General features: G+C 43.1%; 1 protein-coding gene across 2 annotated transcripts; it reads right to left on the bottom strand.

Annotated features, from left to right (window-relative positions):
* Positions 1-12,692: 12,692 nt before the first annotated feature.
* epha4l (eph receptor A4, like) lies at positions 12,693-69,031 on the bottom strand. Of its 2 annotated transcripts, none has more exons than XM_067594036.1 (18): positions 68,751-69,031; positions 66,891-66,958; positions 63,688-64,351; positions 44,789-44,944; positions 38,240-38,575; positions 32,295-32,419; positions 31,991-32,150; positions 30,482-30,593; positions 27,812-27,867; positions 27,208-27,321; positions 26,350-26,535; positions 22,773-22,834; positions 21,578-21,787; positions 21,317-21,466; positions 20,686-20,882; positions 18,467-18,625; positions 16,107-17,336; positions 12,693-14,302 (listed from the first exon to the last, which is right to left on the bottom strand). In XM_067594036.1, the coding sequence occupies exons 1-17, from the start codon at positions 68,845-68,847 to the stop codon at positions 17,222-17,224; spliced, it is 2,967 nt and encodes a 988-aa protein (XP_067450137.1). In that variant the 5' UTR covers positions 68,848-69,031; the 3' UTR covers positions 12,693-14,302; positions 16,107-17,221. The 2 variants fall into 2 exon arrangements, with proteins under 2 accessions (XP_067450137.1, XP_067450136.1); XM_067594035.1 differs by having other exon boundaries at positions 27,812-27,870; positions 68,751-69,030.
* Positions 69,032-72,089: the final 3,058 nt, after the last annotated feature.

Below are 72,089 nucleotides of genomic sequence, written 5' to 3'. Positions count from 1 at the left end.
AAGTCTCATCATCCAATATTTGTTCTTTTAGGACAGAATACAGAATTTACAGAATTTAAAGTCTGATCAGCCGTGCCCAGTTCTCAGGTTTCATCAGGTACCAGCTCTGCCATTGCTTGTAAAATTCTTCTGAGATAATTTCATCCCATCCACACTTTACTTTGCAAAGTCCTTGGAGGATTCGCTTGGCTTTCAAGATGAATGGGGAAAGGAATCCTAATGGATTGTAGATTGAGCTAACTGTAGAGAGGATACTTCTTCTGGTAGGGGCTCTGTTCTTGATAGTGACTTTGAAGGTGAAAGAGTAACTTTCAGTATTCTGTTGGATCCCAATTACCCTTTTGTTGATGGTAAACACCGTGGTGAGGTATGTAACATACCTGTCTGTCTTTCCAATGAAGTTGCTCTGGTGGCACTTTCTCTGCCTAACCTTTTTTGAGCACATCATCCATAAAGTCTTTATATTCTACAACATATCCTGCATCCCTCTTAAATTTCTTAAGAAAATTTAGAGTACATTGTTCCTTCATTGTATTGTTGTCAGGCATAACTCCGTCTTTATTGTGAAAAGACAAGGGTAGTTGGTAGTGTCCATCTTTGAGAACTACGGAGATTGATGCTATCTCCATCTTTGTCTTCATCTGACATTTCCCTCTTCTCTTCATACTCCTTTTCAGAGAAGTCCTGGTTATATTGCATGATGAGGAGATCTTTCAGATTAGCAACTGATCCGATTGACCATTGCCACCACAGGTCCAGATACCACAGCAGTACAAGAATAGAGTGGACCATTTACCACCCATCCAAACAATATCTTGACTGCATGTGGTCCATTTCCTTGGCTGTTAATTATGTCCCAGGGCTCCATTGCCTTAGGGACATCAATTCCTATCAGAAGTTCAATGTCAGCATCAATTTCATTCAACTGTATTACATAAGGCTAGATCCTTTTGGGCAGGTATGTTTTCTTGAGACAGGAGTCGTACTTTGTCTAAACACCGTTGGTAGGTCAAAGTATGTGGTGCCCTCTAAGTTGCCTATCTCCAATCCTGTGAATTCATAATTCTTTACAGGTCTTTCCTGACCCATTGTTTGTAGGAGAACTGTTGTTTTACATGCTTTAGGATTCAGCTGCTTCATTAGATTCACCATGCAAAATGACACTGAGCAGGTGGGATCAAGGAATACATAGGTCGAGGTGAACTTATTTCCTTTATTAACTTTTACTTGGACTGGCACTATGGCCTGTGCACATGTGTCATATGGTCACTTCACCTGATGAAATGAGTGCACTGCTGACTGATATTTCTTTAGTTTCAGTGGGGCTAGGCTTTTGTTGAAGTTCTTGGTTTGTGGTTTCCATATTCTCTATGTGTAGTATGGTTGGGTGACTCCTTTGACACTTTTGAGATGTCAGCCTATTTTTGCAGTTCTTGCTCAGATTACCCTTAATTAAATATCCAAAACAATGACCATTTATTTTCAGAAAATCAACCTTTTTCTAGTGTGGATGGGTTTCAAACTGTGTGCAATCAGTTAGCACATGCTTCCCTTTACAGAAACTGTATGAAGAGGCAGGGCCACTACCTATTGGCTGTTGTTTGAATGTGCAATGTTGTGCCGTATTTGAAAGTGCAGTGTTGCCTTCTCCATCATTTGCTAATGCCACTATAGTGGTGAAGCTCCTGCCTTTACTCTTTGGTGTTCTAAAATTCACTGTTTGGTTCTTTGTGACCATCCTTTTGATTGAGAAGTGATGGTCTTGTATATCCACTAACAATGGGTCCAGGAGTATTTTGGCTTGCTTTTCCATGAATTATTTTGGTAACATGTCATAGGCTGCCTTTCACCATTTTTCCTGCAGCTTGTAAGGAAGTTTAGATGCCACTGACATCAAATTGGAGGGAATATCAAGTTCATCCATGTACAGTAAATCCTGCATAGCATTACAGAATCCTCCTAAGTACATTGCATAAGCATGAAGTGCTTTTCCATCGTCAGCTTTAATGTCTGTCCAGTTCAATGCCTTTTCCAAATAATGAGTTACTTTGATTTTGTCCCCAAAGTGCTCCTTTAATAGTTGCTTGGCTTCTGCAGAACCTCTGTGTGCATCCATGTGTGGACAGCTGCAGACAAGGTTTCTGGGTTGGCTGGAGGTGTACTGCTCAAGAAAGTAGAGCCTGTCCTTACTGTTCTTGGATTTATCCTCAATTAGGTGTTAAAATGCCTGCATAAAAGATTGATATGTCAGTGGATCACCATCAAATACTGTAATCTCCCTAGCCAGTAGTAAGGCTACTTTTCGCTGCATGACGATAAGGTCAGCAATGTCTCTCTGTCTTTGTACAACAGTGCTGAGGTTATCATGAGTATCATGGCTGTGGGCTGAATTATCCATACAGTGCATTCTGGAAGGCTTAGACTGTTTTATTGGTTGCTAAGGGCTGCATTGGTCCAGAACAGTTTTCTGAAGTGGTGTTTTGGGCACCGCACTCATTTGCATAAACTCCACAATTGAAACCAAAACATCTATGTTCTTTTGTCTGCTGGCCTCCAAATAAGCATTCATTCCATCTTCTTGAGTTTGATCATCCATTTCAAGGCTTTGGAGAACTTTTATTTTAGCAGCCGATGCTGCAACTTCTGTGTCCAGCTCCATTCGTTCTAATTTTGTTTTTAGTTTCACTTCTTGAAGTTGCAGTGCATGTTTATCCTTTAATGCAGCAGCTCGGGCTAGCAGGACAGCATTTCCAGCAGCTGCTTTTTTTACATGCTGAAGAGATTGAGGAGGAGGCCTTTGATCCTTTTGATTTTCGTGACACATTAGAAATGGTATCCTGGGGGTCAATCCTTGACTGTGCAATTTGTTCTCTTTTCTATACTTCAACCTCTTTCACAAAATATTTGAAATGAAGTATTCTTGGCTCATACAAGTCCACATGATCCTCCTCTCTCTCCTCCTCTGATAAGAGCTTTTGCACAAACTGATTAACATTATTGAAATAATTGACAGTTTGATTAAATGCTTCCCCCCCTTCACTGACATGATCAACATTTCCACCATCTACCAGCAAAGCTTTTATTTCATTCATTTTTCTAGTGCATAGTTTTCCCCTGCCGGTTGCTTTGACTGATTTTAACAACACTTCTGCCTCAGCAGAGGTCTCAGTGTTGTCAGTCATGTTTATAATCTTTATAATGACCGTATGTTTTTAAGCTGTGTGTTTCAGACGTTTTTGTGCTCCACTCCTTTAATGTGTTTCATACAGCACAGTCAAAAATATCCTTAATCACTGTCAACTTTGCTGCACAAAAACGTTCATTTTCGCAGCCTGGCTCAGATCGCCAGATATTTAAATTCCATTTTCCAGTTTTCCAACCACTGTTGTAATTTTACAAGTTCATGTTCATCAAACATCCCAACATTCCATTAATAGCGTAGTATGCAGATTCATTCATTTACTCACGACTGGCCCAATCTGTCTGCTCTGGTGTGTCCCTTTTTTCCAATGCAAACAGTGTGTGTTTCTTTCCAGTCCCGGCAGAGTTTTTTGACTTAATATAGTGGCTTCCAACAATTCCCACATTCAGTAAGCCACTGTTTGAGCAAGGTTGACAACATGCAATCCAAACAATAAGCCACTATGGATTCTTGGCATTTTATTAACAAAAAATTTTAACAAAGATCATTTTCAACTGACTTTCAAAAATAACAAAACTTAATCAATAATTCAGCGGTATACTTTGTATGATGAGAGCAGACCCAAGGGCAGAGCAAGGCATAAGCACACAGAAATCATTCAACATTCATATTGAACCATACTGTATTTTACATAGCATGTTTGTATACCGCTTCATATAGATCATTTTAGTTTCATATATTTAACTCCCCTTTTCCCAAGTTTTAACTATAATCATAATCATAATTCATTATGGCTCCAACAGTATCAGACAGGCTGTATGAAGTGAAGGTCCTCCGGACTGGATCGATGCTGTTTCTGACTCCCATTATGAACAGCATGCTCTAGTTAATCTCTGTTCAGTAATAAGGAATGAAACACACAGCTTTTCTATTTTTCAACTACTCATTGAAACCCAAACCTTGTCCTCTCATTTCACTGCAGAGCTGCACTTATTAACTTGGCTGTTCTTTTTAATAATATTACAAATACCCATGAGACCGAATAAGGGAATTTAAGTTATAGAACCTCCATGATTAGTTAAGAAAGGTTTCTTGACCCAGTGTAATTGCCAATTCATAAGCGGTAAGACTTTAGTTTCCATGGTGATAGTCTAGCCATAAGTTTCCTTGATAGGTACATTGACCTGCAGTAATGATGGTGAATATACAGCATTGATAGTTATTAATAGGTGCAGACTCTCTGGGTTAACAAGGACTGAATACAGAGCTTAAAATAAAGGTTACCCTCCTGATAACCAAACTTTTGAATCTTAAGGGAATTTCATTGTATTTCATATTTGTGCTTTTATATTTCCAGGTAAACCTCTTTTTTTATCTCTTGTTGCCCCATGCTCTTGTTGACCCATGCCTTGTTTGCTATTGGCACTTTATAGCTACTTAATGGACTGTACGATTAGTGTCATGGGTTCAAAAAGCACTAGCAGGCTAACCAGTGAACCAAAGCACGAACCACTTCATTCAATTAGCCTAACTGTAACCTTATTATGACCGAGCCCTGACTCCATCAGTATGAGCTGTGTGGACCCACAGAATTTAAGTCAACCACTCAAATTTATAAGTAGAAACACACACGCGCACATATTCCCACACCAAAGAGCCCATGTAATGTACATGTACTGTCGGGATTTGAGGGCAAACATGAAAGTGAAAAAAGCAATGCTGTGTTAAGCCTTACAAAAACACACACTCAAAAGAAACACCCACTCTCCCCAAATACAGCACACACCTTAACTACTAAAAAGGCTGCCATTTTAAATTTTTATACCTGCAAGCACATTTTCTCACAAACATACACAAACACACTCTGCCTCATTCCTGCATACATATTTTTACTGGGTCTCCTGGGCTGATTATATATGCACACACACAAAGATACATACACACACGCTGCAGCCAACTAGCCAGTCAGTCTTAGTTGTTTTTGGACTCGGGAGTCTAGTTAGTAAAGGGTAGTATCAATCATTTAGCTGATGGAGAGCAGCTCAGTCGATGAGGTCGTGTATGGGTGAAGGGCCCGGTTCAGCCCCAGAATCTCTCACTCTGAGGGGGGTGGAGGAGCCAGGGCGGACGGAGCTGGAGTTCAAAGATTGAATGATGTCTTGAATAGGATGTAAGGGGGCAAGCTGTGCAGGGCTGGATAAAAGGGCCACAAATAAATATGAAGGCAAATACCAGCCTGCTACTCACTTTGCTTATTACACAGCTTTATTGAGCACTCAATTTTCACTGTCCAAAGAATGCATGCTGAGCTTTGTTATTTTTGAAAGAAACACACTCCTGCTTCCCATCTTATTATATTACTCCATGTGATGTCCTGTCAAGTTGTTTTCATTGATTTCTTATCAACAAAAAAGGTGCAAAACATGGCAGAATATGCCAAGTCATTAAGTCATTCCATTTCAGTGATTCCTTATGCTAATACAGGATCACTGAAGAACTGGAGCCACTTCCAGTATATATCAGGCTTTAGGAATAGAAACACCAATGATAGGTCATACTTAGTATACCTACTAAACACTCTGTTTAGAATATTTAGTACATATACCTGTTTTTTTGTTTGTTTGTTTGTTTGTTTTGTTTTTTTTAATTGGGAAATGCCAGTAAAATGGAGTAGTTCCATTAAAACACAAGACCAAGGAATCTCCCTCAGGTAAAGGTTTTGCCATAAGGATGACCAGCAGTTGCACAGCTAGGCCTAACACATAATCATTTCATATGAGGAGAAAAAATGCTAATAGGCTGATCTGATTAACATGTGGAAAAGCTCACCCTGCTCTCAACAGGAAATGCATTTTTATTTAGTATATAACACATTTCATATACAGTACACAAGGGTAATTCAAAGTATTTTACATAATGATAGGTGCTTAAGGTTAAAAGCAATGGAGATCAGAAAGGTTTTTAACCTGATGTTAATATATGATGATCTTTCCATCTCCTACAAGGTTTTTTCTAGCTCTACGTGGCATATTAATTCACTTGTTCATGTTTAGTTTTTACTCCATGGGAACACTTAGCAAGCTGCTGCAATTTGACCTGATGGGAGAGGAGGTCATATAGCAGAGAAGAATCAGTAATGTATGTATTTAGTGGACAAGCAGTAGTATTTTTGAACTGTTTTCCACACAGAAAGTCAGGGCAGAAACCTTAGACTGGTGTGATGTGCTCTGTTTTCATCAACTTTTTTAGGATTCTAGCATGATCATAAGAGTAGACAAGTCTCTATTCTGTGATTCTTGCTATGGTTTTAGGATTTTAGCAAAAATATTTTCGGAAGATAATTAGCACCTTATTACTTATTTGCATTTTTAAGTCTGCATTAAGGCAGTTTCATGTCACCTTGACATCTCTCCTCTGTGTCAGGACATGGGACTCCTCTGGTAGTAAAGCCTCAGGTTTCTCACAGAAATAGGACAGACTGCTGACCTGGATTTATTTATTACACTCATTGATTGCTTCTGTTTTATTACAGATTTATCTAGTAATCTTTCTGATACTGTCTGTTCTTTTACACTTTTCACACCCTCTAGATGACTATTTGTGTATACACAGGTGCACATACATAGTACTTTACTTTTATACAGAGTACTGTACACTGTATATATACATAATTCTATATTAATATCCAAAGACAATCCTGTACTTTACTGAACTGCACTACTGAAGTAGAGTACATTACTGGACACTATCATTGTACAATGTATATTATTATTATTATTATTATTATTATTATTATTATTATTATTATTGTAGGAGGAGGAGGAGAAATTTCAGGGAAATTATGATTGTTGAGGTTGTGTTAACTTTATTATATTATTTATTTTAATTAAATGCATAACATTTTGTCTATGTTTTATTTTTAATATATTACATTATTTTAGTTAAACTTGTTGTCATCATGTGTCATGGTCCAATGCTCTACTGAGCCTTTTTTTTCTTTATCTGTGTTTCTTTTTAATGTACTGTAAATATCTTAGCAAGTGTGTTATGTGTTTATTGTTTTATGACACAATAAAACCAAACCAATGAAGTATTGGTATTTGTATTAGCACGATAGTAGTAGTGGTAATACATTATTAATGTGAAATACAAGACCACGTTATCTTAAATCACGCAAACAGACATATCCCTTGTTAACAAAAAGCAGCCTGACATGAAAGAAATCTTACGAGCAGAAGAGCTGAGCTGTTTCATACTGTATTCCTCTATTCTCGATCTTATCACAAAATGTTGTAGCACAATCCCCTGGCATGGGTGGTATTTTAATTCTATTCTCCAACTTGCTGAAAAGTGAGGATTAAGACCGTGTGGCTCGTGTGTGCATGTATATGCCCACATGTTTGGGTGTGTGTGGCTTGCATGTATTGTAGCCCACATGTGAACAGTGATACGAATCTCATTGCTGTCATCAGTCCAAAGGGCAAAGCTGCGCCGAACAGAGTAAATCCCCGAGCCCGACTTTCTCAGCAGTGTTACTGAGCTCTCTGTCTCCTTTAATCTACACTCCTTTTTCTCACCGTTGGTCTCAAACCAGCAAATGATAGATGGCTGCTGTGACACAAGGTGCCTTTTCTTTCTTTCTTTCACTCTATCATTCCCTGTTTTTTCTTTGTTCCAACTTTTTAAATAAAATAAGGTTAAAAAGAGAAGTTTGGGGGGGCAATTGCAAGGAATTGAATCACCTGGCTGTCTCCCAACTTCTCCTTTCATCTACAGGTTTCTTTTTCGTTTCTCTTTTCCAATTTTCTCCCTCTGTCTTTCTATATATACATAGCTGTCTGTCCATGTCAGTCTATCAGGCAGTTATCAGGGGGATTTTCAACATTGCTTTCACTGTGATAACCAGTTTCTGCTTGAGCTGATAGCCTGCTGGACCTTCATCAGGCTGCCGTCCAGACACAGAGGGGGAGGAGGAAGGGGGTGGTGGGGGTGTGGGGGAGGGTCACTTGATTAGTCATCATCTTGCCAGCAGAGTTGGAAGCCAAATCCACATCACCCACTCGCATGTGTACTTTCCCTCCTTAACCTTCGAGCTACTGCTCCGAGGAGTCCTAGACAAGAGACTTGGAGGCTTGAGAAAGTGCTTTGCTCTAGAGATTAGCATGTTTGTGTGTGTATTTGGCTGTACGTAGATGTGTGTGTTCAGTAAGGTCAAAGGTCAGCCTATCAGGTGGGGCCAGCAGTGTGGCCAGTGGATCTGGATAAGGAGCAATTGAGTGGTCAAGTAGGTGACCTGCCTTCGCCTTCATTTGGGAACAGGCAACCCGCGGGCACCCTTTGGCCCGAAGGTGAGATTAGTCTGGTGGGGCTGATAAAGCTCCACATTCTCCCAACAGACCAACAATCACTGAGGATTATGCTCCTGGAGAGAGTCGCCTTTCCCACACAAAGCAGGTGGGGAGAGATGCAAAGGCTCCTGACTTTAAGGCTACTCCTGTTGTTAGTTCGGTGTCTGTAGCCTTGAGCGAAAACATACATATTTAGGTTTGCTGCAGCCGTCAATGTCAAACAATAGATTTTATTTTCACAGAGAAACAGCTGCAGTAGTCGTTGAGTGGTTGGGTGTTAAGCTAGCCGCATAGTTTGGCTTTGCAGTGAATATGTCTCTCGGTTTTGTCCTCTGAACCTTTAGACAGATGTTTGGGGGCCATGACATATTTGAACACAGCCATGTGTTATGAGGTGCTGAATAAAGAGTTCATAAACAGAGAAAAATCTCTGCCTCTTCATCCAGATCCCCCCCTAAATCCCTTTATCATCCCTCCATGTCACATAGCACTAAACTCCTGGATGTAGAAGTACCAGTAACTATTTTATCTTATTTATCCAAAGTGCCCTTGCAAAAGAAAGCAGAAATATCCTCTTTTTTCCATGTGAAAATGAAGATATTTTCATTAAGACATCTGTTAGGTATATATACATATATATTATGTATATATATATGTATATTAATCAACCTTGACTAAATGTTCTCAGATCTGTTGCCAATTACTCGTAAATTCTTGACTCAAAGACGTCCTAGGCTGTCTCTGAAGTTGTCACCCATCAGTCTTCACTCACTTCCCTCTCCCCTTTCTTTCTTTGTCGCGCCAACTCACATCTCTGTTTTCCCATGTTTGTTTTTTTTCTCAGACTCTCATTCATCTCCCGTTCATTTCCATTACTCACAGGAGACTCTGGGGGAAAAAAAAGCTGCCTCTAGGCCGGGTTTGAACCAAGAGAGGGTTCTTCTCCCGTAAGTGTTTTTTCATGTTGTCGGGTGTTTGTCTGCGATAGTTTCTGCCTCTGGTGTCTGCCAAACCAGAGCTGCTGTTTGACGGCTACACAGACAGCATTGGACTGTGAACTGGGAGATTTCAGCTAAATTAAGACACATTCTGTCTCACTGCCAGAATTTGCTCCTACTTTGTTCCGACCTTGGCATGGTTTTTGGCCCTGCATGGTTATCGCTGCGTATGTCAAAGTCCTCACAAGCAATACCTCACAGACCAGACACAAGGTCAACTCTATGCTGGAAGCCTCTCGATCAATATGCTCAGACGTTTGAGAGGCTCTACCCAGATATTTTCCCACTGAAGCTTTCAGCCCTTCTTGTTTTCTTCCCCTCACTTTTCATTTTTGCTTTTGCTGTCAGATATTTCCACGTACGTCATAACAGCACTCAGTTTCCCTCTTAAATCGTCCTTCACTACAAAAAGAACACCAACCAATCACCTGGAGAGTTGAGAAAAGAAAACTCTTGACTCGAAATTGGGTGAAGCAGCTGGGGATTAACGTTGAAACGTTTGGATTATGGATTATAATATTGTGCGGATTTAAGGACGTATTTAGGAATGACAACACAAAGGACAGAGTAATCATGATGTCAGTGTGAAGTGTGGCGCCCCACTGTGATTAACTTAAAGGACGGGCCAGGAGGGATTTTATCTTTCAAATCAGGACATTGAATTATGAAACAAAGTGACCCAATGAACAGGGCTGCAGCGACAGTATGGAGCTGCTGGGGTTAAGCCAGTTTGAGGGGCTAGCACTTCACCTACAGGTTCCCTAATTGGATTGGCTGACAAAAGCATCAAGGTTTCTAGCATTGTGTGTGTTTGTGTGTAAAAGAGGATCTGAAGGGGTAAGTTTCCTATCTCTTCACTCAGTCTACATATAAGCCCCTTTATTTGGATTTAAGTGTGAGAGGGTTTATACAATTGAGACTTGATTGAGTTATCAGAGCTGAGACGGGTTTTAAAGTGACAAAAGAAATACAAATCCCAAAGTTTGTTCATGTCTATGAGTAATGTGTGTAAAGCAACCCTATTGCCAGACAAAACAAGGCAGAATACATTCTAGGCCAGTGTGTTCCAAATTTCGCTTTCTACAATGTTTGTACAGTCTCAGTCAAGCTACAACTTGAAAATGAGATAAGATAGAGCTTAATTCACCCTGAAAGAAACACACATAGTTACATTTAATACATGCAGTAGAAGATAAGCATTGTTGATTAAATGTGTTTGACACAGTGAAATAACAACTGTAGCCTACTGTATTTTTCATGAACTACTTGATCCAAATACTGACAGTCCTGGTTCATACTATTAAATTGATCAGCTTTTTTTATTTCTATTTTTATTATTGATATGGTTTGAATGAAAGTTTACCTGGGAGAATGTGACTGACATTGACATGACGTGATCAATTAATGGTTTTACTGCAGAAGACCTATCACTCTGTTGATGTTGTTGGAACTACAAAAACAAATTTGTTAGCATTGGTGTTAGTGAATTAGTGTGTTTTTCCAGCCCGTCAGTCTCAGTCAGTCTCTCGCACCAGTGCGGCCAAATAATTTTTTCACGTTTGCTACACTCTAGTCTTCACTTTCACATAAGGAGTAAAAATAAGAAAGAAGAGCAGCATCGTAGCACTAGCTGGCTGACGTGGACATGACACAGCAGAGTGCATTAAAGAAAGCATCTGCATTTGATCGGGTTTATTTTAGCTGTTACTGATCCATTTAAATTTGACCCTGATGATCCTCCGGATCAGCAGGTGACATTCCTTGGATTATGGAAGGATTGTGGCTATAGTTAATAAAAAGTTTAATGTTTATTGTAGTAGTAGATACACTTAAACGATCCAAGTAAAGGATGGTCTTTTATTCCCACCATCTGTGTTGTCCCTCCTATAAAAAAAGATCATGGGCTGGAATATCTGGAAGATCATTTTCTTGGGCCGGCTCCCTGAGCATCCAAGGCTTTACTGACAGAGGTGTTGGATTGTGCTCGTTTTGTTCTAGCATTGGAGAGACAGGCAGCGTTGCAGCCAAATCATGGCCACAACCTGAACTTTCAACATGACTTGGCTTACTCTGGTTAGCAGACAGCCAGCTTTTCCTTTCCATGTGACCTGCACTAACTCTGCCTGTCTGGGTTTCTTCCTCTCACTTTGTTTTTTTTCTGTTCTCCTTCTTGCTCGCATTCAGGGCTGCACTTACTGCCTTCCTTCATCTGCCTTGTTGAGCAGCACTCCCCCTCTTCTTTTTGTCAACATTATTGGGCCAGGATTATAGCAAAAAAAAATCCTTCACAAAAATCCTCACATACATATTATATGTATGTGTACTCGTGTGGGTTATGTTTTTAAAAAAAAAAAAAAAAAAATCAAATTCTGTTCCGGTTGTCAACATTTTAAATATAAACATTCTCGGTTTAGGGCAAATTTATCAAGCTCAGCCTCACTAATCTTCCTCCGTCTTCCCCTCGAAGCTTGCCAACAATCTGCGAAGGAGGCACACTTTCCCTCAGAGGCCGATAAAAATCTCCCACTGCAAACTTCAGAGCTTTAATGTATGCATGCGTTGCACTGGTGATTTCTCAGGAAATGTGTAAAACGCCATTTGGCTCAACGTTCGCCTGAGCTCCGTTTCTAAAACTGTCCTCTCTCTCTCCCCCCCCCCCCCCTCACACCCCCTCTCTCCCGGGCCCTTATCAAAGACTCAGGACAATCAGCGGTTTATCGCTGCTGGAAATGAGCACAGGAAGCAGATGTTATTCTGATTAAACACGCATACACACACATGCACTGCGCCAAGTGAGTGGCGCTCGCTGCTGCCTCAAGGCCTGAGAGGAGTTGAGGGCCAAGTCTTCAAGTCCAGAGTCATGATATCTGCTGAACATGTGCTGCAGAGAGGACACACTGCCAACAGACTGGCCAGTTTTTTTTTTTCTTTCAGTGTGTGTGTTTATGTTACGCAGAGCGACAGTGAAAAATAGAAAGCGCAAATGAGGCCAAGAAACTGCTTGATGTGCTACCTTGGCCTGTTACATAATCCCTCCATTATATGCAATCATATAATGCAGTAATCAATGCATGATAGTAAGATAATCAGCTCTACTCTACGGACATAATGACCGTAATAACTGATGAAAATGCTGACGGTCTTCGCTTTAGACAATGCAGCGTATGTGTGTGTGTGTGTGAATGAGAGGCAGGGAGATCGTCATATGGTTTCTACTTTAATAAGAATGCGCTTTGGCACCCCTTTATTTTCTTCACTTTAGGCTATTATTTTACAAACTAGATATAAAAGGACATAAATAAATGACATAAGTTACATGTACCTAGAGCTCCTTGACAAAAAAAACAAAAAAACAAAAAAAAAAACAAGGCCAAAAAAACCCAAAACAAAACAAAAAAAAAATCATGATCATGTCAAAAAAGGTACAAAAACAAAAGATTGAGAGAATGTTAGATCTACATGGCTAGATCATATGGCATCGGAAGGCATACAATGACAAACATTAACTCTTGCGTTTTTGTTAATTTTTTTTCTTTTTGTGTTTTTCAAATCGTCCAACATTTAAGTAAAGGAAAAAAGTATTTTACAGTACATTCTGGTTTCCTTCTCCTTCCCAACATGTCTTGCATATTTCCAAACAGGTCCTTTTTTGACAGATAAAACCCAAAAATAACACATTGCCAAAAGGAAAGAGCAGTAGAGCTGTATTAAGGACGGAGGTGTTCTTGTATTATCTGAAGCGTCACTTACAAGTTTAAAAACATTCACATAAGTATAGTTTAAAGAGATAAAGGAACAAAATGAATATAGTCCATTGGGTTAAACCTGTAGCTGTATGATGTGCTCTGGAAAAAATAAAAATAACCAACAGTTTCCCCTTCTTTATCACTTTTTTCCTCACTTCTCTGATCCTTTGTTGTGTACAGATGCTTCATTTTAAACTGCTCCCTGTTCCCATATCGAGAGAGACTTTTCCAACATTTTCTCCTTGACTTGTCATGAGCTCGGAGAGTCCAAACTCTAGTCTGTGTCCGCTGCGTTTCTACGGACAAGAGGCTTCGAGTTGCACTTGTCTGTGTCTCTGCGTGTCCATTTGCAAGCCGGCTTCACTGCAAAAGCAGAAATGGGTTGCATTCCACAAAGCTGTTTAATAAATGCTGTTGCTGAGTAGAGTTTGCACGACGGGAGCAACACACCTTACATCGTTTTTTAGACGACACGAAAGCAAAAAAAAAAAAAAGTCCACGGTTTTTCTTTATATCAAAAACAATACAACTCTTGTTATCTCCTCCTCCTCCACAGTGGCATGAAAACAGACAAAATTACTGATAGTACTTCTGAGACATCACTCATACATCTAGACACGCACACTCGTGCACACACACACACACTTCGAGACTCATTCGCACGCTCAAATCAAACGCTTGTTACTTTACATGCAAACAAAGAACAAAACAACACAACAAAAAAAATCACAAAATAAAATGAAACTTTCAACAAAAAAAAAAGTACATTATCCGCTGGAGCAGGGCTTCTCGATTATATTACATTCTTCTTATTGTCTCTTTTTTATGCTGTTAAATCATTCATAGTAATTCCAGTACTTTGCTGGATGGCCACAAGCACATGGCGGCTAGTTTGTCAAGTTGACGTGTTGTGACGGCGGACGTCTCGGAAACGTGGGGATGGATTTGTCATCTCGATGTCAGAGGAGACTCCAAGGAGAGGAAGGGAGCGCAGGAGGAGGAAGACGAGGAGGAATTCTAGTCATGGCGAGCGAGGCCGGGATCCTGTTTTATGATGGACGGCAGCAGCTGGGGAGAAAGAGAGAGAGAGACTGCATCAGTCATGGTGGTTTTGAATATAAACAATTTCTGCTTGGCATCCAATCCTGACCAACAATACTCCTTTCTAGCTTCAGCTCCGTGGAACATTCGACTCATCTGCTAAACAAAATCGAGAGCCAAAGCCAGAGCATCCAGAGACGGCGAGCAGCCGCCCTGTAGGGGGAGAATATGGATTTCGTGGCAACAATGTATTAACTTGTGTGCGCCATATGCTGTTGTATGCACATAATGCATGAAACGTGTCCTTGACTGATTGGCACGCATCAAACGCACGCCAATACACATTTAACGAGTGTGTATATTAGAATACTAGATGTATAAATTGAAGCCAGTGCAACTGCACAATGCTTTTTTTATAACACTGACTGAAATGATTCCTTTGTAAAATTTTTAACATCCCTGAAGAAGGAATACTGATTAAATATGGAACATTCATTCTCATTATTATAGGTACTGGATGTTCAAAAAAAGCTCTGTACAGCAATTTTCAAAATTAGTTTTATTTTTGTTCACAAGAAGTAAACGCCGTTATACTGAGAGGTGTTTTTCTAATATTTAGTCTACCCACATATATATATAAATGGGGTGACACTTTGCAGTTTAATTAAATATAATTCAACAGTAGAGCTGAAACAATTAGTCGGTCGACGGGAAATTAATCAGCAAACATTTGGATAATTGCTTCATCATTTCAGTCATTTTTTTGAGCAAAATTTCTAGACATTCGCTGGTTTGAGCTTCTCAAACGTGATGATTTGAAGCTTTACTTTCTCAGATAGTAAATCTAATGTCTCCAGGTTTTGGACTCTCGGTCAGATAAAACAAACAAATCTGAATGCATCGCCTTGGGCTCTGAGAAATTATAACAGGCATTTTTCATGATTTTTAATCAATAATGAAAATAATTATTAGTTGCAGCTCCACAAACTGCACCTCTAACATGACCACCGAATTGAAACAAACACTTCTCTGAAGCAGTTGCAATGAAAACTGAACATGATAACCTTCATGGAGGTATATTTTTATTGCAAGAGCTATTATATTAGTTAGATGAAGCTAATAAACTGGAAACTAAGTGTATAAAAATAAATCAAATAAATCAACGCCGTCACATAATTTAAACTAATTATGTAAGTGGGCGAGGTCAGTCTTGAACCTGCTGAGTAATCCAAATCCATTCTTTATTAACTTGGGGGTATGTGTTAATTTGTGCGCATAAATTATGATCTACTTAGAAAGTCAAAAAATGAAAATCTGGGCAAGGATTAACCAAAAGGGGGAACGAATTAGTGTTATTTGATATATAAAAATGAAAGCATAAAGCCTTGCTGCTACCATGACAACATATTTGTTTGTTGGTCGCCCCAGAATCACCTTCTCTTCAATCCTGAAAGTGTTAGTGAGCTCTGAAGGGCTTTGTTTGGCTGACTGGGAGTCAGCCGCTGATTAATTCTTCTCATTAACATGCCAGCCACATCAGGTCCGCAGACTGATCACAGACCAGCGGCTATTGATCAGCTCTGGCTGCCTACGATGGCACGACCCGCTTGTTAATTAACACTGTTTCTGGTGCTGAGGGGCCAATGATGAGAGAAACAGGGGGTTCTAATGAATTTTATAGGCTCTTGGTGGCTAGACATACTTGATATTAGAGGCATATTGCAATAATAAGGGGAGGTATAATCCAATAACTTTATATGTTTTGTTTTACGAGGGCTTTTTTTAGTGCTGTGCAAAGGTAAAAACAAAAAAAAGTACTATTGATTCTCACCTTGATATCTGTTTGAGTAATCCCCAGTGTATTTTCTTATTTATTGTCTTGGCAATTTTGATGCTAATGATTCTGATTCATTCTGCATCCATACTGCCTTTGTTGCATCCTTTTGTCTGAATAAATCCTGCCAATAAATTCCGTCATCTTGCATCCAATTTATTAAGCCAATTTAGCTGGTCCAAACAGCTGTCCATCAAAAGTGGTGAGGAAGAGGTGGTAGGTCCTGCAGGAGGGTGGGCGGGGGCTTTGATTCGGATAGGGAAATGAATGGAAGAATCCAAATTGTGTGTTTATCAGAGGTGTGGGAAGGCATTTTTGGGAAGACAGGGGAGTGGGAAGGCTCCTCTGGAAGATCAAAGACATTCTCAGCAACGTCCTGAGGGCAACAAAATACAGCGTTCTGGGAAAAAAAACAAGGCCAGAACAGAGCAAAAATACAACAAGAAGCTCCTCAAAATAAGCCCTCCCTGCACCGCCATCTCCCCGCGGAATCCAACCCTCAACCTCTCAGAGATTCACTGTTTATATCTGACGGTTAGGATCCTCCATTTTGTCTGTGAGATATCAAACAGATCCAGCTGAGAGAGAACAATGGTGGCCGGGGCGGCCTGCGTGTCCCACAGAAACAATTCATGTACAATAAACACAGTCACAGGAAATCAAAAAAATCTGCTCCGCGGACTATTCCAGAAAGAAAGTTCCAGAAACAACACTCTGCCCAAGAGGAGGAAGAAAGGTATTCCCTCCTCCCTCGCTTTTCCTTCCAGACCATTAAAGGCACTCCAGATTGGCCTCTCGGAAGCACTTTTCCAGCCGTCCCTCCATCTATCCATAAATGCTGCAGACAGAAGTGTCCCATTCTCCAAAACAACAAAAAAAGGGCAAGGTAAAGGTCTGATTTTAAAAAAGTGCCATTTTCACCACTTTTTTTCTTCTTCATCAACGTCTTCTTTTCTTTTAGATCCAATTTAAAGTGCATGGATGAGGTAAACTATTTCTTCATAGTTTATTTGTCTCTTTTTTTTTAATATTTAATCTTTTTTGTTATTTTTTTTTTTTCATAAGAAATGAAGTCGCTTTGCTCCCTTTTCCTTTTTCTTTGTTTAAATCTCTCAGACGGGAACCATTCTGCCTTGCATCTGTTGCATTTGAGACAGCATTCCCTGGACGCTGGTCAGGATCTTGTTCTGGTGTGCTGCCGAGGAGATGCCTATGCGGGCCATGTCTCTGGAAGGATGGGGAAAAGCAGACATTTAGGACTGAGGACAACAATAACAAACACACGAAAGCCTGATCCACATGATGGATTTTACACCCTTCCAGTGGAAACTGACTTGACAGTTTAACTGCTGTATAAGGAATTTCACTTGCCAACACAGCAATCCTAATCCTGTAATCTTAATGGGTGAAAAATGAAAATATTAGGCCTACAGACCAGTGACAGAGACACATTTAACACATGTATACTTTTCAAAAGATGTCACGGATTTTGGGTCATACATGTATATTTATTTGTCTTCTTGCCAAGAGTTTACAAGAAGATTGACACCACTCATGTATGTATGCTAAATATGAAACTAGAACCAACGGGCAAGTAGCTTAGCTTAGTTAAGCATAAAGATTGGAAGCTGGGAGAAAAAGCTAGCTAGGTTACGTGCTGGAAGTATTTCTAATATGTAACTGTAAAAACACAAGATGCACAATGTGCTGTTTTTACACTTCTGTCTGTAATTAAACAAATAGGATATGTGTCATTTGGTAAAATGTGGAGGTGCTGGTAGAGCCAGGCTAGCTCTAGGTTATGCTAAGCTAAACTATCACTTCCTGGCTCTAGCTTTGTATTTAGCATACAGACATGGAAGTGACATCAATGTTCTTCTTCAAATGAGCATATTTCCCAAAATGTTGAGGTATACCTTTAATAAGATTAATTTTGTTTCAATTATATAATTAGAATTTTAAATTCATTTCAAAATAGTCTTCAAAATAATTATCACAGTATTCAAAAAAATAAGATTTAAATAAGATTTGATTGATTGTTTTCAAGAATATTTCTTAGTAGTCATGAAAGTGAAATTTACTGAGCACATAAGTATTTTCACGTAAAACCAATGTTTTTAAGTGGTAAACCAGTCCAAATTCACACATAAATCATCTTTTACTTCTTTAAATATTCTTTTTTTTAAAATAATGAAGTGATCTGTGTAAAAAGTGGGACCACAGTTCCACTGCATTTACAGAATTGGCTTGCTGTAAGAAAAGTTAAGTTTTTTGCTGTGTTGACTGGCTTGTATCTTCTCTATCCCTTTTTCTTTCCTTCTTCCCTTTTTCTCCCATTTTTTCCCCCTCATACTCACTCCTGTGTCATGTGGACCACAGCCTCGGGAGTGGTGTAGCCAGCAGCGGTAAAGTTATCGCTGTATCTCTCCATACCGATGGCCTGCAGCCAGTCCTCCACTGTGCCTACGGCCGAGGACGCTTCGGGGCTGCCTGGCTCCAGCAGGGTGGTGTTGGGCCTGGTGGGTGGAGGAGAGGAAGGAAGGAAGAGGAAAAGTGGAAAATTAATGAAATTATCTTAAGTTTTGTAGGTTCTAACTTCTCCAAGTAGCAGCCACAGTCAGTGTTTGATGCTGCTGCAGTTCAGTCCAGCACACATGAAAGCTTTAGCCCCAAACCATCATGTGTGCAACCGTCTGTGCAAATAGATAATAAAAGTTACAGTCTGATTAAGTGCTTTTGACGTGAAAAGCAATGATCCGCTTTGTTACACAGTCTGGAACACCGCTGATTCATGACAACTACGGCAATGACTGCATTACGGGAATTAGACTTTCCTTACACCAGACTGTGATACTCCACCCTAGTATCAAAAGAGCATGACACATACACCTTGTGCAACGACAAAAAAGCCACAGCTGTAAAATGCACCATGCTACATTTCCTTGTGCCCCTGTTATCTAGGTCCTACCAGAAACGGAGCCAAGTCAAACACAGTTCCTCCTGGGTGTGACCGACACAGTTAGTTAATCCTTATTTTACAGAAAACACACAACCCGGGCATACTTCACTGAACTTAACTGCACGGTGGAGTTCCTTCTCAAATCCAGATATTCATCAACAGAATTACCTCCTTCTTTTTTCCACTTCTTTTTTCACATCTTTCCCTTTCTCCGCCAGCCAAGAAACATTCACATGCAGGGGCCGGCGAGTCTGTAGCGGTGGCAGTCTCGTCATGCTTTGATGACTCTCTCACTCTCACACACTCTTTATCGTTCTCTCTTTTTAAAAAGGATGTTGAGTTGAAGTGTGAGAACAGGATGTCAGACTCTTCACTGAGTCGTCACTTGTCAGTAGGTGGAAAAGATTATACCCCGCCTCACACACACACACACACACACTCTACTTTCCCCTTTCCTCTTGTACCTTCAAAAGCTGCATTTACTGTATAGGACTCGGTTCTGCAAATTACTCCATAAGGACTCCGCTCTCGCCGTGTCCCATTAGGCGAGTGTGTGCGTGCGCAGGTGTGTCCCGCTCGCGTGTGCTCACAAACTCGTTAAACTCAAACAGACTCCCGCTGGCCTGCGTTGAGTCTGTAAACACACGTAGGTCATTCTTAACACGTTTAGCTGCTCGAGAGTAATGGTGTCGGAGCTGTAGGGTCATGTTTGTTTTTAACTCGGCGTTACATCGTAATTCTCCCCCCCTTTTAGAGTGGCTGCATTCCTGAGTGTATAGCACCATTAAAGCTAGTTTGCAGAGAAATCCATTATGGAGGGTGTTTGTGCTGAAAAGAGCCACATGTTGCTGGTAGATAATGTTTAATGGTGAATGTAAATGTGGGAGAGAGAATAGGGGTGTGTGTGTGTGTGTGTGTGTGTGTGTGTGTGTGTGTTTGTTTGTGTTGGTGTGAGAGGTACATAATACATTTTGTAGCAACTAGACTGCATACAGTGCGGGCTAGTGGGTATAGCTGATGAGTAAATGTGTGTTTGTGCACATTAGCTTCCAAAACAACATATTTGTGGATTGTGAAATTATAATTTTCAGTACTTGCTCCTGAATCCATATTGCTCTGTTTTTTTTTTCTAGATTCATTTGGAATATAGATCAACTAAAATAACATCATTTAATGTAAGGAATCCATGAAACAAGTTGTGACCCATCACCAAAGTGGTGTGTATTTCCAGATTTTTATTTGAGGAATTCCTATAAATTTCTCTGATTTACTGCTAAAATTTCTACTACTTACAATTCCATTATATTCCGGGAATTCTATCACCAGTAAAAGCATTGGTGTGTGAGTTTATGTGTTTTCAGATCATGTTCTGAATGCCTAGAAAGTAGTTCCAATGAAAACTCTTCAAAGTGTGCTCTGGGACATTTAAGAATGTCATTTTTCAGTGCTCTGAGCACTCCAAATGTTCCTTTCTCCTTCACACGGAGCTGGAGGCAGAAATCTCAGAGCTAGATATCTGAAAACCTCAAATACAAACAAAACTATCTGCATGGCTAGATACAACTAGAGATGAGTGAAAACATGTTTTTTGTAATTTGGGTGGCCCTCCTCTCTCACCTGACAGCGGTCTCTCCCCCGGTCCTCTTCAGAGTGTTGGGGTTACGAATCAGCTTGTCCAGCATGTTGACGATCTGTCCAAACTTTGGCCGGTCGGCCCTCTCTCTCTGCCAGCAGTCCAGCATGAGCTGGTGGAGCGCCACAGGGCAATCCATGGGCGGGGGCAGCCGATAGCCCTCATCAATAGCCTTGATCACCTAGGAGGTAGATTAATTCTGTGGTGAGTCACTGTGTTTCTGTGTTTGTCTGGGAAGGATTTGACTGTAATAAAAACTGTAGGCAGTTTGATTACAGCTATGTTGTTTTTTTCCCACTTAATTTTATACCCATCGCTTAATTTTTAATCATCTTACTTTGGGCACCTACGCAACACATTTGGCATAAATTAAATTCTTTATCATCATTAGTGACACTGGAAATTTGAATTCAATGTGTAATGAGAAAAGGAAATATACTGCTGGTGTTTATCATCCCTGCAGGCATTTTATTATATATCCAAGTTAATATGATCTTTTAAAAATATTTGACGGTACACATGCAACTGGGAATTATTGTTGAGCTTTAATACTGCACCCTGATTCAAGCTGTCTATTATTTATGAATGTCTGCAGATAATTACATTTTGACTTACATCTTGGTTACTCATGTCCCAATATGGTCGCTCGCCATATGACATCACCTCCCACATGACGATGCCATAGCTCCACACGTCGCTGGCCGAGGTGAACTTCCTGTAAGCGATGGCCTCCGGGGCCGTCCAGCGGATTGGGATCTTCCCGCCCTGTAATTGACAGATGGTCTGATGAATAAAATCTGACAAAGCAGACAAGTAAGGTGACACGCAGACAGACCAGTGACTCAGTCGGACATATGCTCGCTTACACACACTCACCCTGGTGGTGTACGCAGCCTCTGGGTCGTCCTCCAGCACTCGGGACATGCCGAAGTCAGACACCTTGCACACCAGGTTGCTATTGACTAAGATGTTGCGAGCTGCCAGGTCGCGGTGAACATAGCTCATGTCTGATAGGTACTTCATGCCTGACGCGATTCCGCGCAGGATGCCGACCAACTGGATCACTGTGAAGCGACCGTCGTTCTTCTGCAGAAAAGAAAAAGAAAAAATGTTTATTCATACAGTATAATCTTACTGATATATTAGATGTTAAAAAAAGTATAAATCATTATTTCTACTATGAAATGCTCCATGGTGGATTTAAAAAAATGGTAATACTTTAAGTATTTAACATTTATAAGTATAAAAACAAAAAATAAATAAGTAGTTTATAACATAATGTAGCTGTATAAAGATATAAGGATATTTTTCAGCTCAGATTATTTTTGATACATTTTAAAGTGTTTATTATTGTATTTGGCAATGCTTGATAACACAGTATAATGCATCTGTGTGATTGCACACATGAACAAACTGTTACATGCATTTTTTGATAATAAAAAATGGTTATTAATGAAATAATCCTGACATTAGACTAAGTTATAAAGAATTTATTAACTATTTATATACATTCACAATTTTACAACTACTTATAAATGTGCTCAACACTCATTAAGACATATCATTTTATATAATTACAACTATGTTATTGTAGTAAATTAAGCATTCATGAACTGTATAATTGTATACCAATTATAGATGCATCATAAAAGGAGTTACGGTGGTAAGACATTAATAAATACTTAAAAACTTCCTTATATCTGTGTATAACTAATGCTGTGCAACAAGTGGTTGTAATTTTCTTACATTTACCTTAAAGCTGTGTACATTTACAGGATAAAGTAGCTAATCGTCATCTAAATCCTAAAGTTCAGTGAACCCTGAAAAAACAGAGGTGAAACCTGCGCCAACCTCCTTGTCGGAAAAACGGTCGATCAAGGAGAGGATAAAGATTAGGGCGAATGTTTGTGAACGAACGCTTGTAATTTCGGCAGATGACATTACAGAGATAAGATGGGATAAGCAAGGTACAGCTGTATCGCACACACACACACACACACACACACATACACACACACACACGTACACACACACATACACACGTGTGTGCAGACAGAAACGCATGACTGACCCTCAGGAATGCATCCAGTGATCCGTTTTCCATGTACTCTGTGATAATCATCACTGGCTTACCTAGAGAGAGAGAGAGTGAAAGAGTGAGAGAATGAAAGGCAGATGATTATGGAGGTAAACGATGCACATCACAGCCCGACACAGCAGGGGAGGTTCTCGAGGGAATGTGGGTATGTGTGTGTGTGTGTGTGTGTGTGTGTGTGTTAGGCCATCCATCTCTGTCCCGTAGTGATTTAATTAGCTCAGTGTAACGGTTGCCCTGACGTCCCCCTTCTTTCGCTGCACATGCAAAGGCATCTCCACTGAAACAAAACACCAGCAGACACACACGCACACACACACACACACACATGCACACAAACACACACCATCTTGTGTTTATGCAAATATGAACTGACGTTGGGTGCATTATCCAAAGTATCATCACAGCCACTCACCCAGAATCCCTCTGACTCACTATTTATGTCACTCACTGTCCCTTTGCCCTCTTTCTCCTCTGCCAACTTTCCACGCATCTGTCACTCTCCTGATAGTTCCTATTGCTTTCTTTTTCTCCTCTCTCGCTCATACTCTTTCCCACTCTCTTTTACCCCTGATCCCTGCCACTCCTCTCTGGCCTTTTTCACCCCATCCCTCTGTCTTCCACTCTCTGTCTCTCTTGGGGGAGCGTCTGTGTCTTTATCTGAGTCGGGGCAGGCGGCAGGGAGGGTGGACATTCCCTGGTGGGTCTCTGTCTGTCTTTGTCTCCCCTAGGATGAGGCGGGATAGCGGGCATGAAGAGAGAGAGCAAGAGAGAGAGACGAAAAAAAAAAGAGGAGGAAGGGAGGGTGGCTTGTTTTTGTCCCAAAACGCCAGCAAGCTGGTGCCTAACCAGCCATGGCAACAACACATGCCGAAAAGTGCTGCCACAAATTCCTCCGAGGACAGCGCGGTTCTTTGCGTTCCATTTCAAGTGGCACAGTTAAGGTGGACTTAAAAGCTTATTGCATTTAAGAGAAGTGCTGAGTTAAGCCTACGGCCTTGAGAGGAGGTTGTGTGAAATCTCTTGTGCGCTCCAGCAGAATGCCTAAAGCAGCAGAGAGCCGAGTGGTTGGCAGCTGAGGTCTAGAAGGTGAAGTTCCTCCACTCCACATCAGGCCTCTCGCCATGCCAAGAGGCCGTCAGTCACCGCCTTACCCGCCGCGTGATTGGCACTCCATTAATTATGGGGCGCTCCGGCGATGCCCCAAAAAGAGGAAGTGGAGTTAAAGCTGAGAGAGAGCGGGGGCCCTCTTTGTCAGCCATCTTTGTTCCCTTTGTTGTGCGTCTCTGCCCCAGGGCCGCCGGTGATTGACAGCTCCCCAATCAAGTCTGGGGAGCGTCTGACCTGCGACCTTAAACTCTCGCCTTCCCAGCCCCGCCCTCTTCCTCCCAGCCCATTTGCATGCTAATTCCTTGTTTACTGAATACGCCCTGCCGCCTTTGGCAATGAACTCTGGGCAAGGGCCCCGCCAGTGGGCCGATTATCACCTGCCAACAAAACAGGGGAAGGGGAAAGATGCAACAGGGGGACAATATTGGGGGAACGTTGGGCAAACGCTCCTCAGAGGCCCTTGCATTCGCAACAAACAAAGATCTGGCTTTTAAAAGCAGATCTTTCTTAAATTAGCACACTTTTGCTTTATGTAAATGAGCCGTTAAAAATATCACGTCTGATTTTGAGCTCTAACGGAGGCTGGATTTTAATTACACACTAGCGTGATAGAAATATAAAGTCTATACGGGTTTCAAGATGGTGGACTACAGCCAGGCAGTCCTCAGTGTGAGATTTTTGCACATTTATGTATTTTAGTGCCTATTTGGAGTTCCTCCATAATTAATAAGCCTTAATTGGCTCTGTTGGACATGCCAGCAAACTGAGGCCAGATTGAGAATTCCTTTTAACTTGATTGTAATGGAGAGCGGAGTGCTATTCAAATAATGGATTTTTAATAGATTCCGCTGACACACTCAAGTGTGAAGGACTAATTTGCCCAAACCTTGTGTCAAGCTCTCAAAAGTGGAAGGAGGTGGAGTGGGAGTTATCGGATGCCTTCCTTGCTTTGGCTCACCATCCTTTCATGTCGGCTCCTGTCACTGCTTCGCAGGTCATCTTCTTCTGCTTCATCTCTCCCTCTGTCTCGCTCCATCTTTTTTCTTTTTCAGCCTCCAGTTCAGTAGCTCTCCCACCCTCCGCTTTCTCCCTCTGTCGTCCCCGCTGTTGTTCTCCGTCTTTCCTCTAATCCATCAGCCCCTGACCGCCTCCCTGTCTCTTTCTGTCCGCGTCTCTATTTGCACCTTCCCTGGCTGCCGCTTGTCTCCGATTTCTTCTCCTTCCGCCTGTCCATCTGTCCGCCTTCCCTCTGTCTTTCTCACTCCGTCTCTCCGAGGTCTAAGAGGTCATTCCCCATGGTGAGAGGTGGGATAGGTGATAAGCAATTCTGCCTGTGCTGCTGTTCACTTTCAGCTCCAGCTGGGCTAAGTGTGTGTGTGTGTGTGCATCTGTCTGAGTGTGTGTACGGTGTGTACAAGAGTGAGAGAGACAGTGTTATCTAGCACAGATAGGGCCAGGCTGTAGTGTCACGACACATTAAGGCACTTCATCCATCTAACCCGAGCCGAGACCGGCTATCAGCTATGGTAACACTCACATACACACGCATAAAATCAAAGGCACAGACGCCGACATGTGTTGACAAGATATTCACACACACACACACACACACACACACACGCATACATACATATACACTTCTATCCTACCAAGTAGCATTGGGGGAAGGTGTAAAAGGTAGAGAGAAACAGAGAGGAGAGAGTGCCAAGGGCAGAGGGAGGGAGATTTGGCCGGTGTTTTGTGGCCATGCAGCAGCAGATAGAGGAGGGATAGGGTATCACTCCCTAACCCCAAACACATTTACAGCTGACACCATGATTAATGAGCCTGGTGCCGCACTACAGGGCCTGTTCCTGGACCCATTAGACCCCCTCCCAACTGCCCACCTAGATCTAACTCCACCTCCCCCTCCCCACCGATGCTGGACCCTTTCCATCTGGACAAAATCCACCTGGGGATACCCCAAGTGGGACATCCGGACAACACACACACACGCACACACAATGCCAGGATGGAACATAAGTGTTTGGATATCTTTAGATACTGTAGGTAAAAGGCATGAAAACACACAACAGCACCCAAACACACACCTTCGGCTAGTAAAGATAAGTCTGTCCCTGCACTCACCTTTCTCCAAAGTCACCCAAAACCGCAGACGTAGTTTGAAATGATTTATTGTTACATTTTTTTTTAAGGGAGAGAGGGGACAGCAGAAATGAATGTCTGTGTTATTATAATGTAATAGTCATTGTGTGTGAAAATGGGATTGTGTGTGTGTGTGTGTGTGTGTGTGGGAGCAATTTCCTGTAGCAATTTCATGTCCCCCAAATAGTTTCCAAAGGTTTCCTGGATAGCAAAGGCATTATGCACCAAATTATCTTCTATCTTTTTTGTTTTATTTGACACCTTTCTGTAAATGAAACGTAAACAAAATCAGACATACATTTGGTGACCACGCCTTCTAGGTGAATGATGTTCGGGTGGTCGAACTGGCCCATGATGCTGGCCTCGGACAGGAAGTCCCTCCTCTGCTTGTCGGTGTAGCCGGCCTTCAGTGTCTTGATGGCCACGCAGATCTCTCTCTTGCCCGGCATCTTCAGTCGGCCGCTGCACACCTCCCCGAACTCCCCTGAAACACACGGCCGTCGGGTTGAAAAAGCGGAATGATCACACAAGCACTTGATACGACAGTACACGGACTATAAATCAAATCAAGAAGGCAGTAGATGAAGGTTTGCGCCTGTGTGTGTTTGTGTGTGCGTGCAGGTTAGAAGGGGTCCACTTTAAACATTGATCAGGGTCTCTAATCCCTCACTCCCCCCCCCCCCCCCCCCCCTCCCCCCCTCCCCTCACCCACTGGAGCAGAGAGAGGGAGGAAATGGATATTGATTCTTTCTCTTTATTATTTTGTCATTGGATGACTTTTCTCTGGCCACAGGAATAGCACGGACAACATATTTAGCCTCTCCTGAATTCTTTTTTTTTTTTTTTAACTCGTTGACCTCTCTGGAGGCAGACCAAATGTTATTGTCAGAGAAAACTATGGTTTTTATTCTGAGTGTACATGAGTGCATACACAGCCACACACAGGCATGAATCACCCAGAAACAAATGCTGGCAGCAAAATATTAGCATGAAACGAATACCAAATATGCTATGATTCCATTAGGTGGATGCTTTTATCCAAAGTATGCCAGAATACGTCCAACTGCAAATGCTCCACAAAACACTGCATTTATTATAATTGATGAAAAATGGGTGAATCCACTGAAATGACTGAAAACAAAACACAGCTCCTCACCGATGCCAATGACTTTTTCGATCTTGATGCAGGAGGCATCTATCTCTTTGGCAAACTCACGGACGGCTTGGTTTGGGTCCTCGTAGGTAAAGGGGTCAACGTAAATCCTCACTCCTAGGAAAGAAGTTTGGAAAGAAAGGAAGGAAGGAAGGGAGCAAAACAGAAAGAGAGAAGGGAGTGAAAAATGAAGGTTAATTCATTCCGGCAAGTACTCTCCATCTGTTCTTTATTTCATCGTGCTGCAGGCTACACCGCCTTCCTTTGCGGAACCTCTCCTCCTCCTCTTCCTCCTCCTTTCTTCTCTCCATACATCCATTTACACCGACTCTAATGCTTTTCATGTCACCATGGCTGACTTCGATGAAGATGGAGCTCATTAACTTGAAATTTTTGTGGGACCCAAATAACAATGCTGATGGCTTGATAATGAGGTGTTTGGGGCATGTTGGGATGCAAGTACATTAACTTCAAAATAGTTTTGTTTTTTTTCCCCCCATTTTATGGGCCTCATTTGCGGTTTAGAGTGCATGCACATGAGCACACCTGACAGCACTAATGTTTTTCAATTATAGAGTGTGTAGGTGTAGCGTTAACTATGAGTTACCTTGATGTAAGTGCTTCTCTTCGTCGGAGTCCTGCTTGGCCTTGCTGTACTTACTCCTTCTGGGGGCAAAAACAGTAGGGCGGTCAGTTGGAGTCACAACAGCAAATGCAAATTTTCAAGTTTCAAATGTCAGGGAGTGTGTGTCAGAATAAAAAGCATCTGCATCAACAAAACAAAATGGAACACAAGTGTCAATTCAGTAAAGCTTAATTAAAACATAAACAAAGATTCCTAAACCCACTTATACATCAATTAATTAACGTGAAGAGGCAACAAAATGACTGATTACTGATGAGGCACTGATATTCTTGTTTGATATCATTATTTATTAGTCGGAGTTCATTACACAGACAGAATGCATTCTATGTAATAAGCTGACGACATACCTATTGTAATTTTTAGATATGGAATATTGATATTTGCTCTTAGTTATGTAGATAAAAGCTTAGGAATAGAACACAATTTAAGGACATACACCTACTCGCTTTCATGCTAAGAGTTAGATGAGAAGCTTGATACAACTCTAATGACAGTATGTTAAATATTAAGCTAAAGCCACGAGACTGTTAGCTTAGCTTATCACAAAGACTAGAAACAAGGGGAAACAGCGAGCCTGGCTCTGTCCACAGGTGAAAAGAAATCCTCTACCAGCAAATCTTAAGCTCTCTAATTAGCACATTATATCTGAAACTGAAATTTAAAAATGTGTTTGCTAGAATGTTGAACTATTCCATTAATGATGTATTATGGACTCACTGAAAGTTCACCACACTGAACTGATCCCACCAAAGGGTCAACTCCCATGCTACCTTTGCATTATTAACATTTTTCAGTGCATTCATCACTTCATTAAAAGATTTTTTAGGAATGTTTACTACCAGATGCCAAAAATCACAAAAAAGACTCAAGTTTTCTGGTTGTGGAAAGTAACAGAGTACATTTAGTCAAGTACTGTACTTAAGTCCAATTTTATGGTCCTTTACACTGACTTCATAAGGCAATATTAATATTAGTTATTATTATATTATTATTAAGTTCAGTTTCATGTATATTTATTCAACAGTTACAGTTACTAGTTGATTTATAGATTCTATCCCATTCATAACATGCTTGTAAAATAGATGCATTTTGTGAGAACCATCTACCAAACTAAAAGTAGCTTAAATTAGATCCTTTTTGACCAACTTCCATCTTAATGCATCAGTATTAATATTCCAGAGTCTGAAAGGGGCCATTCTGCATAATGAGTACTTTTACTTTCTATACTTTAAATACAATTTGCCAATAATTATTCTATATTTTTCTATTTTTAGTCAAGTAAAATATTTACCAGCACTGAGGGTTTCTGAAGGGCACTGAGCGTACAGCAAGAACATGGAGTAAAGGGGCCATGCGGGTATAAAAGCTATAAATCAATCCTAGTGAAGATGCACTTAAATCCCTCCGAATCCCTCAGGCAGCCTGACACCTGTGCTTATATTGATGTGTTGGGTCGGTGGTGGAAATGACCAGATGTGAGAGACATTGTCCTCCTCTATGGTTGTGTAATGATGGTAAACGGCTACGTGATTACAGTCCCTCCCCACAATCACAGGATGGCCGCGGCAGCACAATGACAGTGGCCGTCACATGCATATAAAAAAGGCAGAGACAACCACCTGCTTGGCTGAGGAGAGAGGCAATCACATGGAAAGCGAGGACACACACACACACACACACACACACACACACAATCAACAGCCCCCTTCACTCCCTATCATTCTCAACACCAATACACACATGCAAACAATGATTTGGTTTCCATATAAAGAAGCACACGCACACGCATAACGGGATCAACAAATGCTCACAAAAGGCTCGCACACACATGCAAATGTGTCAACACACAAACCATTAACACTCCCCCTCCCCCAGTGCTACCACACACATGAAAACAATACTTTTTTTTTTTTTTTTTTTACATAAGGATATGCACACAGATACACACACACACACACACACACAGGAGGAGTGTGGTTAACACCCTGAGGTGAGGCAGCCCCATCTGCATGTAATCCCATCTGTGTGGCAGTGCTTTGTCCTGCTCGCTGGTTAACACTCTGAGATTGGGTCACTGAAAATCCACCTGATGCCTTTCTGTCTCACTCTCTCTCTCTCTATTCTATCTCCATACTTTTTTATTGCCCGCTTATCTCATTGTCCACCCTCCTATCTCTCTTCCTCTTTTTCTCTTTTTTTCCTCTCTCTCTCTCTCTCTCTCATTCTCTTCACGGCGGTCAGCACGGCGCAGCGGGAGAAAATAACCAGCGGCCGGGATAACAGCCGCTAGCTGAGAGATAGAGGGAGAGGGATGGAGGGATGCGAGGAGCGAGGATGGATGCAGAGGACAGGGAGCGAAGGGTCGCTGATTGCATCTCTTCAGCTGTCGGGGCTGTCAATCACGTCTCCGGTGTGGCGAGTCATCACTCATCCGACGTGAGTGAGTTGCACTAGCTGTCTGGCTCGGTGTGTGTGTGTGTGTGTGTGTGTGTGTTTGTGTGTTTTTCCGAGTGACGTCCATCTCCTGACAGCTACTTTTCCTGCTGCTAAGCAAGACATCCCTCATCTCACAGGAAAGAAGGGGAGACAGAAAGCAGAAGGGACAGAGGGATGAAGAGGGATGAAGCTCACCTTCGGCTGATGACAAAAGCGCTGATGAGGATGAGGAGGAGGACCACGCTGCCCACCACAGACACCAGTAACACCGTGGAGTTGGCCCCATCACCGATAATGGGAGCTGGCACTGTGGAAGGGGGAAGGAGGAGGAGGGAGAGTAGAGAAAAAAGAAAGAGAAGAAGGTTGAGGAAAGAAAAAAGAGCAAAGTCAATATCATCGCACATGAAAGAGCCAGTGTACATTTTGTGTTTGTCAGTCATTGACCTCCCTCCCACTTCCTCCCCATGTCTCTCTTTCTCCTCCACTCTCTCTCCACACACACACACACACACACACACACACACACACACACACACACAATGTTTGTCCTTGTTCCCTTTGCCTCCATTTTACGATTCCCCTCCTATAAAGTCTGTCACATGCTTCATTGATGGACAATGACAGCCCATTAGGATGTGTGCTTGACCGTGTCATTACCATGCGCCGCTGTCTCTATCTGCATGATAAAGGGGACACCTGTGCTTACAGGGCATCTCCGTAACCCTCTACGTCACAATCTGCCACGACCTGTTCATATCATTTGGCAGAATATTTACTGAGATAAAGCAGAGATGTGAAGAAAAAGTAAGAAGTTAAGCTTAGGTTGGTCAGTCAGTGCTGACCACTAATGATATGATAGACCTGATGCAGTCTGTTTGACTACATGCTGATAACAAACTGATGAACACCAAAGTGTTTGCCTCGGTCCTTCATGTGAATTAATTCTAACTCCTGATAATTCCAGTTTCCCCCTTTTGTTTCCCTTCTAAATCATCTTATTCAACTCTGTCTGACAGTATCAGCTCATCCCAAGACCTTGTGTGTTTCTATGGCTGCACCATTCCATCAAATAGAAATTTTCTAGATGTCTGTGCATCATTTAATATGCATTTCCCCAAACCTCAGTCTGACATATTTGGCATCTTTGAAAACTTTGGGATCTCCACTAGAATTTAAACTAAGATTCTGTGAGTTTGAACATTTGTCGGCTGCACAGCATGAGTCTGAAACAACTGATTTGAAATGGAGTCCGCCCATATAAGCACTGTTACTGTTGTTATGTTAGAGTTTCAGAGTCTGGTGGAAACACTGAATACTTTAATATGATCATATTTAAGGCCACTGCAAGGAGCAAAAAGTAGCCATCAGCAGCTTCCAACTAAGACTATCATAAATGGTATCATTCTTCAAAAACTCATAAAGGTTGAACCGTCGCTGGCACATCCACTGAGACTCATTGCAACTTGAATAATGGAAACTCCTCAAGTTGCTAGTCAGGTTCTGGAGCACCAATATCATTTATCTTTTATAGACGACAGCTATTTTGATTAATGATTCTACAATGAAAGAGACAAACTCATAAAAGATGCTATCATTGCAGGATTTTGAAACAGGGACGATAGAGCTGGCATCAAGCCTCTCTGGCTCTGCAGTGCAATGATGTCATCCATGCGAGGCGAGCAAAAGTGGTGTGGCTGAACTTACCGGAGTTGGTCATGAACTCAAAGGGGCCGCTGAATTCCCCGTAGCCAGCAGCCGTGCGAGCGCGTACATGAAATACGTAGGAGGTGATGGGGGTGAGACCCTTGATGTCAGTATTCCTGGATGAGGTTTTTATGATTCTGTAGCTTCTTTCATTCTGGTCCTGGGGAAGAAATACAATGCGACAGAGAAATCAGATATGGTTTTATTGGCTGATTCAAAAGCTGTTTTTGCAATAAATATACTTGCTGTCAAATTATATTGCTGTTTAGTCAGAAGAACCTACATCTCCTGTAAAACCGCTCACCTTCTCGTAGTACTTCACCTCATACTCCAGGATGACCCCGTTGGCTCTATCTGGAGGCTGCCAGGCCAGTGAGATGGTATGTCTTGTGATGTCCTTTGCCTGGATGGACGTCACTGGAGAGGGAGCTAGCAAGATTAATAAAAACAAGAGAAGAAACAATTTTAGCCCGCTGTTTTCTCCCAGTCCACCATGTTGTTTTCAGCCTTGGAAACACCAAGTCTGTTTTTTATTGCTCTCCTAAATCCCCCTCTCTTTGCTCCTGCTGAGAAAGTCAAACAGTGGTCCAGGCCACAAGGCAATCACTTCCATTTGTCTTTGAACTTGGCTTCGATTCAAAATCAGAGGTATTACAGAGCTGTATGGCCACACAGCTGAGAGTATGGCAATACTCTGTTTCTGAACTCAAGGTTGGCATCCATAAAACTGATCCAATTTCCCTTCGGCTGACGCTAGCGTCTCAGCCACTTTTTCTACAAGCTGGCAAAATAATGTCTAAGTTCATTTTCCAGGTCACCCTGGGAAACCTTACGTTGCTACAAAGTCCGCCTCGGAGAGCTCGAAATGAGCTCAACGCCATTGCCTTTTTTTGTCTTCAAGAGAGCAAATCAATTGGTTTTCATTAAAGCTTCAGCGAGCGATCTTATCTCGAGCCCTTTCTGCTGCAGCTGATAATGAGGCCATATTTCAAGCAGCTGTGCTATCTGCGTTCAGCCGCCTTTAACATGTGAAGGTTAAAGCACAGATAATGGCTTGTACTCGTCCCCTCCCACCAGTGTGTCACCGCTGCACAAATCAAACCTTTATCTTCAGGGAATGTGACAACACTAAAATTGGGTCATACACACTCTAGCCACTACAAAGAGAAAACCATAGGCATAGAGAGAGATAGTGTTGTAAACAGAGATACACTCATGTACAGATTGAGTTTTGAGCAGGCAAGAAGACATACAGTGAGACAGATGGAGTTATACACCGAGGAACAAAAAAGTACAGGAATGAACATACAACCCAGAGACAAAAAGACAACACAAACACACACTTCGAGCATCGGGAAAGTCCCTGTAGGAGCTCGAACATCCGCCCTCACACACACACAGGTGACCACAACCAAACAAACAACTACAAACGCCTCTCTTTTTCTCAGAGCCACAACAAAGCTACACTCAAAAAACATTTCCACTGAAACCAAGGCAGTGTTTCTTCACAGCGTATGCTCTTACAAGTTCTCAAGAAGTGAATCTTTGACCTCTGCTCCTCAGTGATACTGTAACCTTACTGGTTTCAGACCATCTGCCTTTTAAAAAATTACAGTGGGATGATTAATGAGGGGTTCGTGGTCCACCGATTATTATTGGATTATCTATGACATTATATACATTCTCATCACTTTGACTAGGGACTCCAGGGAGCCTAGCCTCCAAGCTAATGCTAACAAAGCCCTGCTTTTAGCTGGGGATTGAGTTCAAACAGGCCTGGAATCTAAGCACCAGCCATGGATTGAGTTTCAGTGGGGTGAAGAAGCGGCAGGAGGGGGCAGTGGGTTTGTAACTGGTGGGGGTTGAGATGGAGATGGAGAGGGATGGGATTGCAGACATCTCTTAGTAAATAGATTAACTCAAGGTTGTGTCATCCTGTTGGCCTAATGTGTTGCGTCTCTGTTAAACAATTAGATGGCGGCCATTTGTATCCCTCCGATCAATCTTATCCAGCAGCAAGAGGCAATTTGAAGGCCCCCATGGGGCTGACCGAGGACACTCGGCTCGGAAAGAAAAACCCCAGAGGGGTCACAGGCCTTCGTTCCCCCAAGGTAATCCACACATCCATCTTTCCTCCAAAGATGACAGATATGGCGATTTAATCGTGTTCTGCTCTTCTTGTTGCGTTTTTATTTTTCCCTTGGCTAATGTGAGGATAAAGATGAGTGATTTTCTGAGTGGTCCCTTCTGAGGTTCACTACATGAGTCGGCAAGGTTAAAAACAGCACAGACACCAAATAAGTGATCCATCAAGGCCAAGTTTTATGACTTGAAAAGATAAATTGGTCAGAGGAATGCCTAAAAAGCAAACCGATACACAAAGAAATTTGAAATATTGTCGAACAATGTGTGCACAGAACTGATGTAAGACTAGCCCTGACATCTCTATCCTGAATAGAGAAAAGCTTCACCTGAGGCTGCGATTTGGACAGACCATGATAGACTAGCTGGCACCTCTGTAGAGAAAATATGTGGAGCAGATCTGTAATTTCTTACTGCCTCCTGAACGTGTGGGCTAAAAATGTTGGTGGAATAATAAGTGTTAGACGCAATGAATATTCAGATCTCATTTCAGAATTGTGCGCTCCAAAAAAACTCTTTCACAGCCTGCAACATTTGCACACACACACACACACACACACACACACACACAGAACACCACAAAGGACCTCATTACACAAACAGACAGATAGAAATTCACACAGAAAAACATACACCTTCTGCCATTATCTCACACAGGCAGTAAAAAGACTCAATCACAGCACCTATGCATACATTATGACGAGTAAAAAAAAAAAACTAGCAGAGACGCAGAGAGATGCAGAGTTCTGGGTTTAGTTTGAAAAATCACCCTCCCAGGAGAATAGTGGGGCTTGAGCGGCGATTTTTCTGCAGACGTTTGTGAGGTTTTGCCTCAGCGTGGGACACGGTTTGTTGAGTGAGCGAGTTTGTCTTTGCGAGCATGTTCATCACAAAGTATTTGTGCTGCAAGGAGCAGCTGTGGTCGGCGCGAGCAGTTGCACGAATATGCGGTCGATTACAGTTTGACATTAAAAGAGACAGAGGCTGGGGTGCACATGTGGTTGCCAGATTGGAGCCCGGTTGCCAGATTGGAGTCACTCGTTTTTGCTGCCGCCAAGGAAAAATAGCCGAGGAGGGAGCCGTTTTTCAGGGTGTCGGGAAAATGGCTCCTGCGTACAAGATCCTTCCCTCCCGCCTATAAAGCCTGCCTCCATCTCCCCGAACACATTTCCACATGTACGTCTGTCCGATTTGCCAGAGAGATGGAAACTCACACACATGTGCGCTGACAGACGTGCCCACACACACTCTCATGCACTAATTCACTTTTAGTCACCTAAGCCTGCCAAGTATTTTGTATCGAGACATAAACACCTCTCTCTCTCTCACTCTCTCTTCCCCTCTTTCTCACACATACACGCACACAAAGTGCTTGACCCCATAAAATGGGAAAAAACATCCATTTACAGCCAGGGGTCAGTTCAAAGCTTGGACATCTCCCCTCTTTCCCCTCCCTCTCCTCATGCAGACTGGGTGAAAGGGTTACATCCCATCTGATTTACGACGGCGGAATTGTTCACGGCGAGACACGGAATCTGACCTCTTCGTGCACGCACACAAATGCATGCCTGCTCACAGATGCATGCGCATGCAATCAAAAACACTCATGTCTTCATTTTTTTTTGTCTCCTGGAGCGCGCTGCAGCTTCATCCATTTTTCCTCTCACACAAAAACACATAAGCGCTCCTCCTTTCCAACCTGCCTACTTCACTTCTTCCTCTCTAGCCGAAATTTGAACTTTTATGAGAAGGCAGCAGCGGCGGCGAGGGGTGTCTTTTCCACAGCACTTATAAATCCTAATAAATCTATCATAATAAATGTGTAATCCACGGTGTCTGGATGAGGGGAGGCGATACAGAGAGAGGGACAGCCACAGATGACTGGCTGGATTACCAGCGACTGAAACCAGAGCTTCCAAAGCCCCTACCGAGCATTAGCAGGAAGAAATCCAATCAGTCTGGAGCTATTCTCTTTAACACGCACACACACACACACATATGCGCACAAATTAGAAGAGACACGCACCACCCAGAGACACATAGAGGACATTGTTTGAGAGTCTCTCTCCACCAGCGTACAAACACTCTGTGTAACACATTTTCTCACTTTTAGCCAAGCATGCAGTCAGTCCTGCACATGTGCAAACACACACACACACACACACACACACACTAATAGAGCTTCCAGCTGCAAGCTTCATATAACTAATCCTGGGGAACAGTTGTGAAACATGCACCAGTGACGAGCCAAAGGCAACATCATCTATATCTTACAACTCGAAGTCAGCAGATTAGCCTCGAGCAACCACAGGGGAAGATCGCCGTGTGTGTGTGTGCGTGTGTTACTATGTCTTTGTATGAATCCATGTGTGAGAGTGTGCACTTTGGAGTTTTTTTTGCGCAACCGCACGCCAGTGTGACCGTCCTGACATGCTATTACGAGCCCTCAGCCTGGACTCTTGGGTGTGCTCCATTACAGCTCATGCCTGTTTGGCAGCGCTCGTAGCTCTCCCACAGGCAGCGCATCCATTCATCTCTATCTTCCTGACCCCAGCTGATAAATCAAGCCACTGTTTCCTTACATTGCCAGTCCATGCCCCATTCAAGATATTCGCTTTTCCCAGGGATGGAAATTAGCGATATAAAAACGACACAAAAAAGGCACTTAGCTTGCCACCCAAGAGCAGAGCTGTAAAGAAGACCAAGGTAATGATCGGCTATAAGCGGAGGAGAGAAGAGAGGGATGAAGAGAAAAGGCCAGGGTTGTAAAATCCATTTGCACAACAACCAGTTACAAAATGGCTAAATGACAAAACAACGGGAGGCTTTGGACGCACCCCCGGGCTTAGAGGGCTCTTCTCCAGCACTGGAGGAGAGGCTGTATTCATGGGTGTGTTCTACTCAAATAATTACAGACACAAACACACACACACACACACACACACAATCCAGCGGCATTTGTAATGAAGCCTCCGCAAGATCAATACGACTCCTCTAATTCATTAGTTTGAGAGCTAAATATAGCACGTTGCCCCTATCTTCATCCTAGGCTTCTCGTGCCTAATTATGCAAAACTCAAGTGAAATATTGCAGAAAATCATTTCCCACAGCAGAGAAATTCATCATCCTCCTCAGTAATCATCCAGCCTTCGCCCAAATTATTCACAGCTTTAATAAACATGTTCTGACACGTAGATTGCCTCGCCAAAAAAGTACTTCAAGCATTAAGTGTAACAAACCTGTGCTCTGAATCATACATAAGCCTGCACACACAACCGCAAAGCTTCTCTACAACATACGCTCCTTCCTTCACACGCACATACAGACGAGTTTAGGAACCGTTCTGGAGCTTTTGATCGTATCACATAATCCTCCTCGGCAGATAGCGAGGAGTACAAATGAAAATATGAACATCTATGATTTCATGACAAGCGGGCGACTCCAGCTCCTGAGGAAAATCATGTGAAATGATCGAAAACAAGGACCTTGCCATGAGACTGGAATTTTCGACTGCTTTTTCCAAGTCGAGAAGGAACTTTCAATCTGAAAGGTTAATCTGTGGTTAGGCTTTTATTTCACTTACAAGTTGTGACTAGTAACATGGCATTAGGTAACCATAGTTACAACAGTTACCTATAGTTTAATATACCCTATGTACTGATTTAGAACTGTTTTTATCATTCTTGGCCAAAACTGGCATAAAAAGATCACTGAATCTTTCTGAATGGTCAGTAGAGTGGAAAAATATATTAGTATGTCAATAAATCAGGCCAATCAGTGCTGCAGAAATCCAGTCTGATTGACAAACATTTACTTACTGCTGACTTAATCAGTGCTATGCTGGTTGCCTATGTGAAGCCTTTTAGCCTCCACCAATTTACATTTTGACTGCCCAGTGAATTCTTGTAAGAAACATTAGCTAACTGAAGCTGCACTCGAGTTGAAAGATGTCCAAAGCATCGCCCTTCAAAAGCCCACATCAGTCAATCCCTGATGGCTACTGGCAAGTTGTCACATTATCTTTCTTGGCAATGGCTTCCTTTAATACAACTGTTGGAACTAAACACTTCCACATGAACTCACTCTGAGCACGTCTGATCATCTTACCGGCTTGGTTGGTGGTGACGGTCACCGACACGGCCTGTTCCGGCCCGGGGCTCTGAGGCGAGACTCCGTTCACCGCCCACACCTCGAAGGTGTAGTTAGTGTGGGCCTGCAGCTCATTGATGGACACCCTGGTTCCCTTCAGGCTCAGCTGCTGGGGGCTGAAGTGGATACCGTTACCGCAGGCTTGACAGCGCCGGCCGTCGGGCCCGCAGCGCTTACACATCACGTTGTACGTCAGGTCCTGGCGCCCTCCTGAGCTCCGGGGCGGGCTCCACTCCAGGTTTACAGAGGTCTCGTTCACATTGGAGATGAGGTGGAGCGGTGCCGTCGGAGGGCCTACATAGAGGTGGAAGGAAAAAGGAAAGAGTTGGTGCTGTTACCAGTGGTGGTTAGAATAAACAGCACTGAGCCAAATGCTAAGCAGGTACAGAGTTACACTCGTGTTTACTTGTGGTTACTGTTGAAAATTTAAGGAGGGAGACATTATTTCTGTGACCACAAAAAACAGTTTTAAGAACAAGAATAGAACAAATTTGTGATTGCATTATTAAAAATACTACTAGCTTTTGGCGACTGCTTCAATGGGTCTAGTAATTGATTCTTTCCATACATACATATAACAAAGATGTGAACGTGTAATTGACTGGGTTGTCCCTTTATTGAGAGCTGAGGCTACTTGAATTTCCTTTTAATGTCCTGTCCATTACAGCCAGGGAGGATCCAATTTCACCTCAATTAATTCAGCACGTTAAGTGAAATCCAATAGTCCAGCAGATTTCTTTCCCATTCATATGTCGAATCAGCTGGAGGTGGCAGAGCGCCCAAGCCTGCTGCTAACAGCGGGGCTTTATGGCACCCACTCAATAACTTTAGACAAAGTTTGCTTTGGACCCTGTTATTAAGGTCTTGCTTTGATGTAAGGCCTACCCACTGTAGCTTTATATGGGAGCGGCTCCGCAGATATGTGACACAAACTCCCCTGCTCATCAATCCCAATTTACATGTCAGCTCTTTTGTAATTAATGTGTTTTTTTTTCCGTTGCTTTCAAACATAAGCGGCGGTAATTGACTTAACTCTCCCTCTCTCTCTCTCTCCCTGTCTCTGTTTCCCCTGTCTCGCCCGCTCTCTCTCTGACTAATGAAGCGCACGCGAGTGGGCTGGGGTGTTGGGGGGGGGGGGGGGGGGGGGGGGGGGGGGGGGATCGATGCAGGGTGAAATATGAAAGCTAGTCAGTCCACAGACGAATCATCTCACAACGGAAATTAATTATCAGTGTTATTTTTGGAGGAGCAGAGTGGCAATGAGTGATTTCACAGAGACACAGAGAGCAGCAGAGGGGACAGCGTGTAGGAGTGTGTGCGCATGGTCGCCCTGAGGAGAAATAAGTGAGCTTTTGTGCATGAGTGGAAGCGCAGTTTTACCCATGATGCGTGCGTTTTTACAAGACGCTCGTATGTGTGTGTGGACCGGACTCGTGTTTGCCAGCGTTTGTAGTCGGGCAAACGCTGAGGGGAAACTGAGGCTGAGATGAGGGAGATGGAGAGGAGAGGAGAAGGACAAACACCGTCTGCTCATCCAGAAAGCAGAAAGCTCCTGATTAGTATGGAAGGAGCAAGTCTGGATGGAGGGAGGGGACAGAAAAGGACGGTGGCGGGTGAGGAGGGCTGCCTCTTTAACTGAAAATGACCTAAAGGGTCACTAACAGCCCGTGACACAATCTGTGTGTGAAACGGTGAGATGAAAGGATGCAGAGTACACTGTGTTAATATTAGCATCACTCAGCTTCCTCTACCATTCGCAGCCTTCGATGAAAACCTATTAATAAAGTCTCATTAAAAATGATGATAAAGCGCTGACTCCCTATTCCTCCCCCCCCACACACACACATTTTCTCCTCCTCACCCACTTTTCCTCTCTCGCTCTTTCACCTCATTCTCTCCGTCCGCTTCTCAGACAATGGGAACAAGTTACAGATGGGGTTTCTAAATTAAGGTGCCAACACCCAACCGTCATTGTAATAGGGCCTTTGTCAGTGTGTTAGGTTCAACCAACCTCTACTCTCTTTCTATACTCAATAGTGTGCTGTCTGAGACACACAGTTAAAAGCTATTACTGGGCTGTTATCTGGACTTCAAGTCATAAACCAAACAGGACAAAGGTAATATTAATGTTTCAGGTCAGCGTCTGAGAATGTGTGTGTTCTCGTTCTTCTGTTCTTGTCCTTACAAGAATAGAAAGATGAAAAAACTCCCACTCACAGGCCTGGGGTCATATGTGTGTAACAAGTGTGTGTATGAACACCTCAGTAAGATTATTTTTGTTTGTTTGTTGCTATGACGAGCGCTGCCACAGCGCTATCTTTATGACTGTATAAAGTCTTAAACACATTCCGCCACGTGTCAGTATTTCTCCTGACATTCCACACACACACGCAAACTACCTTTGGTTGTACCTGTCGCTCTCCCAGAATGCACCGGTGGGAGCAAGGGAGCGTGGGAGAGCCGTCGGCTGTGACTGACACCCGGTAATTAATCCTGAGAGAGAGAGAGAGAGAGTGTGTGGCGGGGGGAGACGGGAGCGCGACGCTCACACAACCTTTGTACAACGTTAGCTCAACATAGCCGTAAAATTCGCACTCCTTACGGGTGGAATCCAAAGGGAGACAAAGTTTCTCCTGAAGAAAGTTTCAGCTAAAAGACGTTATTTTTTTTCTGCCCCTCCTCTCCTTTCCGTTCGTTTATGGCCTTGCAATTTGCTCAGAGCCTTAATTCTTTCTTTCCTGTTGCTCCTTCGCTTCCATCTTGCCTGCTTTAATCTGTCTTTCTCATTTTTACTCCGCTCCCATTCTCCATCTTTCCCCTCCGCATGCCGCCACCCTCTCCTCCTCCTCCTCCTCCACCTTCTCTCCTCCTTTATCCCTCTTTCTTCCTGTCTCTTTCCATCAGTAATTGTTAGGCGAGTGTTATGCAGGGCCGAGGTGGAGAGCAAGCTAAATTGGCCGGTGCATCGACCCCGCTATTACCATCCGGCTGGGATTTATTCAATGCCCCCTCGAGTCCTCTCCGCTCTGCGTTCATTCCTCCCTCCATCCCTCCCGCTTCCTCTTTACTAAACCACTGCTAAGAAAACTGGGGAAAATCTGAGAAACACATCAAGGGCCAACAGAAACCCCAAAATGGAGAACACTCCTGCTTATAACCTGAACATAGTGGAGCAACCAGCTCCCATGGGTGCATGTCCCTGGTCCTCATTACCGCCCTGTGCATGGTGTATGTGTATGTATTTTTATACACCCATGTGTATGCATACCTACTATTGCATATTTTATCCAGAACATATTTGGTTATTTATGAGATGTCTTCTACCTGTTTCTGAAATTTCTGGAAAATACATATATGTTGTAATTAATGTAAATACCTGTCTATAAACTATATGGACTGTATAGAAAAAAGTCTACAGTTGCCTGTGGAAGCATAAAAATCTTGACAAAAATGAAGATGAATAAAGAGAAATCTTCGTCTTTGGGGCATTTTTCAAAGCACACTTAATAAAATTCTTTAGAAGGAAGTTGAAAAAACAACAAAACAGTGAGAAGCAAGCCAGGGAACACAAAAGCATGACAAGAAACATGAAAATAAACCACTAAAACTTTTTTTTTTTAAAGATGTAAGTCATTTATCCTGCCATGTTCCTCAGGCAGGTCAATCTAAAGTGTGGGAAGCAAACATTTGGATCTCTTGTGTTTAATCTGGAGTGCGAGTAGTCCGATCAAATGTAGCACACATTACCCGCCGATCAAAAGAACAAAGCGAAGATGCAGGAAAAGGCGCTGACAGATAGGAAACAGGAGCAGAAACAGGCCTGCACACAAACAGTCGCACATTGACAAAATTACACAACATCCAGTTTTAATCATTATCTTGCATCAGTAAACCCCGAGCTAAGAGGGGGAAAAAGCGTTTTCAATTACCCATACACACACACACACATACACACACACACACACACACACAAACACACACACACACACACACACATAGACATGTACCCCAATTACCAGATATGCTGGCTCTTTCCCAGCCTGACCTTCAGCAAGGCAAACTGGGAAATGACTTTAAGAGGTTTTTTTCATTTGCTCTGTTCATGACTCTGAGTGGGTTTTGAGAGAGAGAGAGAGAGAGAGAGAGAGGGAGAAAACAAAAATGTGGATGAGGAGGGATGCGTGAGTGACAGCTGTAATTACAGAGCTCTAACATGTGGGTGAGAATTGGAAAAAAAAAAAAAAAAAGTTGCACGAGGAAGGAAAACAGCAGACGACAGACGGGGTGAGAGTTCAGAGATCAAATGTTGACCGACTGACGAGGTGGGGCAAGGGTCGGTGAGAGAGTCCCGCTAATGTTGAGTTCCTAACCGTGGAGTTGGGAACGTAGCAGAGATTGCAATGCAAGATCCTATAAAACCAGCCAAGTAATGAGCTTTGACAGCTGTTGCTTGCAGCAGCCGTAGTCAAATGCCATACCGACTAACAAGACAATGGGGACGATATCCCAGCTCATCCATTAAAAGAGGGCTGGTGACTCAGTATATAAGTGCTGTGACAAAGCAGTAAGAGGTGCAGAGGGTGACTTAGTAATAGGGCTCATGTTTTAATAAAAAAAAGTTTTAATGGAATTATTTTTAGGGATTCATAATCAGCAGCTCATTTGTGTTTTTTTTCCCTCTTTAATTTCTATTACAGAGAGCATTGTCTGAGCTAAACACCCAGGAGGACCTTGTTTGCTGAAAACAATGCTGAAAAATGTCCTCCTGCAGCAAGAAAAACACTTTATACACCAGTCTGATCCTTTAAAAAAAATCAGGCATACAATATTTGCAGTGTACTTACTTGCAAATGTTTTAATAATGAAAAGCCCTGTTTAGTGGTTAAGAAGACCATGAATTTGTTAATCTGCAGATTATTTTTCTTGATTAACTGATTAATTGTTGTGTTTGTAAAATATCAGAAAACTGTGAAATATGTCCATTACAATTTCCCAGAGCCTAAGAGTCATGTCATTACAGTGTAAGACAAGAAAAATCAGAAAATTACAAGATTTGAAAAGCTGGAACCATCAAATATTCTGCTGATTAATTTTGGATCGACTAATCGATTAATCAACTGATTGTATATTGCTACTGTTCCATCATGTTCCTGGATATTATCACATAAACAAACTCCTCGTTTTGCTACTTTCTATTGTTAGTTTATATGACACAAGTCCAATTGCTTCTAGCGGTTTCTTAAAAGCTTTTCTATTTACAGGAAACAAAGTCCAAGCAAACTCTTAAGTGACACCAAGGAAAGCAGTGTGAAAGTAAATCTGCAATCAGCACTTCGCACCAAAGATTACAATATTGCTCAAGTGGAACATTTACTCATTTATTTTATTGTGGCAATATTTCACAATAGAGCACTGTTTATAATCTCACATAGATACCATAAACCAGGGGAATAATTAGAGGTCGCTCAGTTTTGCTGCTTAAGTATGAGGCTGGGGGCGTTCGGCTGCTCGTCTGATTCAATAAAGTGTTTAGTTGAGTGATGAATCCACAGGAACTTGACAGATCATTTGGGCCAAATGGTGAGCCAACTATGAGCTCAGCAGCTTAACAGATGTTTTGGTTGTTAAAATTGCTTTATGACACATACTCACTCATACACAAACGTCTGTCATATGAAAGTAAGATTACTTTTATTTCCTGGGAAATGAGTGCAGCACTTTTTTGTGTTGTGTGGGTTTTTCTTTTTGTTCTCTGTTTGTAGATATTTCTACCGGTGCGCACTCCCAATGCTGTGACTCAGAGGGAATGAGGAGTAAAAATGGGAGAGGTATCATTAGGCAGCAGGATTGTTAATGATATTTGTTATGATAGTCATGGTGAGTCAGGAGGGAGGATTGGAAGAGCCAGATTCACCAGAGTTTGACCCATACAACTGTAGGGAGGAAAGTGGAGACACACACTGAGAATAAAACACTGAATATCTTCCTTTAGCTCAATGCATTCCTGTGTTTCATTCTTTTCCTCCTGCTTTCCACTTTAACCCTCTTTCTCTATCACTGCATCTTAATCATCCTCTGCATACATCTGCAGCTTTCCACCTACTCTTGTTTTTCCACCTTTTTCTTCACCTCACCGCGTCTCCACTAACATTTTATCTCCATTTGTCGCCCTCCTCTGCTGTTTTGCAGTCTCTCTATGGAAGGCTGAATCTAAGATGTAGCAGTTTATACCCTCATTAGTTCTCTGTCACCATGACTGATCACTAAGTACCACCTGGAATCAAAACACACCTATTAAACCAGCACATACCTGCTTTATGTGTGTGCGGAGAAGACTTTCTCTGTGTGCGAGGGGGTAATTGAGGTTGACAATATATGAGAGAGAGAGAATCCATGGCCGTGTTAAGGCAAAGGCAATTACTTGTGTGTGTTAGGGTTAGTGATGTGTATTTTGTGTATTCCTATGCATTACTACATACTGTGTGTGCTACATATGGGTGTACTTACGGGTGCAGGGCATGGACGCTGGGTCCGTTTCAGATCGGAAATATCCCTTATCGCAGGCGCAGGAGGTGGAGCCCTCCCTGACAGAGTAGCTGTGGAGGGGACACTTGGAACAGGCGCCATCGGTGGCCAGAGCACGGTAGTAACCAATCTTACAGGCTGAAAGAAAACAAGCACACAGAGGGGGGAAAGTTTGGTTAGATGCAACGTTATCATGAAAAGCAGTTTTATACTAAAATGATCCTAGGATGGATCTACAGCAAGGCTATACTTAAGCACAGCGATGCTTTGAGCTAAATTCTAACATCAGCATGCTAACATGCTCACACAGACGATGCCGATGTTTAGCAGGTGTAATGGTTGCAGCGTTTACCATCTTCGTTTAGCATATTAGCATGCTAACATATGCTAATTAGCACTAAACAAATAGTACGCCTGAGACTGATGGGAATCGAATTAGTTTTGCAAGTATTGCAAGTGTTGGACGAGTCAAAACCTGATAATGGCGCTAGATGGAAATTTCATGGCAATCCGTCCAATAACATTGACATTTCCATCCATGACATTTCACTCTGAAACAAAAATGGAGAGGAGGGAAAGAGGAAAAGTGAGGGGATCACCAATGTGAGTAGGATTCAAACAACATGAACATCTGATGACCATTCATTCAACTGTTGCGATATTTCTGTCTTGACCAAAGTGGTTTACAGACTGACCGCACTGACAGACTAACAATGCCATCCATAGAGCCAAGCTGCTAGTGTAGCTAAAAATCCCCAAAAATCTATTTGAAAGATTTATATGGCCATAGTGTATCACAAATGGAGTTTATACAAGTGGCTGTCTAACATTTAGCAATGAGTAGACGTTGCCATAGCATTGTACTTGACATCAAATATTTATTTTCCCATGGAAGAGAGGAAGAAAATGCTGTGATCTTGCCCATTTTCCCCCAATTATCAACAGGAAAACAATATGTTGCCCAGAGGCTTCTACTTCTCTTCCCATTGCTTCCTCCCTTTGTCTTCATTTTCCATCTTCAATGCTTTCTACCCTTTCTCCTTTCTCACGAACCTGCGTTCCATTATCAAAAACAACAGAACAGGAGTAAAGGGCACTATTTCCTCTGACTAAAAGAGAAGATCAAATAACTACCTCTTGTCTTTCTCACAAATTTAAGCTATGCTCTATTGGCAAGAGTTTGGGCCACATTGAAACCAGAACTGTTGGCATTTCGGACCATTTAACAAACAAATGCCACCACCCTTGGCACACCAGGAGCTCAGTAACTCTCACAAGCCTGTTTTCACTCTAACTAACACACACACACATACACACACACACCTACACATACCTCAGTCTGAAATGGTAACCTAAGTGACACTTTTCTTACTTTTGGCGACAGCGCTCGCCTTTCTCTTGAGTGACAGTTTGATTGGAGGGCTCGTCTTTCAAGGAGTTTCTCCCTCGTCTATCCGTTTCTATAATGGCCGGGGAAACCTAGCGGGGTTATATTTCACCTCCTGTGCGCTGAACCAGAGGAGGAGGACAAAAGAACAATTCTCTAAGAGGTGCGGCGTAGACAGTCGCGACACCGATTGGCCAAATAACCTGTCAATCAGTGAGGCTGCCGTGTGCTTGGCAGTGGGCGGCAAATGGTATTGAGGCCGGAGGGTCGTGGTTTTGAGTGGGTGTGTGTCTGTTTGAGTGTGTGTGTGTGTCTGTCTGTCTGTCTTGTTATGATGTAAAAAGACCCACTGGAGACAGATGGATAAATTCATACCCAATATAAATCAGATAATTACACACTTAGCCTGCGAGGGTAAAGAATCCCCCCCTGCACACACACACACACACACACACATAAAGGCTTGCTGTCCTCACCAGCACATACACAACCCAGATCTAAAAAAGCATGGATTGCAATGCCACAGTCATAAATACATCAGGGATTCCTACATACAAAAGACAGTCACATAAACAAACTCCCACATGTGTTCACCACACCAGAAATCAAATCAGTGCCTATCCACATACACCACAGTGAAGAGGAAGTCCATTCTCCAACAAAAACACATATTCCACCAACCGTCCGACATGCTCACATGTACAAACAGCAGAGGAAATCCACAAACTCCCTAGAATACCGGGAAATCCCTCTCTTGGAGGCGTAATAAAGTCAGGCTCTTTGCCCCTCAGCCTCTCCTCTCCAGCAGCTGGATTAGCGTAGCGTGGCGTTAACCGAGCCGGGCTAGCTGCTACCTGCTGAGCCATTCTTTGCCTGTTCCCACTCAGTCAATCAGGGCTAAATCCCTGCCGCTTCACTCGCTAACGCTAAGCTAAGGACCTCTTTGATTGTAGCCTGCAGGGGTGCGTGAAGCCTCCGTTTCTTTTCTTCACAGTTGCAGAAAAAGAGGAGAGATTAGTCGGGAGGCACTTTGTGTTATCTCTCTATCTTTAAAGCAATCTTTCATCATCTTTCAGCCTCCTCACTAGAGACAGAAGGACACTGGGATTTGTGGGTATTGTTTAAGGGGTTGTGACTGCTTCAGGTGACAAAACACAAGGTTACCGTTAGGGTTTGTACATGTGCGATGACCGGGAAAGTGTCCAGAGTTGAGAATGGGGTCAACCAGCTGTTTGAGAAGATGCCTCTTTGCTAAAAGCTGGAGGGAGAGTTAATTGAGTCCCATGCTTCACAGCCTTTGGGCCTGAGCCTCTTTAAAGAGACACAGTTTAAGAGCCGGCTACCTCAAACTGTGCACAGTTGATGAGTTTTTCACTCATCAATTATTAAGCCGTCCCAAGGCTGACCCCAAAGCCCCCACAGGCCATCCCAGAATTCTTTGCACAACTTCAAATCCCCGTTTGCCATCCAACATGCTCTGGCATATTCATCTGTGGTTTGAAACTCTGCATTTCAGAAATTGTGTTTGAAAATGTGATGTCAACATACGAAGGCTTGTTTACAGCTGCGACTGCCCTGCAGAAAGGAACAGTCGAGGGAAGAGAGAGGTCGATATCCAAGTAAAGCTGGGGAATTTGCTTCCTATTAGGAGTGTGAGTGTGTGTGTCTGTGTGTGTGTGTGTGTGAGAGGAAAGAGACCGCAGTTGTGGGTGGTCCAAGAGACCGTGGCTTCAGAGAGGAATCTCCCTTAAGACTCACTGGATTTATCACTGTCCGGGCCAGCCGTGGCAAACCCACAAACAGACGCAAATACAGACACACATGAACACACATGTATTTAGTTTTTATGGGATCTGAGCTGAGAAGCCCTCATCGTATCCTCTCATAGCTCTCAAAAGTCTAACCCAATTTTTCCACACCATCTTTTTTATACTGTCTCTGTGTTTTTTGCCCGGTCGCTCTCTAACACTCTGATATTATTTTTTTGCCCTCTATCTCTGTCTCCCACTCTGCTAGGCTTTCTCTCTGCAGGCCTCCTTTCAGACAGAGAGGGGTTTGTCAGGTGCCAAATCCCTGAGCTGAGAGATCAAAGGCAGACAAAGAGACTGGTGACTTACTGTTCTATTCTGGAAAGGCAAAAAATGGAATCCCTCATAGACCGGGACATCGCATTCTTCCCCCTTTTCTCCCCCAGCAGCTCTTTCACTCATTCAATCCTCCTCTCTAGCTTTAGTCTTTATTCCCTTTTGTCAGCCTTTCCCCCGCCCCATCCCCATCCCTGTTGTCTCTAAGCTAAAGCACGTTTGGAGGAAAGGGGGCAAAGAGGGTGGAGGGAGACGGTTGTGAGAGTTAATGAGTAGTTTTGTCCGTGTGGTGGGGATTCTGCTGGCTGAATTGGTTGCACTGCGTGAGGGGAGGGGAAAACGGGAACTTCTGTTCAAGACAAAACCATGGACGCAGCCATCTGCAAAAAATAGGAGCGTACAAAAGCTAATGATACAATGATAGCTACCCACACACGAGCCATCTAAAACCCAGCTAAGTTTTCCTCTGAGTAGCAGCGATCCACGCACCAGGCTTTGAACAGCCATAGATGCTCTCTACACTGCCGCCAAATAAAACCACATCTACCCACACACCCACCCACTGCAGCCCACCTTGACTGACCTGCATGCAAAGCCTGATAGGCAAGCTATTCTGCAGCCCACACAACAAAGTATCCAATACACCGGGGACTGAAAGCATCAGAGCAAACATGTGCTACAATAGCCTTCCAAAAACCCCAGGAATATAACACCCAGCACACGGCACACAATAACTAGGCCTGCCCTGGCAGAACAATTGCCTCTCTTATAATCAAAAAAAGACAATTATGTTCAAACTACAGCATTTTCCCTCCTTTCAAGGCTGCGCTTTATCTTCTTTGGGTGATGAAAACTCGGTCACTCTTTTTAGTCATAACAGACAGTGAGCGCTCTTCAGAAGAGCAGTCAGAGGCATCCTCACAAAGCCGCTCTTTCAAAAAATAGAGCGATCGGCTTTCAGTACCTGAGGGCAAGGAGAGTCTCTCCTGCTCCTGCGCCTTGAGGAGTCAGCGCTCTCTATTCAACCAGCCTTTCTGCCATAACCCTCTTCCATTGTGTCTCTTCTATCCCTTTTTTCTCCTTTTCGCCTTGTGGAAAGCAGTCTGTTGCTCAGGTGAGACTCCTGCTAGAAATGATTAGTATTCCAAGAGCGCTTGTTTACCCCCTGGCTGCTGTCCCTAGCTGGATTTAAAAAAATACATAAGAAGTCTTGGATGTGCTGGATATTCCCACACAGATGCACACATGGATAATAAAAGATCATCCACATCCGTACACCTGAGCCACTGGCATATTAGTAGGGATAACTAGCTGTTGACCGTTAGCATCTGTCAGTGTAACAGCAGGAGAGTGGAGCAGGTTAACTCATTAATTCCGTCACTGAGGGTTATTAATTACCTCCGGCCCTGACGGCGACATGCAGCCACACGGCCAGCGAAACCCATCAGCGTGATGGATGAGGGACACACGGCCACCGAAACTGATCACCATGATTGATGACATACACTCGACACACATCTTGACCTTGACCTGGCGGGGGAAAAGGTCCCATGCTAGTGGTACCATCCTTTAAGATGCAAAACCAAACAAGTCAGGTAGTGACATCTGGGCTGACATCCTTACTAGTGTTAATGAAGGCTAAGAACAAAAGGCAGTGAGACTAACGATGTTAATAACGCGTAAGCCAACCTTGCTGACAATCACTGCAGCTTTGCTAATGGTGGCCAGTGCCAGGGGGTGCAAGAGTTGCCAGCAGTTTGTCTGTCAAATGCTGGGTGATTTATAACTGTATTTTCAGCAGCACTGATCCATCACATGAGCCACCCAAGATGCTGCCCTAATTAAAATGTCTGTACCTGACAGATAGGAACACAAGCCAAAGAACCAGATGAGCAAAACAGTGAAAAAGTATTATATTCAGTAACATTTTTAAGGCACTGTAAAGACCACAAACTGTTCTTTTATACTCATTTCTTCTATTTTGATCAAAACGTAACACCACAGTGCTACCTACAATGTGTTAATTTGCAGAATTTCACACATTCAAAACAGATTTCTACAAGCATCTATGCACAATCTGAGCTTGACACTGCACCTTTATGAAAGTTTCTGCTGATATACAAGCCTGACAAACCATTTCCTGCTCCAATATAGAGCCATTTTTGTTCAGAGTGCACTTTGGTGCCACCTATATTGTTATTGTTTGGATTGTATAACTGAAAAAAACTGAAATATTGTTCTGTAGGCTTCCTGCGTACCAAGGTCTCCACGTTCTTATTGACACGTAGGCCTCAACTTCCTCCCCAATTCCTCTAGCCTGGCCTTAAGAAGGAATATTAGTACAATGGTTATATCGCAAAAATCTTAAGTATTCCACCCTGCCGCTTCAGAATGGACAAGACCACTCCTTAAAAACTGAGAAACAGGGTATTGAAAGTGAATGTAAGGAAAAGTAACGGACACAAAATGAATGCTACAGATATTTTTACACATTTTTGGCAGGCACACTGCACTAAGAGGAGAATAAGTTGGGGCTTCAGAACGGAAAGAGGAGAGCAGACAGAGATAGACAGAACAAGGAGCGGTGCAGGCAAACAGATCCATCTTTGTTTGGTGAAACACTATTTGACTTGGCCACAGTAGGTGGAGGCAACTCAGATTCCACTTTTGCACCCATGCCAGGTCCGCAAGGGTGTTACCACCCAAAGCCGGGAATCATGCCAACACACTAAGGACCTTTTGTGACCTAAAATTTACACAGCAGGTGGGTAATGGACTTTAATTCAAAGCAAACAAGGCAGGGATATATACACAAACAGTGGCTTACACACCTCTGCACACCTGCACACTCTCAGGTATGCATGCAAAGCCCTTCAAAGGCCCTTTTGACTAAACAGATGCACTTTGCAATACATGCATGCAAACACACACAAAGACACCAAACAGGCTTTGTGTAAGCATGGAAAGCACAGGGACAGGAGCACAGCAGGGACGATGCGAGGTAAACAAGGTATTGTCTTGGTCCAATTTCCCCAAGGTCCCCAGGGGCTCAAGTATCATGTTGGTCATGTGTGTGTGTCAGCATGTGTGTGTTTGAGCAGGCAGTATATCTAGCATGCTTTCCTGACATTGTTTACAATGAAAAGAGCTGCATTTCAATTCAATTATGAAAAAAAAGAGGCAGGGAGGTGGGAGATGGGGGAGTATGCTAATATTGTTGTGCAAGGGGACACTCACATCGGCACACACCACAAAACAATCAAGGGAGCTAAACTATTCTACTCACGGCGAGTCAAGGAGAATGGGGCAGGAAAAGGGAGGATGTGTGAGGAGAACACATACAAACATACACTAAGAATAGGTGAGGAGGAAGAGGAAGCGATAGGGAAGCAGTCTCAATGGGGCCTCATATCCATTTCTGTAAACAAGTGTAAACCACGTGTTGGGCTGTAGCATAAATACATCACTGCAATCCCTGCAATGCAACACGTCAAGTTAATATACAGTCATATACATTTAATCAAATATTAATGATCCAGTAAAACTTAAATCCATCATACTGACATTTAACTCACAAGAGCCAATGTTGGATCAACCAAGTATGAAGCTGGAAAATATGACCTAAAATTTATGATTGATTGATTAATCTGTGGATTATTTTTTCAATTAATTGATTAGTTATTTAGTCAACAAAATATTGTGAATGGTGAAAAATGCACATCAGAATTTTCTAAAACCAAACAACACCCTAAAACCTAAAAATATTCAGTTAATTATCAAATAAGACAAAGACAAGTAGCCAATTCTCAAACCTGAGTGGTTGTAAATAGTGAATGTTTGGCATTTTTAGTCAAAAATTTACTTTAACATTAATCATGTATATCAATTAAGTTATTAATCATTTCAGCTCTAATCAAATGATCAGTATTAACTATAACAGTATTGTTACACATACATTTTTTATGCATCATACTGGGCGGTTTGGAAGTAGAGGGAAGAGTACATTTGGGTCGATTCATGATGTCTATAAGTTAATAAATGCAGTTTATTCTCCAGCCTTAATAATCCTCTCAATATTTCCATCCTCTCTGATCTGCTTTGCACAGGTGTGTAACCTCAGGTGGCTACGATAGTACTGTAAAATGGTATGAATATGACATCATTACCACCACAGAGTCATATCACATATTGTATACCTTAAAGCACAAATAAATCCTTACTTTCATATCCAGATAAATATGGAAACAAGATGGGGGGAAAAAAATAGCCTGCAGTTGGGGATTATCAAAAGACAAACAACCCTAAATGAAAATCAGTTGCGTTTCAAGGGGGAAACTTTGATTTAATCCTTAGGAAAACGGGCTCTAACCAACTACCCCTATGTACCTACTGTTATACGGCAACTTGGATATGATCATATAATAGGGCATCCTATATTAGTGCCTATATAATTATGAATTTACCATGTGAATATTTCCATCAACATAAAAAAGTTTGTCACAGTGAGTTTAGATTGCACTGCTAGTAAATCAAACACTTTCAAACACACCTTACATACACATATGTGACTTATGTCGAATATGTCGAATCAGAGTGCGCACACATCTGTCAACAAGTGTGCGCAAACACTCATGCAAAACTTTAATTACCTAGCTGTCTGCAGTCTCAGGGGCGAGTTTAACATCAACCTTGTCGGTTTCTCAGAGGCGGCTCGGTGGGTTATGAGGAGGGGTAAGAAAGGGTCGACTTATGGGTGAAAGGGAAGGTATTTTTAGGTTGTTTGTTTAGGTAATCTACTTGTAGCTCCCAGACGACAGCCTGTCTGGGGCCTCAAAACACCTTCTATTGTGCATGTGTGTGTGTGCGTGAGGGTGTGTGTCCCTGAGAACATTGTGTCTGCATTGTGTGTGTCCACATGCAGTTATATGAACTGTGTGAGTGTGTGTGTCCTTCAGTCAGTGTACATAAAAACTTTCCTGGGTCACTAGCTCTTCAACAGCTCACGTCAGCCTGATGACGGTCTGCTGGTCTCCGCTGTGGCTGTCACTGCTTTAACCTTTGACCTCTCTTGGTGTCACTCAGGCCTCACTTGCTCTAGACCACTTTCTCCCTCTCTCTCTTTCTCTCTCTCTCTCTCTCCCTCTCCCTCGCTCTTAAAACAGGATCGAGGTCACTGCTGTTGTGGAAGTGATACGCCCTCCGACTTGAAATGGTGTCAGCTCCTGTTCGCATGGTATAGCTTTGCATGACGTGTGTGTGAGCATTCTAAAGTTAGCAGCGCATGTGTGTGTGTTCCCAAACTTTGCCTGTGGGTGTATGTGTTGCCCTGCCTAACCTCAGGCTAGTTGAACCTGGCCTTGCGGGGGGAAGAGGGTGGGGGGTGGGGGGGTGCTGCAGAGTGTGTAACAGGAGCCTGGGGTTAATGGCTGCTGCTTAGACAGGGTTACTCTGCTAATGTGTAACGTTTTAGCTCTTAGCTTTGATGTGAGGACAGACACACAGGGATGGTGATGATGGGAAGGGCCAAACAAAAAAAGGCTGAGAGATTCAAATGCACAGCAAGCTTTGAAGTAAGTGTGCGGGAGCACTGGAAGAAGGCCAGTCGAGTTTCTGGGTTATCTTTTGTATTTTTTGGACTCAACACCTTTTTTCACTCCAACTATGTATACTGCTCTCTTTCTGCCTTTCCTGTTATCTCTCTTTATCTTTATGTTTTTTTTCTCACCACTTAGGATGATGCTCAACACTTGGCTAGCAGAGCTGCCAAAAATTTGAACATGACTTCTTTATTCTCTCTCTTAACATCGCCAATATTGGATCTCTATATTTCAGACACAAAGGACCAATATATTATACCAACATATGGTTATTTTTGCCCTGGAGAGGAGAAAAGTCATATATAAATTGCTTGAGTTGACTCGCCCCAAATTACGAAAAACATACAGCATCTCCTCACTCTAGTGGTATCTAGCCATGCAGAGAGTTTTAGTTTCATTTGTCCATGTTTTGAGATATCTTTAGGAAATTTCACCCCAATACAAAGGCAGTGAATGAAATTTCAGTTGTGCTACTCACAACACTGAAAATGACATTTTAAAAATTCAACAGCAGCATCTCATTCCAGAAAATTGTCCCTGGTACTAAATCTACAGAAAAGACTGTCAACAGTTTTCACTGGGGCTATTTCTTCAGTAGAAAGTAGTTCCATAAAAATAGTTCAAAGTGAGGAGAACCTGCTCTATGATAGCGATATTGATGGTAATATCAACCGCAGCTGCCGGAGGTCGTGACACAACCACACTAGGCTTGTTCAAAGAGCGATCAGCGTCTGTACCCATAACCCCCCACTTCACCTTTCACATCTCCTGCCGTTTATCAGGCTCGCTAGACAGGAGTCAATTCATCTTTCCTTCTCCTTACACACACACACACACAGACACACACACACACTCCCTGCGTCACACACATTCACTCATCACCGCTCTACTTGGATATATCTGTGTGCCCCCGTCTCATTTCAATCACTTCCTTTTCTCTCGATCTTTATCCTATCTGTCTTTCTCTGTTTTTCTCTCTCCTCCTCTTTCTTCTTCTCCTCACATTCCTCCGTGGCGTGAGCCTTCAAGGGATTGCGTCTTTTTTTTTTTCTCTTCCCCTTCCAGCAGTATTTGACAGCTTGCTGCGGATAAGGAAGGATCAAGGTTTCTAATCCCAGAGACGTGCCCTAGCATGGACACACCTCTGCCTTTGGCTGGAGATCTGCAGCTTTGGATCCCTGGTGCTGCGAGACCTCCACATCCCCAAATTACATTTCAGCTTTCCCACAGAGAGGTTACACCTCACCGGCAACCCAGAGGTGTGTTTGATATACACATGTGCTTTGCATGTCGCTGTGCATACACATGTATTCGCAGCAAGAGGTCAGCCACCTGATCTCTAAGTTGGCTTTCAACCAAGGCTGTGTGTATGTATGTGTGTCGGAGTTGACCTAAAATGGCAACAGAGTTTCAAAGTGGTTCCTATAGTAAATTCCCATTTCGAGAGTTACATGAGAAGATCAATACCTATCTCTTGTCTCTATGTTAAATGTGAAGTTACAGCCAGCCGCCAGTTAGCTTAGCTTAGCATGAAGACTGGGAGCAGGGGGGAAACAGCTCGCCTGGCTCTCTACAAAAGTTTTTAAAAATCCCCTACCAGCACTTCTAAAGCTCACTAATTAACACGTTACATCTTAATCGTTTGATCCACACAGAACTGTGTAGAAACGACAAGTTGTGGTTGACTTCCTGCAATAATATTCTCCATATTCTTCAAAGTAGAACTACCTTTACAGTTTAACAAAAGCCAATCAAAGACGCGAATGAGAGCAGTAGCAAATTTGCAATGCTTTGTTGCTGTAATTGGGAGCAAAACACTGCATTAGTTACTGAATTCATTCAAAACTTATCCAGAATCAGAAAGAGAACTGATTATAACTGCTGAATGTTTTATCAGGTTTTCAAACCATGTAAAATTTAGCTTCCACTCACTACTGGCAGCACTCATAGCCACATTTTAACCTCAGTGACTGGATATTTCCTACCAAAATACACTTTGGGAGTCATCATTGATTTCTCTCCTTACGTCAAAGGCTTTCTACCTGTGACTCTTTGTCAAAGAAAAAGCTGTTTTTTAATGTGCTTCCTAATCTTTTGTACTGATGATTCAACTAGGTGAGATTTATATACAGCCAAGCCTCCAACTGTCAGTCGGCTAACATTGCCTCTGAAGAAAATGAGCAGGATATTTACTTCTGAAACCTTGCACTACAATGTAACTCAGCCCACTTCACAACTATATCACATTGACAGATTTCTGTCTGACCATGGAACAACCTGCATGTATTCCTTATTCTTCTTCCTACATACAAATCACACATTCTGAGTGTGTGTGTGTTTTTCCAGGGAGAATGAACCAGTGTGCCATTTCCTCCACCACCATGATTATAAAAGGGGGATCTCAGCTCATTAAAATGGGCACTGCGTCCAGTCTCAGGGCCCATCAGATTACAGAGCAGCCCTTTATTGCAAGGCTTTTTGTCATAACCCCTAACTGATTGCCACGGAGCAGCCTTTGATTTGGCCACTGAACTCTGCGCCCTGGAGAAAAAGGATGACAACGAAAGAGAAGAAAAGACCACCTACTATCACCCCGGCAGGATGGAGGGAGCTTAAGATAGAAATCAGCAGGGGAAAGAGAGAGAGAAAGATAAAACATTTTCAAGGTGTTTGCAATCAGTCTCCCATTGTCAGATACTGAGGGAGAGTTGGCCGTCCATCTGAAGCGCTGCTGTGCTGCTTTGTCTCCGGGCTCAGATCACAGAATGCGATTGGAACGTTAATAGAAGTTTATGATACAGCATGTGATATGCCTGCCGCGACAGATGCACAGAATAAATATAGGACAGATAATGGCTCAGACACACACATACTCTCTGTCTGTCTACACACATACACCCAGTCCTCGCGATCAGTAACACATTGCCCAGGATCAAAGGGATTTCCGTGCAATGGTGAACCGACGGATGAAGTGTAGAAAAAGCACGGTTGCCAGACTGGAACTAAATCTCTTTCCACTTCACTTCCTCCCGTGTTTTTTGTTTCTTTTTCTCTCTCTACCTCCCTCCCAGCCTCCTCATCTCCATCTCCTCCACTCTTCTTGGCGAGAAAGGTCTGTTCTGCCTCTCTTTCAGCACAAAGAAGGTGGCAGAGGCCCTCTTTCTCTTTCATAACCTCTCTCCCTGAAATAGTCCATGCCCACTTGATGGCTGTCCACTTCTCTCTCTCTCTGTCTGTCTTTCTCTGCCTATACATCCGTCCAACTCTCCTTAAAAACCCCCCTCTCTACTCTCCGTCTGTCAGCTGAGGGAGAAAACAGGGGTTTGGAGGAAGAGGGGGAAGAAAAATTTAAAGTGAGCTAAAGAGAAAGAGAGGGGCAAGAGAGCAAGAGGGAGAGTGTGCAGGAGTGCGGGAGAAAATGGAAGGAGAAGAAGGGAAACAGCCGGAGGAATGGGGGAACGACAGGGAAGGATAGAGGGAGAGAGGGGGGGGGGTGAAAGGACTACAGGGTTGTGTTGGTAGAGAGCTGGGGTATTGATTCAGGGCCTTTTGACATGCTAATTTGCTAGCTGACTGCTTTAATCGCTCCCTCTTCCCATCGTGGGCTTCAAAGAGGGGATGCTTTTCAAAAAGATGAGGGAAAGGAGGAGAGGAGAGTAGAGGAGAGGAGAGGAGAGGAGAAGAAGATAAATTGTATCATCCTTTTAACCCCCCTTTGACATTTTCACAGCATATACAGTATGTTGCTGATGCCAGCTGACAACCATGTTAGCTGCTCTGTTAAAGCATCCATCTTAACACATCATGTAAACTGTCCTAATTCTACATTATGTGCTAATAGTAGGCCATTGAAATATATACTATATACTAATTTGCATATACTTTGCGTATACTGTTTTGGCAGTTAGTGTATTTAACTAGCAGGAAATAATACAAGAACATTCGCCAACGGATGACATTCAGACCGCAACTTTAAAATGTTCTGCTTTATGAGGTCGTCAGAATTCGATCAATATTTTTCACTTGTTTTGTTTTAATTGTTTTCATTTTTTTAGTGCATTGCACTGGAGGACGACACTGGCCATCAACAGCACAACCAAAGATCTACACTGACATCTTTGAGTATACTTTGTCACTTTTCGGACATGAATAAACTAAATAAATATAAGCTGCTATGTAGAAAGGAGCTTGATTTGAATGTTTTTTAAAGTTTGTTTTTTAAAGGATGATGTCTACTATTCAGTTTAGGATAATTCCACCTATTAACAATGTAAACCAGCCTGTTTCAAGACATTTAATGACACCTGTTGCTATTTAACTAAACAACAAAACAAATTCTGAGCATAAGAAGACCATATTTGCACTAAAGCTCAGAGTAAAGCAGTACCATATTTGCTCTACACACTGTGTGGGCAGTTTTGGCAATTTTGCATCCTAACATACCATTAAGTCTCATATCAAGTATTAAAATCATATTTTCCACAAGACAATTGAGGCTAAGAAAATCCCACTTGTTTCAAATGTAATCTGTCATGCTTCTGGCACTTTCTTTAAATCCACTGTCAGTTCGTTGAAATGAGGTAGGAGAAAGCACATCTATCCAGAAAATTCCTAAAAAGGAACATGATTTCCTTAGGAAAAAAAAATTAGCTTTTAGAACTCAATAGGGGCTAAATGACTTAAAGATGGATATTCATGGCAGCGTTCATACACACTGCGGTGTAGCTGGCGCTGTGCGAGCACTACGGCCATCAGTCCGGGTCATGCTCGATCACCGGTGGCTTTCTGCCCTAAATAGGACACCGCGAAGAGAAAGAGAGAGGGGTGATGAGTGTCAAGAACTGCGAAAGGAACAAACGCTGGGGCAGGACGGCAGCCCAAACAGGAAAAACATTTCAGCACCTCAGCTAATGATGGCTGAATTACCACCACCAACCCACCCCCCTCCTCCCCTCCTCCGACCAGGCAAGGGAAGATTTGTGTGTGTTGGGAGGCCTTTTTTTTCCTCCATCATTTGAGGAGCTAAACAAGAACAGAATTTTAAAAATGCTTTAAGCAATTATTTCAGCAGGAAGGGGAGGGTGGCGGAGGATTGCTCATTTTGTCCTGTCTTTCTGTATCTGTTGTTCTTTCCTGCTATCCGTTGGTAATAGATTCCTCGTCTCTATTCAGGAGCACAAAATGAGCCTCTCTGGTGGCAGGGAGAGTGATGAGTACATTCACCTCCATTCTGCTGCGCTCTGCTCTGCTCTGCTCTGAGTGTGTGTCTGTGTGTGCTAACGCATACTAAAGCTTGTGTGTGTGCTTCTGCTGTACATATTTATGAATGTGTGTCTGAGTATGATTTCTTAACATTTCCTTTTGCCTGAATCCATTGCCTTAATTTTGTGTTAGTTTGTATAAACTGTATGAGCATGAATGCATGAGTGTGCACGTGTGCGCGCATACTGGTGAGTGTCACTTCAGACATTCTTTCCTGCGTGTGCCTGGATTTTTGTCATTCGGGCTTGTGTGCACACTCGAACACTCTCTGTATGTGTGTTTGTGGGAACAATGACGAGTGATGATGTTCCATGTGCTGCTCCTAGCTGCCTTCCTCCCTCCCAACAGTGAAGGTAATCTCATTATTCAGCCCACTTCCTGCTGCTGCCACCAGAGACAGGGTGATGAACACTAACCACCTCGATGGCTGGGGGGGGGGGGGGGTAAAAAAGAGTGTGAATGGGTGAAAATTACTAACAGACTCAGCAATAAAAATGGAGGGAGATTAGAGGGGAGAAAGAGATGAAAAGAGAAAAAAAGAGCTCATAAAGAGCTATTAAAGCAACAGGAGAGAGAACCTTGAATCTAGAAAAGACAGATACACAAAAAATGAGCAATCAAGCCGGCCAAGAACATAAGTAAGTATGCAAATACTTAATTTGTGTGTATACAGGAGAGAGGAAGGAGGAGGAGGAAAACAGGAGAGGAAGAGCGAAGGACTGAGTCTGTGTATTTAAAGCCATCAGGGACCGGCGGGCTAAATAGAATTACGTGGTGAATTTAGAATGATGCTCCCAAGCGCATATTTAACACTGTCAACAGGGGGAGAGAGAGAATGGGAGACCTAGATATGCACACACACAATGAGTGGAGCACAGGAGAGAAACTTCATCCTTAAAACCTCTTAATCCAATATAAATGAGAGTTTCCAGCTCAGCAAAGACTGCTGGGAATAGTGAGGGAGTGGATCAGGGGGGCGTGGGGGGGGGGGGTCTCAGGTGAGAAAATGCTCGGATCACACGCTGACATCACAGTCGGGGCCCTAAGCTGTTATGCACACACATACGCTCACATGCAAACAGGTTGTGAGGATATACAGAGCTTGTGGGAAATTAAGTTAAAAGTGAATTCTATTTCTGTTAGCTACTCTCAAGACATGAACAAAGAATGAGGAAAATAGAAAATTTAAAAATCCCAAAGAAGTGAATCTGAATCTAGAAAAAGGAAAACAAAAACTGTAAAATAATATATATATATATATTTCTGTTTTTGAGGAAATGTTAATGAGTGTATGTGTGTATTGATCGGTGGTGGTGATGATAGGTTGTGGGGGCCAACTCAACCGTCAACTAGCATTCTGCGGTGTCAAAAGTGCCTGTAAATTTCACGCCTCAACCAAGCTATATCTTCAACAAACACACACGCCAACAAACACGACTTGAAGACACAACAAAAAAATCTTCTGATTTTCCTGAAAACACACATCATTGCTCTGCAGAAGCCACATGGCTGCCAGAGCCCTTTGTCTTTCAAATGTTTCTCTGACTCACTGACGGGACAAATTGTGATTATTGTTTCCCTGTAATGACATACGTAGTTCTCACTAATCCCCCCCCCAGCTCATCAACACTCCCACCCTTCCCCTCCAACAGTAGGGAACCCCTCACCAGATGAGGAGCGAGAGGACACCCTGACCCCCACCCTTCCCCAACAGAGGCTTGGGGGAGGTGGTTAACAGGGAAAGGGATCCCAAATGCAAACAGACAGAGCCCCCTCTTTAGGATCTGGGGCCCCTTGGCCCTCAGTGCCCTGGCTGTCCCGCTCGCCTTAGCCCAGGGTGTACACCCTGGCCACCCTTGGCCCACCTTAAGTACAGACACACATACACACACACCCTCCACAGCTGTCAAAACCCTGACGTCTTAATCAATCCTGGATCCACGACCCTGTCAGATGCAGCAGTAAGATGGATGCAGAAGGGGATGACCCCTGACCCCTGCCAGGGGTGGAGAATACAACTCCTACGTTCCCCATAAGCCCCCCTCTCCCCATACTTCTTTTTCCCCCGAAACATCGCAAGCCCCAGTCAGCTCCGCTGCTGCCCCAAACAATGATAGAGGAGAGCCCATTCATCCTGGGCTGGGAACCAGGGGCCAAGGTGCCCTTGTAACCCCACACGTACACAAACAAGCACAGACACACAAGTTTGTGAACCCACACACTCGCAGACACACAATTGGGCTTGTGTGCACCATAGAAAACCTTTAAAAAGGAAGGTTTTTCACCAAATCAAGCCACATAGTGTAAGCATAGGCTGACACACTCTCATAGACTTGTTAAAAGTCAGAAAAAAACTATTAACAAACACAACTTACCCCACAACTATCCCTAGATATCTCCCCTTCCCCCTCCTGAAAACCAGCTCCTGTCGAAGTCCCTTGGTCAACACAGCCATAGAGCAGTGGAGCTCCTCACTCATAAAGCCTGTCCCACGGGGGAATATTAACCAGCTCATCGGCGCACTTGAAGACTGACAGTGGCCAGCACCTTTTAACCCTTCAGTCACTGGAGCTGACCCACACCGACGCCTCAGGCAGCTATGCAGCGTCAAACCCTATCCACGTTCACCAGAGTTCATTTGAAGTGAAATGTCATGAAACTTTTTGAGAAATGTGTTTGAAGCTAAAAGTGAATGGAGTGGATGTGTTGGCACTGTAAACTTAAACAAACTAAAGCAGATGCAATGATATGTGAACTAAATGGATACATTGGCTTGAAAAGCAATACTGCCAGCTCAGAGGCTGGCAGACACTTCGAGACTGCATTAGTCATATAAAATCAAGGTTTCCAAATCCTTTGTTGCCTTCTTTGGAGGGTAACAGCTATTTATCTCAAGTGAAATTAAAGAGGAGAGATAAGGAGTCTGTTTCAATATTGCAGGCAAAGCAAAGTTACGATACACAGTATGAGATCAGGGTTCTCATTCTGATTTGAAATAAGAGTCTATTATAGTAAATTGCAAGATAGAAAGCCAATTCAGATGAGATTTACCTAAAGTCTGTAACTAACTACCCTCTGGTCTCCTTCCCTCAACCCTGCATTTCTCTCTGCTTCTTTGAAGCCAACCCTGGGGACAGAAACCTGGCCTGAGCCATCTGAACCCGGCGACAGGGGCGATGGGCAACATTCCAAGGGAACTCTTACAGCTCAAATGATACTTTTTTTTTTTTTGGGAGAAATACACACACAAGTGCACACACAAAACCATCTGTGACCACTTGTACCTCTTTGCCTCTCCTTCCCCAAGCAGCCAGTGGTACCTCTAAATCACCAGTCCTGTTTGTCATGCAATTAGTCGTCTAAGATAAAGGCTCCCTCATAAATTAGGAGAGGTGCAGTGGTCCGTCCCCCTGTTAATCACCCGTGCCCAGCCTCTGACCCCTAACTGCTGCGGCCCCCTGCTTTTTGTGTGTGATGGTAGTGGGTGGCGGGTGGGGTGTACCAATAAACCATGGTGGCAGAATTGGCATCCACTCGTCTGGCCAGCTGACAGCTTCGCCTTGGCTTGGCAAAATGCTGAACATAATCCACAAAACAGCTGCTGAATACAACTAGATGCTATCCACTATACAGCACTTGTACATCATATATAACAACCTAAAGTGTGCAGTGAAACAAGCAAGTTAAATGAGTGTGGAGTCTGTGTAGATGCCAAAACACCATCAGAAATTGTAAAGCTGAAAGCATCGATTTGTTGGTTGTTTCATGAGCATTGCTAGTCCATTTTTTGAATTCACCAGCATGCTGACAGTTCTATCATTTTCCTGATTTAAAAAATCTGGAAGGGGGCACTATGCACTGACCTTAAAACCTCATCAAATAGCCTGGTACAGGATCACGGCGAACAGGGACTAGAATAATCGTCCACAAAGGGCTATTCCCCCCTACCAAATAGCACTATTTCAACCCCATCTCACAGCTGTGTATTTTCACTTCTCTCATACCTGCTTGGAATGATAAACTCTTTCTCTCTCCTTCCCTTCCTCTAAAGCTGTCTATCTCTTTTTCCCAGCTTCAGGCCTCATCGGGACTAAGACAAAGAGCAGGTGGGGGTGAAAGACACTGTGGTAGTGCAAACCAGTTGGAGCTCTAGCCTCCTCCTGGTGTCACCAATTCCTCTGGGATGCATCCCATTGCACAACACCTCCCAGTGGGCCTGCTAATTACTCCATTTACAATCATCATTGCTTCTATCACCCAACCAGACACTGGAAAGAAGAACGCAGAGAGTGGGAGAGCGAGAGGGAAAAAATATCCAACAGAGTGAGAGGTGGGTGAATCGAGGGAGGGAGGAGAGGGAAGGACAAAGAGAGCGAAACATGGGGGATAAAGACAAAGAGACAGAGCACAAGGAAGGGGGGAAATTAAAGAGGTAGGATACTGTACGGAAAGGCGAAGCTTGAAGGGAGAGAATGATCTATAAATAGAGAGAGAGGCAAAAAAAATAGGAAGTCAGCACCCAAAAACACAAGACAAATCTCAGTTCTTTACCTTGGCATTCTGCATTGCGCTCCTCGTATCCAGGGTTGCACAGGCAGTTCCCAATGGGCACCAGCCACTCTCCGTCAGCTCCACAGTACATCTTGGGAACCTCCTTCTCCTCTGAATTATCCACGCATGAGCCTCGAACTTCCACAAGCGAGGAGGTATCGGCTCCAGTGATGGTATCAGGAAACTGGGCCAAGTTACGCACCGCTAAAGGACATTTCTTGTAGAAGACCCTGACGGACACCAGCGCAATGCATGCTCCAACATCCTGGAAGGCCAAATAGAAGCCCTTACGGGTCAAGGCGCCCACATCCCGCACCTCCGTGTTCAGCTTCATGATGCGATCACCGATGTCCACCTGAGTGAAGCTCTCGTCTGCAGCGATGGTATCGATCTTGCCGAACTGGTTCTCGCGAATGTAGCGCTCTTTGTCATTGTTGGACTCGTAGTAGTAAAGATTGAAGGTTTCCTTGCAGGTTCCCATGACCCCCGGGAGGCTGTTGCAGTCTCGGAGGGTGAACTTGATCTCAATGTAGACACGCTGGGCACCTCCACGGGGGATCCAGTCAGTGCGGAGCCAGTTGTTCTGGTTTGGCTCCATGACATTACACACCTGGTATGTCCGGATGGGGATATTCTTCTCATCCATAATGCTTACTTCCTCCCACTGGGGAAAGGACACAACCATTAAAATGTTAATAAGGTATTCTTAAACCTCTTGGTTTTATTCTGCAATCTGCAAAAGAATTACCTATTTTTGACCTACAGTATATTGAGTTCCAAACCATATTTGAGGAAGATTAGATCAGGGAAAATGCTATAACAGTGTTATGGCAGAGTTACTAAAGGTTTATTAGGATCATCAGAGAAATATCTGATCTTAATTATCTCCTAATGAAAATGGACTTTACAAGTATCACACATAACAGTGAACCCTTCTATGCCAAGAACAAGAGATACTGTGCAAAAGAGCATCCGTGAAAGATTAGTCAATATTTAAGTCTCAGCAGAGCAATTAATTGATGGCTAAACTTAATGCATATTTTATGAATGGCACCTAATAGACTTGTTGGGTCCTAATATAGAATCATAAAGATATTAATATTCATTGCTTCTCCTCAACTGTGAGAATGGAAAATTGTAATTAGTTCTATGCCTCAGTAATGCCTACAGTTCAATTACTTGGGGAGTGGTTTACAAAACCCTCTTCACACACACACACTGAGAGACCTGGATGGCTCAGAGGAGAAGGGAAAGAATGAAAAACAGGGGATTATGGGGCTGCAGAAACCAAAGGTCTCTGAATCAATGCTAATGATCTAATGTGTGCCTGCTTTACGTCTGCATACGTGATGGGGACCGGGAGACAGATGCACACATGTTCACTGCTGTTGTTAGTATGAACTCATAGGAGGGGGTGGAGGGCGCTGACGTGGGGCGCATGGATTAAGTTATCCAGCACGGCCTGGCTTATTTTTGCTGAGAGGGAATGTTTGTTTTACTTATGATAAAGTTCCCCTCTCGACAGAGCACTGTTGAGCAAATACAAGCATGTCTTGAGAGGCTGTGTTCCCTTAAGTTTTTCACCGTGTGTTTTAAATAGAGTCTTTGACTGAGCTGGGCTGTAAACAAGAGCAGACAGGCCTTTGGCTGCTGTAGCTTCAACCATTTAGAAAACTGTATGAAAAAAATAATAACGGAACAGTGAGAATATGGGTTGTGCTGCCAGATTTGATTTGACGCCTTATCATAAACAATCTGGTTTAAAGACTTATTTCCCTGGAGGAGGGCGGGATAATGCTAAACATAGCTGCCGCTGTATGATTTGAGAAAATGTCTATCATTCCCTGCTGTTCCATTCCACTCTGCTCTCTTCCTTTCGCCCCTCTTTTGTTGTGAAAATCAAGAGGCACTAAGATAAGGCCGCACCTTTCCCCGATAGCAAGGAAGAGGGAGAATAAGGCCAATTGGTCGTAATGAGAGGGTGAATGCAGGCTTGCTGGGGCTGCCAGGACCCTGTCGATCACTTGTTTGTGATAAAATGGCCGTGGGGAGGACCTGAGCACAGCACTGGCCAAGTTCATAGAAAAAAGCTCACAAGCAGAGCCTGCAACAGCTGCACAAGGTGATATTCTGGTCCCCTGGGTTCATATTCATTAGCTGACTTGATTGTTACTAATTTGTGTTAATTTTCATAAAACATTAAAAAGCTCACTTGTGCTCATCATCATTTATATGAGTGGGACAAATGGAGAAGTGACTGCTGACTGATAAAAATACTGATATTTGTTTAATGTAGGAAATGTGTAATTTAGGTTATCACCGATTTTCAAAATAATGGCATTCAAATAGATTGTTGGCCATTTCTTTATGATCAGATTTAGACTCGGCCCTATCCGTCTACTGCCCCTGGCAGGGCTGTGGCCCTTAGTGTGTCCCCTATTCTTCCTCTTATCAGAGCCACTGTAGGTATCCCAATTAGACCGAAGGATCATGCATTTGGTTGACCCTATTCCCTGTTGCTTTATAGCCTGATTCAGTCCTCCTGCGGCAAGAGCTGAACCCCACTGCACTTTCCCCCTTATTCATCCATTCCAGAGGACCCTCTCTCAGCTGCCAAGTTCCTCTCTCTCTCTCTCTTCCCCCCTCTCTCTCTCTCGCTCTTCAACTCAATGGTGGAAAGGGATATAAAGTTTCTCCACAAAGGCCGATTCAATCCACCGTCTATTCAGGAAACCTGACGCCCGCTGCAGTATCGGCCCCTGCATCTGACCATTACAGAGTGGTTAGAGAGAAGGAGAGCGAGGAGAAAGGGGAGCAGGGGTTGTGGGTAAGGGGGGGTGCCTGTAGACCGGTGGTTCTCAAAGTGGATTCCGAGGACCCCATGGGGCCCTGGAGGGTGTTCCAGAGGGTCTCTGTACAGCTAAATGGTGAATTAGAATTTTTTTCATATTTTACTGTAAGATACTAGAAATTGTGCCTTGATCTCACCCTGAGCCCAGTACAGGCAGCTGAACAATTCAATAAATCATCAACAAAGATATTCCCATAAAGGGCTCACCACGACAACATCCTATCAAAGAGGGCAGTGTATCTATTTGGCGGTCCATTCCAGAGCTCCTGCCAATAATGGATTATATCTCTCCATTTTTGCTCAATAGGGGACCATGCGTCCTAACAAGGGGACACTTCTTTGCAGTACTTACCCCTCCTTCTGTCGGGTTGGCGACCCATCCCAGCTCCCCCTGTACGGATCTGGAGTCCAATAACGTGACTGGAAAACAAGAATGGGAGAAGTGAGCATGCAGTCTCAGTCCGTCCACATACAACATCAGCACTGGCATGTATAATCCACTTATGTCTAACACACCGAGGAGAAAAAAGGGTTCCCATTTCCTTCCAAAAAAGGCTTAATGAATACAAATAACTGTTAAAACGATTTATCAAATAGAAAAATATACTATATGGATGCCAGCGCAGAGAGAGAATAAAGAATAGACTAAAGAGCGTAAAAGTGATAAACTTGTAATGTTTTTTGGTGCGCAATTCCCTGCTGTGCTTCACGCACGTCGTTTAGATTGATTTCCGTTAAGAAAAATATTTTCTACAAATGACAAATGCGTTCTCCCCCGTGTCTTTAAAATAATGATTTTTCAGTTTGCTCAGCATCAGTTCAAAGCATGTTTGATGTGGTCAGAATCAATTATTGAGCCGACTGCTTAAACGTGCCCGTTGAAGAACAAATGCATTTAAAATGCCCAAGACAGACAGGCTGACACAATAGTTCTACATTTCTCTAGAAAGAGTAAAAGGTTGGGTCTGTGAGGTAAATTAAAAATGTTTTCGATTTAATTAATTGGTATAGATAGACTTAGGCTATTTCTATTTTTACGCTTGTTTTGAATTCGGCGTGGTTGAAATACTTAATGAACTGCTCAGTAAAAATTAATGAATAAGCCCGTCATAGTATAAATTATTACAATTACAATTAATACTGATCCATTTTATATTTAAAACACTTGTTTCATATTTAAATAAACGGAGCCCACGATGCATCATTTTGAACTTGTTGAGTCGAACAGCTTTGCTCTGCCGAGCAGGACAAATATAGAAAACACGGATCTACAGGACACAGACTCGAAGCAGGAGTCTGGGATTGTTTCGAATAATATCAACTATTTAATTTATTAGTGTTTGCACTGGGAAGTAGGCTGTAGTCTGTACAGGGCCTAACATTTTGGAACTGGGTACACTGCGCCCCCGGGACCCCGAGCAGGCAGCAGACAACTCCAGTCCCGAAACCTTCCGAGCTCTGGGTATGGCACACCGTGCTCAGTTTATACATCTGCCATTTAAATGATTGGTTGCTTTTCAGAGAACGTGCACCTGATAGAGCATAACCGAATATGTTTTTGTGGATCTCTGGGAACCATTCTTTAAATCGGCGTATATCTAATGCACCGAGCAGCCCTTGATTCAATAACATTTCAACTTTTAGTTTTGGTTTTCCTGTCATTCTCGGAATCACCTTCCACCAAAACACTCCCTGACAGCGAGAGCGATCACTGTGAAGAATACTGAAATTGATAAATTAAGAGCTGCTTGGTCAGTTGGATGTTGCCGGATTTGCGAGTCTCCCACTGATTCGTAAAAGCACTTCATTTATGTTCTACAAGACGTGTCCGTTTAGGGAGATGCTATACGCAGCATTAAATTGCTTTTTGGATTGACTACGGCTTGACCTTCCCTCTTGACAGAGACAACAGCCTGTATCGGGGCTACAAGTATTCCTGCTCAGGCTTTCGGCAGCTGGCACGATCCAAGTCCCAAACAGCCGATGCCCATTTTGGAAAGCCACTTCTCATTTCAGCTTCGTTTTAATAAAACCTCGCAAAAGTCGCTGCGTAAAGGTGACCGTCTGTGTTTTCTACCATTCAACTCTTTGCGGCTCCACGCACCCACAACTGGGGGCCACGAAGTAGGGCTCCGCAGCGCAAACACACACGGAGACGGAGCGGGGATGAAGTCAGAAGTCCGCGGCAGTTATGTTCTCCCAACAACCTTACCTTCATTTGGGGGGTATATCCGTGCCGTAGAAACCAATGTAGAAATCCCAGAAACAAGAAAGGTAGCCGTGAACAAAATCCCTGCCATGAGTGCCATTTGTGTGGTTGTTCCGTTTTTCTCTCCTCTTTTTCTCTCGTTGCTCTTCTCCCAGGTCCTGCTCTCTCTCTCTCTCACTCCCTCTCTCTCCCCCTCTCTCTCTTTCCCAGTGGAATATGGGATTGAAGCGGACACGGGGAGAGAGACGCACCGAGCGCACCACAGCCAGGAGGCGGGTCTACTCCGTGCGCTCTGACGCGGACCCCGTCAAACCATATAGGAAGAATAGTGGACAGGGGATTGGAATAGGGGGGGCAAATAATCATTAACTACCCCCTCACCCCCACCCCCCAACCCCCACGCACACCCCAAACAACTCACTCTCTCATTTACCAGTGGGCACTAGACGGAGACACGGAGAAACATGGTGATGGTGTGAGATGGCATTTCTCCATATTTGCCATGCAGGTACAAGGGCGATGTAAAACTCTCCGTGACCCTGTGAGTCACCGATTGACATTACAAGATTAAACTGCGGGGGGATATGAACAGTGAAGATGCACAGGAGGTGTGCGCGCGCTGCACATGCATCCATAGTTTATAAGGCACTGAGGTTGATCAAGAAAAAAAAATCTGCAGAAATCACAACTCCCTTAATGCATGAAAACAGAAACTGCTCCTAAACTAGCTATATATTTTAACGGCTAAAATGCAATGCGTCAGTTTTTGTCCTCTGTGTTTCTCAGCAGTCACACTGTGCTGATCCTGCATGTAGTCTGGCTCCAGTCAAGCGCAGCGCTGTCCAAGGTGAACCGCATCAGACCAAGGTCGCCACCTAGCGGAGATATTGACGCCTGTTCTGCCACCAAAATTGGATTAAAGAACAAGCATGAGCATGACCTCCTTAACATTACATGGTATTGCACTTTGTGAAATTGACAATGCCCGTTTTGTGATCGGTGTCGAGCCTGTATTGGATTATTGTCACTTGCTATTATTCTAATATTATCAAGGCTTTATGGGTATTTATGATGAAACGTGCACACAGATCCATCCCTCAGTATACAGGTTAGAACAGGCCTGGTGTTGTGAAGCTGCAGAAGTGAATGATGTGCAGGAATTGATGGGGAAATGATGTTACTTGTGCAGTTTTTCTTCAAACAAAGGCTGCATTGTTCGTCTTTGAGAAAGCCATGCAGCTGTGTCCAGGTTTGGGGTTTTGCCCAGGGTGCTCTCACTCTTTTATGTCCTCCTACACAGGTCTTCTATTGCTCCCGTGAGATGTGCCCATTGCAGCGGGAGGCAGGCAACCTTTCAATGATCTTCAGAGGTTATTGTCACTGAGTGGGCAGGTTAGGTCGTTCTGCATCACCACACACTGCTGCCAGTGACTACAGATAGGTTTCCACATCCACAACCAGCACATTTTTTAATATCTGGTCCTGTATTGTGACTCATTTAGAGGGGAATTTGGCCTTTACAGATTACAGAGACAGTTATTCAGCTGGGAAAGATTCACCCTGCTGAAGTGTCCTTGGGCAAGTCATTGGATCCCCATCAGCTCTAGGACTGCTGATCCTTTCTGAGGGTGGGAAGCCAAAACAGAATTTCATCACATGAATCAAAAAAGTATGTCAACATTGTTCTTTCTGTTGTATGAAACCGACTATCTTTAAACTTGAAATGAAATGCGTTTCTTAAGTTTTGGCATCTTCATCTGTGTTTGTGATGGTGAGACAGTGCAGCCTATAGCTATAAGAAGATAACCCTGCACTCTCAGCAGGTGTCTGAATACCTTTTTTTCATCATACATGTATGAATGTGTCTTTGTGCAGAAATGTTGTCTATAGCCGCTAGCATCCACGTTTGGCAGATCCCAAGTGTTCCATTTCCCATGCCTCTTTGTAGCTGTCACACCAACCTCAGGCTTCCAAGATTTGGCTACAATATATTTATTTCTGCCCATACAAGGAAACATCTAGGAGTTTTCTCATATGGATGATCTCACTGCGAATAGACCTGTCTTTGTCTCAAACACTCTGGCAGACAGTGTGGCTTTGTTTCCCTTCACAGATGCCACTCAAATGAAGAGGGAGAGTAGTGTTTTTATACATTACAGATCGAGAGAGGACAGCTATGGAGTTAGTAAGAATTTGGCTGATTTGGAAATGGAGAGGAGAGGTGTGTGTAGGGTGTTTATGAGGGTCTCTTGGTGTGCCATACTGTGCTTTTGTGGGGTTATGGTCTCTCCTGCAAAAGCATCTCGTCCAGCGTAATGACACAGACAAAGCATCTGGTGCTCCAATGAAATTGGCCAATTTACCCCCGAACATCGATTGTCCAAAACTACATCCCCAGATGAAAGGCACTTTCCCCTGTTCTCCCCTGACTACAAGCCTTGCAACCTTAAAAAGCCAGAGGGGGACCGAGCAAGGACGCTTTTGATCTTTTCGACCAATGACGGCAAAGTTTCATGTACCGACAACGACGGAGGTCTGCTGGTGCACAGGCGGAGCCGTGGTGGTGGTCGGGACAGGGTGCGAGGGGCCGGGTTGTGTTTCTTGTCTTCCTTTATTTGTGTCACAGTGTTTTTGATTGATTACACTCCCATCGTTTCCTTTATCTTCCTGTCAAACCAGCGCCTTTTTTTTCGGGAGTAGGGGGGTGGTGGAGTGGTGGAGCACCCCCCCCTTTCCCTCCCTCTACCAGCCCACTCCGCTTTCTCCAGATGGCATCTGCTGCCCACACATCTGCATTGTGTGCCAATCATGCACACCGACTCCAAATCCTTTTCTCGAGCGGACACACACACACACACACACAGCTCACTCAAATAAACTCATATGTTATACGTGTATGCTGTGTTACAACATGTGTTATAGACCAATTTCCTGATATATTTGACTGATATCAGCTTTGTTCAAATTGGATATCAGTCGTGTCCAGCTCTAACATTATGGAAGTTATAATTCACTCAGGATGTTAGTTTTTTCAGAGCTTTTCCATCATGTCCTGTTTCATGTTGTTTTTTTGCCCTGCGTGGTGAAACCAAAGATAATTTTTCGCAGTGTGGACAATCAAGTTCCTTCATTCCTTCCTACCTTCCTTCCTAATTAGAAAAAAGGTATTGGGCAACACAATCATTTCAAAATATCCACTTTATGTTTCCCAGCAACAAGGAACCGCTCCACCCTAGAGGTGGGGATGTGTGGTTGGCATCTGCTGCATGTGACCACCTTGCACCTGCATTTTGGCAAATATTTGACCAGTTTTACACTATAATGAATAACGTTAAAGACCAC

This window comes from Thunnus thynnus, chromosome 7 (genome assembly GCF_963924715.1).
Source record: "Thunnus thynnus chromosome 7, fThuThy2.1, whole genome shotgun sequence".
In the NCBI taxonomy this organism is placed as follows: domain Eukaryota; kingdom Metazoa; phylum Chordata; class Actinopteri; order Scombriformes; family Scombridae; genus Thunnus; species Thunnus thynnus.
The sequence above is the reverse complement of the archived record's forward strand: the minus strand, read 5'-3'. Positions and strand labels throughout refer to the sequence as shown.

What these genes read in the sequence shown, in the direction of transcription:
- epha4l (XM_067594035.1), bottom strand. Translation starts at nt 68,847, where the DNA reads ATGGCACTCATGGCAGGGATTTTGTTCACGGCTACCTTTCTTGTTTCT. An exon ending in AGAAGGCGTGGTCACCAAAT is followed by an intron (nt 22,835 to 26,349) that starts GTATGTCTGATT and finishes CTCTCTCTCTAG; the next exon opens with GTAAGCCAGTGATGATTATC. An exon ending in CACTGGATGCATTCCTGAGG is followed by an intron (nt 21,788 to 22,772) that starts GTCAGTCATGCG and finishes TCTTTTCTGCAG; the next exon opens with AAGAACGACGGTCGCTTCAC.